The sequence below is a fragment of the Typha angustifolia genome, chromosome 5, assembly GCF_048772165.1.
Source record: "Typha angustifolia cultivar Huaian chromosome 5, ASM4877216v1, whole genome shotgun sequence".
NCBI classification, from domain to species: domain Eukaryota; kingdom Viridiplantae; phylum Streptophyta; class Magnoliopsida; order Poales; family Typhaceae; genus Typha; species Typha angustifolia.
The window spans coordinates 2037218-2109306 of NC_133243.1; the positions used below are offsets into that span (position 1 = coordinate 2037218).

The 72089-nt window shown below is 36.1% G+C and overlaps 1 protein-coding gene across 2 annotated transcripts; it reads right to left on the reverse strand.

Annotated features, from left to right (window-relative positions):
• Positions 1-6931: 6931 nt before the first annotated feature.
• Positions 6932-48804, reverse strand: LOC140760609 (probable lipid-A-disaccharide synthase, mitochondrial). Of its 2 annotated transcripts, none has more exons than XM_073097636.1 (8): positions 48398-48804; positions 43402-43501; positions 43186-43291; positions 42850-43070; positions 27274-27352; positions 18942-19180; positions 8930-9156; positions 6932-7385 (listed from the first exon to the last, which is right to left on the reverse strand). In XM_073097636.1, the coding sequence occupies exons 2-8, from the start codon at positions 43492-43494 to the stop codon at positions 7193-7195; spliced, it is 1158 nt and encodes a 385-aa protein (XP_072953737.1). In that variant the 5' UTR covers positions 43495-43501; positions 48398-48804; the 3' UTR covers positions 6932-7192. The 2 variants fall into 2 exon arrangements, with proteins under 2 accessions (XP_072953737.1, XP_072953736.1); XM_073097635.1 differs by having other exon boundaries at positions 48394-48804.
• Between the last annotated feature and the right edge of the window lie 23285 nt (positions 48805-72089).

Here is a 72089-nt window from a genome sequence, read left to right on the forward strand (position 1 = left end):
TGGATGTTCATGCTCTTTATCCTACCACTCTTGAGGAGGCCTTTAAGAAGGCCGTGAGGATGGAGCAAAAGCACAAGGCTCTTAAGATGACAGCAAAAACAAGTTAGGGCAACCAAGATGGGCGGTTTGCGCCTAGAACGTCGGTTAGAAATTCTACGAGTTCAAAGACAGCGGTTGTTAGTACTAGGCCACGACCACCTTTGAGACCTTCTTTCGATGTTAGAGGAGGCACAAGACCTCTCGTTCGAACTCTCACACCTGCCCAGGTGGAGGAGCAAAGAGCAAAGAGCCTTTGCTTTTGATGTGATGAACATTTTACCCTTGGTCATCGGAGTTCCAAACCAATCGGGAGTGTGATGCTCATCGACGGTCTTGAGGAGGACGATGAGGTCGTTGGTGATGGAGAGAGTTCAGAGGAGGTCTATGAGGAGGCCATTGAGGAGGGCGTGGAGGAAGATATCCAAGCTAAAATATCTATGCATGCATATTCGGATATTTCCGCGCCGAGGACGTTTGGATAGACGGACTCATTAGATAGCATTGTGTGCACATCCTTATCGATTTCGAGAGTACACACAACTTTTTAGATGAGAGGTTAGTGAGGAGATTGTGCTTGGATGCTGAATCGACCATGGGGTTTGACATTGCTATTGGAGACGGCACGAAGCTTAAGGCAGAGAGCTTGTGTCGCCGGGTCGATATATGGGTGCAAGGACTTGACATCATTATAGCCTTGTATCTATTAGCGCTGCGAGGAGTAGACATTGTCCTAGGAACACAATAGTTACAAAGCTTGGGACTCGTCACTTTTAATTTCCGGAGCATGTGGATAAAATTTAAGCAAGGAAACAAAGATGTGCGGCTTGATGGCGTTCGATCTCCGCCACTTCCTGCGATGTAGCCGATGATGGGCTGCCATGTGCGAGTGATTTGGTCTAACTTCTTCAATTAGGACCAGTAGGAGACGAGCCTCAAATGAGTCCAGATACTACTATCGAGTTGTCTAATTTATTAGACAAATTTGTTGGACTGTTTCAAGAACAGAAGGAGTTTCCACCAAGGAGAATGACGGACCTTCGATAGAGATTGTGCCCGGAGCTGCACTAGTGAATGTGAGGCCATATCGGTATCTGCATGTGTGAAAGGAAGTTATCTCTAAGATGGTAGCTGAGATATTGGAGCAAAGCCTCATTCAACCAAGTCATAGCTCTTACTCATCGCCCGTGCTATTGGTGCGAAAGAAGGATGAGACATGGCATTTTATGTCAATTATAGGGCACTAAACGCTATTACCGTCAAGGACTGGTATCCCATTCCAGTTATAGAGGAATTGCTGGACGAGCTTGCAGGGGCGACTATACAACAAGCTTGACTTGAGGGCTCGGTATCATCATATTAGAGTTCATCCGGCGGATGTGCATAAGACTGCATTTCAGACTTCGAACAGGCATTACGAGTTCCGAGTGATGCCTTTTGGTCTCACCAATACTCCAACTACTTTTCAAGGCCTCATGAATGATATATTTTGATGACATTTTGGTGTATAGTAGGACTAAATTAGAGCATTGGCGGCATTTGGAGGATGTTCTAAATTTATTGAAGCAAAACCAGCTGAAAATCAAGAGATCCAAGTGCCTATGGGGAGTACCACGAGTGGAGTATTTAGGCCATTATCTCAGCAGAAGGTGTAGCGATGAATCCTCAAAAGGTAGCATGCATGACCGCTTGGCTGATTCCTACTACCACCACAGGATTGCGAGGATTTTTGGGGCTGACCGGATATTATTGCTGCCTCATTGCCGAGTATGGCAAGATTGCTGCTCCTCTCACTTCTTTGTTGAAGGACTCTTTTAGATGAATGGATGAAGCTACTACAGCCTTTGAAAAATTAAAAACAACAATGATGACAGCTCCCGTTCTAGTGCTACCGGACTTCACCAAAGAGTTCATTTGTGGAATGTGATGCATTAGGAGTTCAGAGTTGCACATGGCCAGGATTGAGGTAGGATGTGAGGAGTTTTCTTTGTGCTTGTGAAGTCTGTCAAAGGGCTAAGACGACCATATTGAAACTGGCCGGATTACTATAGCCTTTATTTATATTAGATCGTGTTTGGGAAGACATATCTATAGATTTCATAGAGGGTCTTCCGCTAGTACGTGGTTATTCAGTTATTTTTATGGTTGTTGATAGGTTGAGCAAGTATGCGCACTTTTCGGTATTGTCACATCAATTTTTAGGCAAGTCAGTGGCTGAAATTTTTGTTAGGGATGTTGCTCGTGTATTTATGAGCAACTTTTGAATGGAGCTTTTCGGATTACAGGGGACTCGATTGAACTTTAGTTCGGCCTACTATCCACAGACGGACGACCAAAACCGAGGTGGTTAATCGAGGTATTGAGCAGTACTTAAGATGCTTTATTGGAGAGATGCCGAGACGATGGTTTGAGTTCTTACCGTGGACGGAGTGGTCTTACAACACCGCCTACCACAGTAGCATTGACATGATTCCATTTGAGGTGGTGTATGAGTGCACAACTCCAACATTACGCACTTATGACTCAGTGGCATCTACAGATCGGACGGAGGTGGACTTAGCTTTGATGGATAGAGCCGCCACATTGAGGAGGTTGCGTTTCCATCTTAAACTTGCTCAAAACTGTATGAAGCAAGTTTATGATCGCAGCCATAGGGAGCAGGAGTTCGACATCGATAGTTGGGTGTTTATGAGGGTGCAATCATCTCGACAGGTGACCTTGCGTCCGATGCGAAACGAGAAGTTAGCACATTGCTACTTCAATCCGTTTCGGGTGTTAGAGCGTATTGGTCCAGTTGCATATCGTTTGGAGCTGCCAGAGGGGTCGAGAGTGCATCTTGTCTTCCATGTTTCATTGTTGAGGGAGCGGATTGGAGATCATGAGATCGTTAGATCAGTTCTACTGGAGCTATTAGAGGAGATAGAGATCGTAGAGCCAATTTGTGTACTTGCTAGGCGTTGACAACGACATGGTACCAGATTAGAAATGGAGATTCTAGTCGAGTGGCTTGACAAGCCATCCGATGAGGCAACATGAGAGTTCGAGACTAATATTTTGAAGCGTTTCCTCGACTTTTCACTTTGAGGACAAGGTGGGGGAAGCATGGTGGGCCATTTAGTTAGGGTCTTTTCTTATTACATTAGTTATTTATTTTAATTAAAATAAATTTTCTATAGGTCGTGTTCGAACGTATTTGTGAACGCTTACATTAGGTTTACAAATATAGAGAACGCGAAATGCGCGTTCAAACGCCTACATCACGTTCGCATCGACAGGGAGCGCATTTTGTGCGTTCGAACGTGATCAGTTAGAATCTTCTAGAATTATGGTTAATAATTGTATTTTAGCTTGTTGGCTAGCCTCTATAAAGGTGTGGATGATAGCCAAAATTATTATGCTATTGGATTATTTGTTTCTTGCCTCATATCTTCTCTCTATTCTTTTTACCCAAATCTCTCTCCTCCCTCTTCACCAACCTACCATCTCTATCGTTGGCAAGGTCTTTCCTAACTTCTAATCTCCCTCGTCTACCGAGTCCTTCCTCTTCCTTAGGATCTCGACTACTTCTTCCCCTTCATTTTTATCCCTTAAACAACATCAATCCTCCACCCTCATTTCCATTATCATCCATAACCCTAACATCTACTCCACCCGTCACCACCACTATCACCCGCACTATATCATGTTTTTGTCCCAATTGTAGTTCAAATCTGTAAAGGGTGTAAATACAAAAATCATAGAATAGGGAGTTACGGATCAATTCCACTTGGTTTACTAATTTTTTGATTATGAGAAAATATTTGGTGAATATTTTCCATTGGTTGTATGGACTACTTCCTATAATAAATTCAGATCTTAAAGGAATCGTTCCATAGCCCGACCATGGTGATATTGCACAAGCCAAGCCATATCGGGGTGGCTTCTGCCAGCCTATCCACCACCACAGCTCCACTAAAATGGGACATGGCCACCAATTATAGCTGTCAGGGGTTAATGGAGTTGTTGACGACGTGCCATGGTCGCCACTATATTAATCTGTGCTTAAGCTTAATTTTTGGCTTCCATCGCTGCTTGCCATCAATCCATAGTCGCGAGGACATATTGGACGTGGACTACCACCACCAACATCCTTACCTAGCCACCATCGACGACCATGTAGCTTGTAGCAGTGCCCATAGGCCAAAAAATATTTTTAGCCCTATGGTTAGGGTTTGGGCTATTAGGTAGGAGAGATGAAGTGCACGTATCTCAAGGTGTGTTGAATTTTTGTGAATTGATTTGACCACCCAATATAAACTAGCTGGGAACCCATGAGTGTGACCTGGGACCCGAGTATGAGCTAGAAGACAACTAGTGGAACGACATGATAGGTTTGCCTTAGTTGACTAAGCTGGACCTGCATGAAGTCCGAGCACGACACGAGCTAGGCTAATGGGTGGATTGTTGCTAGTCACCTTGAGGACAAGGTGTCAAAAGAGTAGTGAATTGTAATGATCCAACCACGAGGGTCGAGTCAGTTAGGTCGTCGAGTCTAGTCAGTTACTTTGTTTGTTGCTTTAAATTTTGAGTTAAAGCGGATAATCCACTATGTAAACCCAATTTGGTGAATTAGATTTGATCCGCTATGACTCTCTTATAAGTAGGAGAGGTTGTGGGTTACTTTGAGTTGTGGAATGAGTATTGCTTTTAGCTATTTTTTATTTGCGCATTTACCGTTTCATCATAGCTGTTAGATCGACTTTATTTTCCTAGGAGTAGAATTTAACCAGAGAACATCAAAAGTCCAAACCCTAGTCACCACCTTCCTCCACGAGTCACCCTACCTTATGGCCGTCTCCCACCACTCTTGGTCGTCTGCCACCCTTTGACTACCATCGTAACGTCGAATATTTATAAATATGTCTGTTTTCAACCTTCTTTCATTGTTTTAACTTTAACTTTTCACCTGAACCTTGGAAACACATGAAACTAAAGCCAGAAAATCCATAACTTACGAGGCTACTACCAATAAAAATATCATAATTTTCTTAGGAAAAGATCGGACCAGATCCGGCTCATAACAAAAATATTAAGATAATCTTGGTTTTATATGCTCCATTTTTCTAGTGTAAGAAAATCTTTAAATAATCCCCTTTATGTAGGACTCGTGCTTTCACACCTTCTAGTCATTGAAAACACTCTGCATTCTGAAAACTAAAAGCTAAGTTTAAATGAGAAGAAGAAAAAACGAATGCATTTTTCCAGCTCAATATTGGAGATTAGTGTTTCTTATGGTTTTACAGTGAATTGCTATGGGCGACTCAAAAAGGTATTAAAACTTTTTCTATGTAACTTCTTTGTTTTCCTAATCATACAGGTAGAAACATTTCTTTAAAGACACCACCTGAATTCAAATTTGGAATAGCAAATGACCTAGTCTCCAACCAAGCTTGATATGAATAGCAATAACCTAGCAACTAAACAACTTACCTTATTCCAGTATATTAATTCAACATTCTCTGTCATCTTATTTCATACAACTTTTAAAAACTAATTTATTAATAACTTAATATTACCATTTTACCCTTTTTGAGATGACAACATGTTACCCTTTTTGGGTTGTACTTTCTTATATCTCTTTCCTCTCTCTCTTCTCTCCAAGGGCAGCCATGACTTCCTTTAACAAGCATAGCAAGGAAGCACTATAAGTACCCTTCGCATACACTCTCATTGCAAGAGTACACCTCTCCTATCTCTTCGATCAAGCAACATGAGACAACTAAAGTGATCCTTTTTTATCAACTCGCAATCAACGAGGAGAGAAGCACCAGAGATCGACAGCCCCGCACTTTGCACCATCCACCAATATCAGTCTATTCCAGTAGTACATCTGCTACCGCGATCTCCCACCATCATGCTACTTCCATTGTTTTCTGATATTTTTTTTTCCTTATGTTTTTCATGTATGAGAGCAACTTTTTTCTAATGTTCTGTAAACATGAATTTATACTATGTAATGCAAATTTATAACAATGCCCACATAAATTTTCGGATAGTTAGTGCAGGCTTACAGTACGCAGTGCAGACTTACTTTTATGTAGTGCATATTTATAACGATGCTCGCATGAATTTTTGGATAATTAGTGTGGGCTAATAGTATGCAACGCAGACTTATCTTCTGTAGTGCCGTAAATGCGCTCACATGAATTTTTTGATAGTTAATGCAAGCTTACGGTATAATGTACGAACTTATTTTATGTAGTCCAGATTTATAACTATGCTCACATAAATTTTTGAATAACTAGTTTGGGCATACAGTATGTTGTGCAAACTTATTCTATGTAGTGTAGATTTATACTATGCAATATGGATTTATAAGTATGCAAACATGAATTCAAACGGGTGTTATACAATGTAGGAAAATATACGTTAAATAAAGTATAATGCAGTTTATGAAAATTCATTAAGTCCGCAATAGAATAAAATAGTATTTAGTATTACTACTTTTAACATATATTCAAAGATATTTTTATCATTTGATTTACAACATAACCAATTCTCAAAACAATTTTATTATTCTTTAATATTTTAATATCAACTTTATATCATATTAAATATAATTATTACTTCTTATCGATTAATATCAACTTTAAAATATTCACTTACTTATGGAATCAACGACTGACTATAAGTCACAAAACACAGGAAACCAATTTCATCATAAAATGCTGAATGAAAATGCTAAGTCACTGATCTAATCAGTGATTTTGTTGAGGTGGGTGGGTCCTAACTAGAAAAATTCACCTAGTCTCATATTTAAGCTTGCAACTGATTTAGACGGGCAATAAATAAATAAACAAACTGGGAGACTTAATTCGATCAAAAACTTGCTAAAATAAGACTATACGACTGTAAACGACATATAAATGAACAGTGTAAGGATATAAAGGCCAGGAAAACTGCATCTCATTAATACTAATGCCATGGACTCATCTTGGCATCCACCTTGTGTTAATCATGGATAAGCTATGCCAACGTAACCATTGTCTTAATATGCCTTTGGTTCCAATGCTTCAAGTTTTCACATATTTACAGCTGAAGACAATATTACATGATTATATGAAGGTACAGCATATGATTCAACTGTTCTCTGACCAGCGAGAAGTCGAAATTAACTCTAATCTTTTCCTTTTCCTGCATAAAGCACTGTAGATGCAGCAACCATACTAGGGCAGCGTATATTTGGTGAAAATCCAAACTTCTCAAGATCTGAGTTTCTTTGTTTCTTGATGGGATGATAAAGTATTTGAAGGACTTTTTCTTTTGCTGAAGCCTGCAGTTGCCGAACCCCGTTGTTAAACAATACTTCTCTGCATGACAACAAATGAGTGGATTTTTAATAATCATTGAGAAACACTGATATGGAAGGGAAGATGGATAAATCTTTATATGACATACAAATAAAATTGAAGTGATCAAAATAAACCTATGAAGAAGAATTACTCATGTTAAATGCTCATTGCGTCTCTAACTATATGCCTTTATCTAAGCCCAGTGGTCAAGCCCAAGGATAGATTAGATGACATACAGTATGGTGTTTAAGGCATCCCCGACAGACATAAGTTGAAGATAGATAAGGAGATCAACACTTGGTAGAACTACAGATCTGATCATATTGATAAAACATTGACAAAAACGGGACAGTAGAATGAAGAAAACTGGGTTTATACAGACAAAATGGAATAAATTGGCATTTCCCAGACTCTTTAACAGGTCCCAAATTGTGACCTTGTTAAATAAATGAACAATCATTTAATTATACCTAAACAAAAAGAAAGGAAAATGATGATTCCTTTCTGATGACCAAGTGGACATCTTTACTCAATATGAAACCAAAAGTTTAGAAAGAGCTCCTACCTAGTATAATAGCAAAATTCCTAAAAACTCTGTAACTGCCATACTGCCAAAACTAAGTGCATTGCCAACAGTAGAAAACATATTACTGGATTCATATGCCAAAAAACAACTGGAACTGCTTGAACAAGATTAGTACCTTTGCAACTTCTATTGAAAAAAGAAATAACCAACTACAAGAAAATGTAAGTTTGTTCTAGTCCATCCATGTCACAACTGGTTGAAAATTCTTGAATTTAATCCCTGTATGCTCTATGCAGATAATACTGCGATCCTTTCGGGGTATACCTCCATAGTCGGGTTATTTGCAAACTACACGGGTCCTCTTTGAGGCTGTCTCATGCTTGAAGGGAATTATTGGGCCAACTAAGAGCTGAATACTGAATACAGAGAAGCAAGCAACAAATTTTGCTTTTATTTTGGGATGCAGGGCTTTCTCTTCCAACTTCTTACTTCATGTTGCATTGAGGATCATGGTACAAGGGAAGTGACTAATCAACTGAACCATCTGACCCGGATCCCATATGTTTTGCACAGCTATTGACAGTCATCATCAAGAATGCTCTTGCTTAATGACTCATCATCTGCTGCAGCAAGTCCACTTGCCCTATCCAAAAGCTTGCCTCTACATTTCCCTTGCCCTATCCGCTGCAACTTGATTGGATTAATTTTGGTTAATTTTGGCTTATTATTATGGATACAATGTGGAGATATTTGACCAACTTATCACGTAAGTACCACATGGGTTCTATCTGCGTGAGGAACATGTGTGTTCGGTGGTGGATATTTCAAGTAAGCTAGAGGGATAATATACCAATCAGTGAAGGGTTGATCTTTCAACATATTTAACAATAAAAACAAGTTGGTTCTTCATGTCATTCTGTTAGTTACTAAAGCTGCAATGCGGCAAACCAGACCTAACATCTATTCCTGAAAGACAGAAGAAAAATATTGCATCAAAGGACAAATTTCTGGATAATAATGTTAGAAAGAGGCTAACCTAAGCTCTCGGGCTAGATTGTCAGATGTGCAACTCTTAAAAAGGACTTCCGGTATAACAGCTGAATTCAGTAGTATGTTAGGAAGGGAAATATAATTTATCTTTCTCCTGATGTGGATTAGAAATTCTGTGAAGAAATGAGCACGATATGCAACCACACTGGGCAGCCCTGCTAGCATCAGTTCCATAACAGCAGAACCAGAAGTACATAATGCAGCTCTACTAGCCTGCAACCAAACAAGAAAACAAGCATCAACTTTCCCATGCAAATACAAGCCTAAATTAACATACAACCACCATATCTGCCGAATTCTGGATTAAGACAGTAATGAAAGTGATCTACTGAATCAGTTGCATTTCCTGGAAAATGGAAGGGAATTAATCATGTGAAATCTTTACTTTCCATAAAATAACTGATGGACGCATGAAGCTAACTATTAGAAGACGCAGGTGGACAAACTGAGCAACAGAGCTGTATTGAGTCCTAGTCAGCAAAATAGGAAAATTTTCAAAAAATGCCTAACATTATAGTTGTTTATAAAGTTCCAAATATCAAAATCGGGATTGGGATCAGCCGTCTGAAAAAACAATATATATCGACTGTATTGGAGGTATCGATTGTATCGACGGTATCAGCCTGTATTCTAAAATAATTTGTAAAATACAAAAAGATTATAAATTTTTTAGAAAAAATAATAATAAGATATAAATATAAATTATACATATATAAAGTCAAACTAAAAAATAAATACTATTTTTTCAATCTCTATCTCTCCCCCTTTCTAGCACTCACTCTCTCCCTCTCCCTCACAAATAAAAAAAAAATCTTACCCTCTCTCTCACTAACTCTCTATTATCAAACTCTCTTACTAACTCTAACTCTCTCTTATCAAACTCTTTCCCACTAACTCTCTCTCTTATCAAATTCTCTCCCCACTAACTCTCTCTCCCACTCACCTTCTCTCTTATTATTAAAACTCTCCCTTAAAAAAACTCTCCCTCACCCTCACCCTCACCCTCACCCTCACCCTCACCCTCACCGACTACCACCTCTCTCCCTCTCCAACATAGTTTTTAATTTTTTACTCATCATCTCTCTTTCTTTTCTTCCCTGTTCAACAATAAATTTGCTATCCAAAAAAATAGGATTCTAACAAATTTCATAGTGATCAAAATTAAAAATAAATAAAGGCACACACTCCTTAGTTCCCAATATCACTACAAGATAAATTGACGATGAGATTGGCAACTCATTATTACATCCAAATAGAAAATAAAAAACCCCTAATCAAGGATTCGAAACTTAACTTTTTACATCTTTGAAACAAAAAAAAATAAAGGAAATATGCGAAAAGGGTTTTGGGTTTCTAGGTAATAGAGGCAAGGTTCCCAGTTTCAATTGATCCTGGCCGAAACCAACGGGTTGGGGTATCGGCTAGACTATTTCAGTCGATCCTGACCGAAATGAGTGGGAACCAATCCTACCCCCCCCCCTTTCTTTCTTCGACTGAGGAGAAAGAGAGAGGGAATGAGAGGAATTAGAAACTGAAAAAAAAAAAACTCACCCGAGGTCGTCGGAGAACGTTGTCGGAGGTTGTGGTCGTCAGAGTTCTATTCGGTCGCTGGTTGAGAGAGAAAGAAAGAAAAGAGAGGAAAGGGAGAAAAAAAGGCAGGTGGGGGAGGGGCCATCAATCATTGATGTCCCCTGAGTCGGATCCAACCCGTTCCCACTCGTTTCAGTTTTCCTACTTATGTAATTAAACTGTTTGAGAAACATATTATGGCATTATGAGAATTGGTTTTCCTACCACAAAAGTAAAATATTTTGTGCTACAAAGTATACAATATGTGTGAGTAGAATTGAATTATTCCTTATGCAATGATTGATGAACATGATACTCTAGCTATAAGATGTGAACTTGTTATGATCATTTTGAACTTTTCACATATGTATTATTACTATGCATTCTTGTTCGTACAAAAGATTCTCAAATTAGTTTGTTGACTTGTTCTAAAGTTTAATTTGTGATAAAACAAGATTCTAAGTTATAAGTTATTTGTTTGGAGTTTGGATTTATAACCTATATGTGTTGATTTCATTAGTTTAACCGTTTGAAAGTTTATCTAAGAATTATATGTTGGATAGACTTCAACGTGATTATTTGAGGTTATTTAACAGGAATCGTGCGGGACATTGCTAGGATACGGGCGAGACATGGCTGTAGGAAAAATGGAAAATCCTACTCTTAATGGGTCGAGGTTGGGTTAATTTTTGTTAACACAAACTCAAAACTAACTCTCCAAGCCCTCCTACCCCACCCACCCCGAACGAAAACCCCTCAACCTTAAACCCCTAAATCTCTCTTAGCCCAAATCCGTCTCAGTCGAAGGCGACAGTGTGGCGACGATGAGCAACCGAGCATAGCGAACAACTAACGACTGCGACACTGGCTGTGCTTCTTTAAGACCGGGAAGCGAGGTTATCTCTCTCTCTTCTCTCACGTGTAGGTTTTGATATGGGAGGGGCATCAAGAAAAATAATAGCAACAGAAATGACATCTATTGAGAAGTCATTTATATTGCGATCCGACCACATGAGTTGAGTCAAATTGAGTCAAGTTAGTTAGTTTTATCTCATTGTTTTGAATTTCAAATAAATCGGATAATCCTCGTGTGGATCTGATTCGCTAGGAATTTTTATTCTTATAAATATAAGTGACATGTGCCGATAATTATCATCAAATAAATCTGAGTTTAGCCAAATTAATATTTTCATCCTTATCTTTTACTATAGCCGTTAGATTGCTTCTATCTTTCTAGGAGTAGATCATAGCTATAGAAGCATTACGATCTTCCAAACCCTTCCTCCAACAACAGCCACCCTACCTTACGGTTGTCCACCACCACCCTTGGCTGTTCTCCACCTTCCAACAACCGCCGCAACGTCGATTAATTACCGTTCTGCCATATTTGGCCTTGTTCTACTATTTTATTAATATCTTTTCATCCAAACATCAGATTCTCATGTAACTAGATCCACTAGAACCCGAATTTCCAAGGTTACCTCCATATAAATTTTCATAATTTTCTTACGTCCAGATCATTCCAGATCTAGTTTGTAACAATTTAATTCTAGCGCTCGCAATTAATAATATTACGAGATTGCAAAACTGTTTTATTCAACTGGGTTGCCTTTTCATCTGGCAAAGAACCCGAGCCTTTCAATTTATAGCAAATAATAATATTTCTGAATTTGTGCTCCCTGGCTATAATATGTTGAGAATTACACTACTTTAACAAGAGAAAGCAAATATTGAAATGTTGTTAAACCCTACTAGAAGCACATGAGGGGAGAAAGGGGTGAGTATTGTATGTAATGGTTGGACTGATGCACAGAAGAGATCGCTTATAAATTTTTTAGCAATAAATGAGAGTGGCTCTATATTTTTAAGGGCTGTAAATTATGGAGAATATAATGAAAAAAATTTTATCTCTAATTTGATGATTAAAATCATTGAAAAGGTTGGGACTCATAATGTAGTAAAGTGATTACGAATAATGCACCTATCTGTAAGGAAGTAAGGATGCTTCTTGAAGCAAGATTTTCTCGCATTTTTTGGACTCCATGTGTAGCTCATACTCTGAAACTAGCTTTGAAGGATATATGTGCAGCGAAAAACACTGAGACAAATGAGATTGTGTGTTTAATACGTAGTTGGATTTTAGTAATTGCAAGGAATGTAATTTGCATAAAAATTTTTATTATACAACATTCAATGAGGTTGGCTATCTTTAAAATTGCTTGCTATTGCGGAGACGAGCTTTGCTTCGATGATTATAATGTTGAAAAGATTCAGAAAAATCAAGAAGGGTCTTCAATAGGGGTAAAAATGGGTTGGATTAACTCCGACCCAACCCGCTATCCAACTCGACTCAGATCGGATTCAGATAAAAAATTTCTATTTGATTCAAATACGGATTCAGATACGGATAGAATCTTTGAAAAAAATTCGGATATGGATTCGGATACAGGTCGAATATATTTTTCGGATTCGGATACGGATATCGGATATCCGTTTACCTGCATATTTTTTTAAATGATTTACAGTTTTTAGTTTGCTTATTTAAATAGTAAATATTAATACTGTTACTAATAATATGTTATATATTATTTATAGAGATTAATTTCTATAATTTTATATATTTGACATACAAAAAAATTATTTGTTGTAAAACTCTTAATAATTTTGTATTAATTATATCTAAATAAAATATTATAATTATTTTAAATTCAATTAATATCCGTTTAAGATTCGATCCTTTATCCGAAAATTATCCGTATCCATTTAGTTAGGATATGGTTTTAAATTTTGCTATCCGTCTAATATCCGTATCCGAATCCGTATCCGAACTAAAAATACGGATCAGAATATGGGTTGACCACTATCCGATCCGTATCCGATCCGTTTTCACCCCTAGTCTTCAATCAATAGTAATTAATGATGAATAGAGTTCTTACAGGATAGATGATATTGGCAAAGCACAATTTGATGAAGATAAAGTCCTCGATGACCTTTGGTGTGATAAAAGTGAATATATACTTGCTTTCACAGAGCCTATATCTAGTATGTTACGGGTTGCAGACACAAATAAACCATACTTGCATTTGATATATGAAATGTGGGATATGTGATTAAAAAGATGAAGACAGTCATATTTATGCATGAAAACAAGAAAGAAGACAAGGAATCTATTTTTTATTCAGTGGTGCACAAGATCCTAGTGGATTGATAAAAGCAATATACCATTACATTGCTTAGCACATTCTTTGAATCCAACGTTAACTTAATTTCTATAATCCTCTTTCTTATGATTAAATATTTTATTGTTTCTTTCATTGCTATGTATTGTTTACTAATTAGATAATTATGCTAATAGGTATTACAGCTCATCATGGATTTAAGAGGATCCAAATCGTGATCCAACGTTAACTTAATTTCTATAATCCTCTTTCTTATGATTAAATGTTTTATTGTTTCTTTCATTGCTATGTATTGTTTACTAATTAGATAATTATGCTAATAGGTATTACAACTCATCATGGATTTAAGAGGATCCAAATCGTGTACCACCGTATAAGGATTTAGAAATTTCTAATATGAAAAAAATAAATCCTTAAAAAGGTTATTTTCCAATGCAGGAGAACGAGGAATGGTATACCAAGAGTATACTAGTTTCTCCACATCAACCAAGAGTTTTACTAATTATGATTCAGTGGCAGATAGAAATGATTTTGATCCAAACATATGGTGGATTGCACATGATGCTTCTACTCCTATTCTTCAAAATTTAGCACTTAGGTTACCTGGGCAACCTTGCTCTTCTTCAAGTTGCAAGAGAAATTTGAGCACCTATTTTTTCATCCATTCATTGAAAAGGAACAAGATAACTCCACAGAGAGCTGAAGATTTAGTATATGTGCATACTAATCTTTGCTTTCTATTAAGGAGATCTCTAAATTATTTGAGAGAGGAGACCAAGATGTGGGATATCGGAGGAGATTCTTATAATTCCTTTAATGGTGCAAGAATATTAGAGTTTGTTGATCTCTCAATTGATGAACCAGATTTGGAGACTATAATGTTTATTGATGAGGGCAATGAGAATCTACCACCAGCTGAAGATGAATGATCTACCTTATGTTGTCTTTTTATTTTGTAATAATTGTTAATTTTTAAACTTATGTGGAACTCAGTTACTTAGAGATGTTTTGCACTTTTGGGGCTTGTATTGATAAATTCATTCGATGTCTTTTTAGAATTTTGTATACTTTGATTGTCTTTCAATTTGTCCTTTATCTCTAAATTAGTTCTTATTGCTTGATGTATATTTATTAGTTCTTATAGCTTGATCTATACTTCTTAGTTCTTATAGCTTGATATATACTTCTAAATTCTTTGAATGATACTTTTTAGTTGTTATAGCTTGATATGTGTATTTAACACTATTAGATTGCAAACTTTTACTTTAGATGTATCAATAATATTTATTTATTTATTTATTTCACCGTATCCTGTGTTGTGTCCATGTCCTATATTTTCAAAATTTGCCATGTCATTGTATCCTTATGGTGTCGTGTTCGTGTCCGTGCTTCATTGGTTAACATTGATCATGGTTACCTAACTTAACATATCTTAACATTTAATTGTGTTCTAACTTCTAAGTTTATAATGATTTATCTTGTATGCTATAATGGATTTGATTCTACATTTATGCTTCAACGCTTCAAATTTGAATACTGGTCATTTGCTTACTCTAGTGTAGTTTCTATTATGTATTTAATTTTAAAAACAGTACTATTTACTAATTTGGGATGTGTTAACACACCAAAGAAAAAGAAGGGTGGAGGCCTATCAACTCTTGATATTATCACTTGATGTGATGTGTTATAATTTAATATAACCATCTATGACATGATAGTCTGTTTACTATAATGACACTAGTTTGTTTAACATACTGTCTGACACAACTGCTATAAGTTTGATTGTTGTGTATTCATCAGTATGCTTAGATATGATTGTCCCCCTACTATTCCATTTTGCTAGTCATGTTTTACCTTATTCTGCCACTAGCATATAAGCACAATCATAAATTGAATGACATCTACATCTCGATAACAACCGACACCTCCCTAGCCAAGGATAGAGGTAGGGGATATTTATATTATTATATAGTACGACCCACGCCTAAGGTCTTAGTCTACGGATTTAAGATAAACAGGTAGCCATTTTGCCGAACAATGGATAGTTTACTATCAATTGACAAGAGTCAATCCTTTAGAGTATTTAAGTTAGAGAGAGAATGATAGGATGATATAGACCTAGCAGTACCCAATGATATATAGTAAGAGTGTCCATGAGCAACGACTTATGAGTTTCTACATAGTGGTGCGATAATGTGAAGCCGAGGGCTCAGATGGTCGTATCAATATGCGATACTAACTTATGTGATGGGCTAATGACTAGGATCCCTAGTCTATGATGGCGAATAATCGGTCATGTTGTTCGCTAGATGACAAACAGGTCTACCGATTTACCCTCCCTTAGGGGCCTTTATGATTGATAGGCATGGCGTTGGTGGTCGAGGGCCCATCTAGAAGGCATGCCACACGTAAGTGGTGGATAGGGTTAGCGGGAGTCTAGTCAGATCATGATAACCAAATACATGATATGCATGTTTCATTTTACATCATGATGATCAGTTGCATAATTGTGAATGCATTTTCCATGCTAGATGTAATATTATCCATGATACTTGACTAGTGATAAGTGTCACTTGTGAAATGTTAGGCTCATTCCAAGTTAATGTATAATGTAGATTGATTGACACCCTAGCGAGATGCTTGACAACAGTTTACCATTTAGGGCGATAGGCCCTTTTCCTTTTATGCTCTTTTTATACTATTTGTATAAGGGGTTTATATTGTTCCCCTATTGTATCTTACTTTTAACATGTGCTCTAGTAAGAGCCTCTACCATTTCGGTTGTATTTGGATAGATTTGATGTGGCCTGTAAGCCCCTTTCTGTTTTTGTTTTATTTTTGGGTCTCTTCATTTTTAATGGTATGTTGTTGGGCACCTAATCACACGCGACTGTGACGCTCACGAACCCTAGTGGGAGGCACGTGGCGAGATCAGGTTATTACAATATGGGCTCGATATTTTGTTTCCCTCATTTTAGATGAATTTTATGAAGTGTGAGGACTAAGTGAGGCTTTCACAATATTATTTTGGTAGCATACTACTAGTTATCATATTTTATATCCTACCTTCTTTAGGGTAGCTATTAGACCCATGCGATAGATGTTGTGATACACCTAGTTAGAGCCTGTTCTTATTGCATTAGTTATTTATTTTTATTAAAATAAATTTTCTGTAGGTTATGTTTGAATGCGGAAAGGGGCATGTTCGAACTCCTGCATCAAGTTCGCAAAAACAGAGAATGCGAAATGCGCATTCGAACACCGTCGGGCGCGTTCGAACACCGCGTTCGAACGTCTACATCAGGTTCGCATCGACAGAGAACGCATTTTGTGCGTTTGAACGGGATCGACAGGAGTTCACTAGAATTAGGGTTAACAATTATTATTTTGGCTTGTTGGCTAACCTCTATAAAGGTGTGGATGGTAGCCAAAATCATTATGCTTAATGAATATTGGTTTCTTGCCTCCTCTATCCTCTCTCTAGCCTCTCTAGCCTAATCTCCCTCTTCCTTCTCACCAACCAGCCACCTCTACCGTTGGTAAGGTCTCTCCTAACTTCTAGTCTCCCTCTTCTGTCGAGTTCTCCCTCTTCCTTAGAATCTCGACCACTTTTTCCCCGTTGTCTTTATCCCTTAAATACATCAACCATCCACCCTCGTCTCCGTTATTATTCATAACCTTAGCATCCACTCCACTCGTCACCACCACCATCATCTGCACTATATCATGTTTTCGTCCCAGTTGCAGTTCAAATCTGCGAAGGGCATAAATACGAAAAACGTAGATTAGGAAGTTACGGATCGATTCCACTTGGTTTCGTAATTTTCTGACTACAAAATAATATTTGGTGAATATTTTATCTCGGTTGCGTGGACTGTTTTCTGTAATAAATTCAGATCTTGAAGAAATCATTCCGTAACCTATCATGTTGTATGTCAAAACTACTAGTTTAATATATATACCAATTTTGGTGTTATTGTAAATAATATTTCTGGATCATATTTTCTAATGAAGTGTTTACATAGATTGATGCATCTTCAGCAAAGTGCAACCATGGAATTTTATTCAGGGTGCACATCCTATGTGGTCAGGCGCCTGCCTGGTATGACCTTTCTTTTAACCAGCAAATTTTTGCCACCGGGGACTGACCTTTTGAGAGGCACAGACCCATGCCTTGTGATATCAATATGTGCCAAAACAAAACTTAATGTTTCAGTGGCACACAACAATAAAATAGGTTCTTGTACTAGAACCTATTTCTCATGAACTTTCCCACCCAATACTAAAATCCTTGCTGACAACAGCCCTTACGGATGAAAATGACAGTGAAAATTAGAGCTTCTCTTACTACCACCTCTGTTAGCAGAGGCAACAAATGACACTATTAAGGATGTTGAAAGATATTTTCATTATCTTAATATTTTATAGTATTTCTCTCATTTTTTCCATTTTATTGTTATTTTCAATGTTTATTCTGAATATCCTGTAATCAGACTCTAAACCACCAAATCACTTAAACTATCGAAATCTTTTGTTTTTGGGTGAAAGAAAGCAAGTTTGTAAGTATTCACCACCACATTTAAGTGGTTATCATGTAAGTAAGAATCTACATAGGGCGTTCTGATGTCACCTGGTAGCAGAATGCCCTAAAAATGGTAGGACAGCACAACATGAAGTGACTTTTATATGCAAGGAAATCAGGAACCTCAAAAGAACTGATAATATCAAGCTTTATTATAATTATTTGTACACATTAGCATTTCTTAATTTACTATCAAGCAAGCTTGACAATGACAAAGAAATAAAGAAGTTATAGGGACTACAAATTAAGGAAAAAAAAATGGCAATCAAATCATTATGTTGCATACTTATCTAAATTCATAAACATAAGAATTTAAATTCAAAGTATAGATATGCTGATGCGTAAGATGTCTTATTTAACTTATGGTGTATTCTTGCATAACCCAGTTCCTATTAAACAAAATTTGACATAATAGGTGGAATTAAAGCTTCTAATTAGTATGGGAATTTGTATTGGACTAATATTCTTTTATGTAATGCAGGTAGACAATAGGAGATGATTTCTGAGTATTCATCTTTTAAGTTGAGAGAAGCAAGATAAAAGACAAACCATAAAAACTAAAGTGTCTGCAGAAATTCTAGAAATCTAATAATCTGAAACGTGATCTTAGTGAAAATATAACAATAGCTCAATAACTAGCACAAATTGAAGAAGAATAGGGAGTATACACTGAATGCAGCATATTTTTTATCCAGCGATTCCCCAGGTATTATGACGGCAGAACGTGGCCATGATTGAATTGCTTTGCCAATAAAAGATTCCACATGGTGATTAGGTGCAACAGGAATAACAACTGACAATTCCACAAATAAATCTTCTAGTTGTTCCACTGTGCGCAAGAAGATTGGAAGCATACGAGTGACCTCTTGTAACCTGCTTCCAGGTAGTAGGGTAACAATCGTAGCTCCTGTCAGAAATAAATGAGCATTACTGCATTAGTTAACTGCAAAGATCTCTTGATAAAATTATTTCTACAGAATTGAGCTACTAAGTTATAAAGATTCACCAAAGAAACAGAAATGATGAATCATAATTGTATCCAGAGTCCAGACATCACAAGGAAGTCATTTTGTCTTCACTTTGGGTTACTTGTTTCCTGTATATCTTCCTAGTTGAATCACCTATTTATCTCTTCATAAAATTATTTCTACAGAATTGAGCTATTAAGTTATAAAGATTCACCAAAGAAACAGAAATGATGAATCATATGATTTGACAAATAGGTGACTCAACTAGGAAAATATACAGGAAACAAGTAACCCAAAGTGAAGACAAAATGACTTCCTTGTGATGTCTGGATACAATTATGATACATCATTTTTTGATCTCCTCATGTGATGAGGAATATCACTCATTTAGGGTTCAGACCTCTCCTTCAATACCGAAGCTAACAAGGATCGTTTCTTGAAATATTCATCTATTATAATTCCCAAATCTAGATTTCAGGACAAGAAATGGTTTTCTATCTATTAAACTTGGCATCTAAATCTTCTCCTTGTTTTTGAGAATATGTTACACATCACATGGTTTGCTTTCCCACCTTTTGCCTAACTAAGTCTGAGAAATTATTCCATTTGTTAAAACTCTAAGTTTGCTTAGTGAATTTTAAACCTAGCAGAGGCCGGAATAACATCAAGAATGATAAAATCTAGCCATAATTAGGTGAACCATGCCTCTTGTTCATAAGTATACTCCTTGCATAAGGCTTTTATTTGGTACTTCAGAATCACTTTGCTCAATCATCTATAGCAAGATTTATTACTCATTTCTTTTTGTGAGCCCAACAAGTGTTTGATCTTTATAGTGAACCAAAGAGTCAGTTTTGTGCAGTGAAGAAGATAAGAAGGCTATGTCTTTTAAAGATGGATAGAGGGGTATCCTGCCCAAACAAAACCCATCGGTCAGTTTGATTCACTACACACCGTCTTGCTTTCCCTCGAAAATTGAAGAGAAAAATAATTAGATGTGTGCCCCTGTTTATCTTTAGGAGAAGTCTATTCTGACCAAGACAAGCCAAGAGAAGTAATAAGAAAGAAAAGGAGAGAGTGCTGTTTGCATTAGAGAAGCCAGATTACCGACTTGATTGACCACTGAAGAAGAAAAGAGAATGGAAGAAAACGAAAAGGAAAAAAAAGCTGTTGTGCAGTCAAGAAGAAGAAGAAGAAGAGAGAGTGTGTGTGTGTGGAAGAAAAACAAAATGAAAAAAAAAAAAACTGTTGTGCAATAAAGAAGAAAAAGTGAGAGAGATAGGAAGAAAAAAAAAAGAAAAAAAAGTTATTATGCAGTGAAGAAGAGAGAGGAAGAAAACCAAAGAAGAAAAAACCTAAACAAGCTGCTGCAGTGAAGAAGAAAAAAAAAGAGTGGAAGATACGAAAAAACTGCTGGATCTGAGAGAGAACGAAAAACAAAATAAAAAAATCACATATCCGAAATTGCCAGAGTTCACCTGAGTTGGATTTGCAATGTCGGGGTTCGTTGTAGCTAGATTACTGCATCAGAGAAATAATGACTATGGTGGTAGAGAAAGAGAGAATAAAAGAGGAAGAAGACTATGGTGGACTAGAGACATCAATTATTTATATCCCCAAATTGGATTTGGGTTAAATCTATTATGGATCTGACCCGGTCGATCCGAACCGATCAATCCAGCCCAATCGGTTTTGATCGAGATTGGCCCATCCTTCTATCCATGGTTAAAGGGATCTAGCCCCTCCCTTACCTATAAATAGAGAGCCCATATCCTATCAATGGCATCATCTAATAAGGTAAGTGAGAAAAAGGAAGCTCAATAATTCCTAATGCGTAAAGATCCAAGACATGGAGATGACCACTTCTATCTAAAGAGTAAGCATTGATCAACATCCTACCATGTCGATATAAGTCCCCAATCCTAATAAAGTATTTTATCTAATGTGAGTTCCTTGTTCCCCTATCAAAAGTAAATGACTCCTCTCAAAAATCTTAGTTGCTGGATTCTTATAACTTCTTTGATGAACAAAGACTAAAGTAAAAAAGAAATCCAGATGCTTATATTAGTTGGTTAGAGTTGCAATAAAAGCCTCAACTGTGAGAACCGGAAAAAAAAGAATTTGAGAGAAGAGGGTACACGTGCGTTGTGCATGCAACCCCCTCCCCTCTCCCTCTCCGACACGCGACGAGGAGCAGCGGAGATCTCGCAGAATCCAAATCAAATTAGATTTGAATTTTTAATCTATAAATTAAACCCTAATTCTCTCTCTCTCTCCTTAAACCACCCCCAGCCTCCTTTTCCCTTTTCTTCTTCTTCTCCTTTGTTTTCTTCTTTCTCATCATCGAAGTCACGCCGTGGAATCAGCCTTTTGGAGCCATTGGAGACCACCACGTGACTCCTTGGTAAGCTCTCTCCCACCCCTTAATTTTAATTTCAGTTTAATTAGCTAAAATAGAAATACCTAATTCGTGAGATTTTGGCTTCGTGGCGAGTCATGCGTCAAAGTCGCTACCGCTCCATCATTGGAAGCCTCTTGCCGTTGGCCTCATGCCATGGGCGTTCACCTTTGGAGCCCTCGTGGCTCCGGTCACCGTCAGCCATGGAGTCAATTACTGTATGTGGCTTCTCCACCTCGTGAGACCGGCGGCATCATGAGAACGTCGAGAAGCTTGAGGTGGATGATGGACCATCGTCGACGGTGACCGCCAATCTCTCTCTCTCTCTCTCTCTCTCTCTCTCTCTCTCTCTCCCTTCGATTCCCCTTTGAATTGGAGAAGGCAGACTCAAGCAACCCAAGTCTAACCTTCTCCCTTTAAGTTTTGGATTCGGGTCGGGTTGGATCCGAATCCAAGGGACCCGAACTGGATCCATTAACTTAATTGGATTGGGCCTTTCCATTTAAGTATTTGGTTGGGTGAGCTTCGAGCCAACTACAGCCCCGCCGAACCGATTGGGCTTGTTTTGGCCCGAATTATTAATTTTTGAGTTAAATTGTAGAATTTTTTCAAAAATTATTTATTTTAAATATTTTCTTATTATTTATTATTAAAGGTGGTGATCTTTAGCATGTGAGCTAGAGATTTAAGATTCAATTATTTTGACTAGACTTAGGTGAGTGGGTTCACTCACATATTTATTTTTATTATACTTCATACCTTTGTCAGACCATATAATTTACTGTGTATAAAATTTATTTATTTCATTCTTACGTGCAAATTTAATTATTACATTTTCTGTGTGTGTTTAATCATTACACTCAGTGCATCGCCATACCTTGTGCAAATATTAAATTTTGGTGAAAAGCAAAATGAAACTAGTATTGGTACGATTTAGAGAACAGTTTCAGTATAAATCGTTTGCAGTTTTTCATGATAACTCAAGTCTATCTGAAAATCTAGGGGAAAGTCATATATCAGATTACTGCGGTAACTTTCTTAGGTGACTCTAACGGGGTTAGAGAATAATCTCAGAATGAATGAGAAATTTTTTAGGTAACTCTAACCTCTATCAACAGTTATTAGAAAAGACAAGGTATGTTGATCACATAGTGACACTATCAGATGACCCTAACCGAATAAGCTATGAGGAAAAGTCTCGAGCATCATCTCGAGGTGACTTCTAGTGTCAGAACTAGGAAAAAAAAATTATTTGGGGGTTGAGAGAAGAGGGTGCACGTGCTCTGCAGGTGCAGCCCCTCCCCTCTCCCTCTCCGGCACGCAACGAAGCGCGGAAAAAAGGGGATTTTGTCAGATTCAAAATAATAATAAAAATAAAAATAAAAATAAAAAATAATAGGGGTTGAGAGAGAAGGGTGCACGTGCTCTGCACGTGCAGCCCCTCCCCTCTCCCTCTCCAGCACGCATCGAGGCGCAGAGAGAAATCACGCCTAATCCGGATCGGATTAGGTCTAGATTTCTCTTCTAATCTATAAATTAAACTCTAATCTCTTCTCTCTCTCTGCTTAATTATCTAAGCCCTCTCCTCTCTCTTTTCTTCCTCCTTCACCGACGGAGTCACGCCGTGGAATCTACCTGCCGGAGCGTCGTCGGAGCCAGCGGAGACCACCATGTGACTCCCCCGTGGTGATTTTAGTACGTGAGCTAGAGATTTGAGATTTCGGTTGTCTTACTTAGACTTAGGTGAGTGGGATCACTCACATGTTTATTTTATTGTATTTCGTATCTCTGTCGGACCATGTCAATTTTCTGTGTGTAGTTTACTTATTTCACCCTTACGTGTAAAAATTAAATTGTTGCAATTTCTGTGTGCAAATCTATTTATTTTATTTTATCCGTACGTGTAAAAATTTAATTGTTATATTTTCTATGTGCATTCAATTATTATATTCAGTGCATCACCATACTTCGTGCAAATATTAAAATTTGTGAAAAGAGAAAAATAAGACTAGTATTGGTACGACTTAGAGAACAGTCCCGGTATAAATCGTTTGCGATTTTCCGTGGTGACTCAAGTCTATCTAGAAGTCCAGGGGAAAGTCCTAAATTAGATCACTGCGGTGACTTTCTTAGGTGACTCTGGCGGGATTAGAAAACAGTCCTAGGAAGAATGAGAAAACTTCCTAGGTGACTCTAACTTCTCTCAACGGTTAGAGGAAAAGACAGAATGTGTTGATCACAGGGTGATACCCTCTGATGACCCTAACCGGATCAGCTATGAAAAAAAGTCCCGAGCGTCATCTCGAGGTGACTTCTAGTTGATGTGGATCCACAGGGTTTAAACCTATTGAGACATATGACAGTATAAATATCAAAAGATGTTAATATGTTGAAAACGTGCAAGGTTACAAGTTGTGACATCTCTCTATTGTTATCATTGTTACTATTTAGAGAGCATGCCTATTGCATATTGTTATGGATATTGTTACTTTTAGTTTAATTTATTCAGCATTAATATGATTTAAAATTTATTTGGTTTTCGAGTGGATTCCACTCACTGAGCTATAGTTGTTGGCTCACGGGTTCTATTGTTTTTGTATTTGTTTATCTATTTCAGGTAATAATCAGCGGGGCGACTGAGCAAGATGTACCCGAACTCCACCTCCACTTAGGATTCACCTATTTACCTTTCCGCTCTTTTAGATTTTATGTTTTAGATTAGAAGTTTTATTCATTTAGTTTAGAGACTCAAAAACATTAACATTATTTTATCTTTATTATAATTAGTTTTAAAATTTAATAAAGCACATTCTCATTTTATTTATTTATTTTACCATCGTACACGTAGAGAGTATTAATAAGGCTTCGTGCATTTCAAGCATATTGAGATGCATGGCCGGTCATGATTCCTATTATGGGTCATGACATCTAGTCTAAGTTATCCATTAAAGGTTGTGATTTTTAGCACGTGAGCTAAAAATTTAAGATTTCAGTTGTCTTGCTTAAACTCAAGTGAGTGGGTTCACTCAAATATTTATTTTTATTATACTTCGTATCTTTGTCAGATCATGTAATTTGCTATGTGCAAACTATTTATTTCATTGTTACGTGCAAATTTAATTATTATATTTTCTGTGTGCATTTAATCTTAGACTCAGTGCATCGCCATACCTTGTGCAAATTATAAATTTTGGTAAAAAAAAAAAAAAAAACTAGTATTGGTATGACTTAATGAATAGTTTCGATATAGATCGCTTGTGGCTTTTCGTGATGACTAAGTCTATCTGGAAGTCCAAAGAAAAGTCATATATCAGATCACTGTGGTGACTTTCTTAAGTGACTCTAGCAAGGTTAGAGAATTGTGTTGATCACATAGTGACACCATCAGATGACCCTAATCGGATCAGCTATGAGGAAAAGTCCCGAGCATCATCTCGATGTGACTTCTAGTTGATGTGGATCCACAGGTTATAGACCCATTGAGACAAATGACATTATAAACATTAAAAAAGTATTAATATGTTGAAACTAAGCAAGGCTACAAGTTATGACTCTCTATTGTTATCATTGTCATTATTTACGAGCATGCTTGTTGGAATTTGTCATTTATATTATTGAGTTTGGGTTCTATCAACACTATAAAATGTTTAGAATTTATTTGGTTTTCGAGTGAATTTCACTCACAGAGCTATAGTTGTTGGCTCATGAATTTTTTTTTATAATTTATCTTAGGTAATAGCCAGCGTGGCAACTGAGCGAGATGCACCGAGACCTTACCTCCACTTAGGACTTACCTATTTACATTTTCGCTCTTTTAGATTTTATGTTTTAGATTAATTGTTAATTTTTTTTATTTAGAGACTCAAATAATAATATTATTTTATGTTCATTGCAATTAGTTTAAATTTAATAAAATAGATATTCTTCGTTTATTTATTCTTGCAATTATACACTTAGGAAGTATTAGTAAAGCTTTGTGTATCTCAAGTGAGGTGCATGGCCGGTCATGATTCCGATTTCGGATCGTGACAGAGACCATGAAAAGAACGCCTAATAACTTATGAGAAAGAACACTGGGTAATGTTTTCAAAGGAGCTGCAAATGGATTCGCCAGTTCGGCAATCATTGATGGTTCTAGAATACTAAACCTACGGTACATGCAATAGTACCTATTACTACTAGAAAAATATACAAAGATCATTATGCCACATAAGTTATCCATAATAATTATGTCCCATCCCTTTAGTCAATTTTGCTCTTAATACAAAATCATTCCAGTCAGGTTTTTTAGCTATTAGGATAGGTGAGTTCTTTTGGAGGTCCATCCCTTGAAGGAACCGAATGACAAACTTTTATCATTCGACTCGAGCAAGAATCAGAGAAATTAACAGAAATAAGCCTATTTCATACAATAACCATATCATATAACAACTCAGTATAAGAAAGATTTCCGGAGTTGCAATTACAACTATTCATTGCAAAGAATAAATGCTCAATATCCAAGAAGACTTACAAATTTGATCATGATCAAAAGCTTATTAGATTGTCTCATGATTTTTTGTTGGTGTTTATCTCCTCAATGTCCCAATTTTCTTACATACAAAAAATACTTGTTAGTTGTCATTAATATAGTCTAGCCACTTTTCTTCCTTAGATCCCTTCTTTCACTCCAATAGTACAATAGATCAAAAGATGCAAAGGAAATGAATCCATTTCCACACTATAATAAATAAATAAATGGAATAGATAGAAATTATATCATGACACATCACTTATTCAATTCTACAGATCTTACGGAGCCTGTTCATGGGTCACATGATTCAGGTATGATCATAGAAAATGTTCTCAACCGAACTGGCTACGTAGGGGATTTATGTATTGGTTGGATATAAAGACATTTGTTTGTGAATTCCAATCTAGCAGATAAAATCATATATCTGCATGGCCAAATAAATAGTTCAAGTTACATACTCTCATAATCCATCCTCTCTTCAGAAAATCCACTTCAACTTTCATACCAAACAAGAGATAGAATACTTCCAAAGTTATTCATAAAATATATGGACAGTATAATATAATTGAATACAGATTTTCCTTAAACCAAGATCAAAAAGAAGTATAGAACCTCGATACAAGCATATTAGCAATAGTTAGCACTTACAAGTGAATTCACTCTCAGTTTCACATGAAAATTACAGTGGGTCCAAAATGGAACTGCTGTTTATAACAATGATAGATACCATCCCTTGTATAGCTGTGTTATTTTTAATCTTTACAGATCTATTTAGTATTTTCTCAAGTTTTTGTTTTTACCCTCTATAAGAAAGGTGAGCTGAATTGCTGTATGTCTAAAACCAAAGACAGAACTACTAAAGCAACAAAATGCTTTTCTTTTCAGTTGGATTAAATTTAAACAGAAACTCACTTTTTGGATCTTTCATGGGAGGTATCAAGTTCTGATATTATCCAACATGTCAGCTTTCTCTCAGTTCACAAGGAAAATTAAGCATCCAAAATCTTGAGATAACTAGCCAATTATGAATATCAGTAGATTGAAAATTAAACAGCCACTAAAATGTCATTTGATTATTTGATTATTAAGATTTTAAATATGAAATGTCAGAAGACACTGACCAGGGGATAGTCCATGTGTGCGTCGAAAAGCTTCACCATTCCTCTGAAAGTTGTGTTTATCAGATGATGCTTGCAGCTCCTACAGAACGTATATTTAGGAAGAAGCCAAAATGTACTAATGCAGAAGATTGTAATAGAAGTTGAATCAGATAGAATAACAAATTTGTAAATGACAGAGTCCATTTCAAATGAAAGCGTACTAAATTGTATGGGACCTTTCTATCTAGCATTAGTTCTCTAAAATCAAGGTTTTATCTTTCAAAAGATTGTAGCTAGTAGAAAAGCGGAGGAGGTGCCATCTAATGCCTAGGTGCTCGGGGGGGGGGCCTAGGAAGATGACGAGCAACCAGGGTGCTTCAAAACTCAAATAAAAAAATAGATAAACAAAAGTTAGAATACACATGAAATCAACAAAATAATTAATCCACCAAGAACCATACCGAGCCATTATAATCTAAAAATCTGGAAAGCCCTAGAAGGCTAGAACAAGTTTGATTTGAAGGTCCAATACTGAATCATGACAGAAAATATGTCAAAATCAAAAAAAAAAAAAAAAATATATATATATATATATATATATTGGGGTTGAGAGAGGAGGGTGCACGTGCTCTGTACGTGCAGCCCCTCCCCTCTCCCTCTCCGGCACGCAACGAGGCGCAGAGCAGAATCACGCCTAATCCGGATCGGAGTAGATTAGGATTTTTTTTTTTATCCCTAATCTATAAATTAAAAACTCTAATCCCCCACTCTCTCTGTTTTAACCATCTCAGCCCCCTCCCCTTCTCTCTCTTCTTCTTCTCCTCCTTCGTTTTCTTATCTTTTACTCACCGTCGGAGTCACATTGTGGGTTCGGACCGCCAGAGTATCGCCGGAGGAAATTGGGACCACCATACTCCTCCCCGGTGAGCCCTCTCTTATCCCTCTAGTTTAATTTAAATTCAAAGAGATAGATTAGAAATACCTAATTCGTGGATTTCGGCCTCGTCGGCAAATTAGGCCTGCCGACGGCTTCGGGTCGCAATCGAATCGTCACTGAAAGCTTCGTGCTCCAGGCCAGTGTCGGTGATGTCTTCCGAGGAGCCCTCGTGGCTCCAATCGACGCCGGCCTCGGCATCGGCCGTCGGCGGTGAGTCCTCCTCCACCTCATGAGGACGGAGAGAGAGAGAGAGAGAGAGAGGGAGCCGGTCGTGATCCGCCGCCGGCAAAGTCACCGGCGGCCACTCTCTCTCTCAATCCTTCCCTCCCTCGCGTCGGACGCGAGAAGGGAGAAAAGGAAAAATTTTAGGGATTGGTTGGCTCGGGTTTAACCCGAGCCACCCCCCCTCTCTCTTTTAAATGCGGGTTCGGGTTCGGGTTTGGATTTCGGATCCACAAACCCGACCCGAACCAATTAAATTGGATAGGCTGCGGGCTAAACCGCAGCCCAATCCATTTCCTATCTGGCTGGGCCTTGGCCCAGCCCGATTAGTTCCTTTTTTTTTTATTTGGGCCGGGCCAGCATTAGCCCAGCCCAATCCAATGGGTAAATTTAAACCAATTTTTAGTTCTTTTGGTTTTTAAATTTTAAAAATACTGTTATTATTCAAATTAAAAATTTGATTATTAATTATTATTTAAGATGGTGAATTATAGTACGTGAGCTAGAGATTTGAGGTTTCGGTTATCTTGCCTAGACTCAGGTGAGTGGGTTCACTCACATGTTTATTTTATTGTATTTCGTATTTTTGTCAGACCATGTAAATTTTCTGTATGCAAATTATTTATTTCACCCATATGTGTAAAAAATTAAATTATTGCAATTTCTGTGTGCAAATCTATTTATTTTATCCGTACGTGCGAAAATTTAATTGTTTTATTTTCTGTGTGCATTTAATTATTATATCCAGTGCATCACCATACTTCGTGCAAATATTGAAATTTGTGAAAAGAAAAATGAAACTAGTATTTATACGACTTAGAGAACAGTCCCGGTATAAATCGTTTACGATTTTCCATGGTGACTCAAGTCTATCTAGAAGTCTAGGGGAAAATCCTAAATTAGATCACTGCGGTGACTTTCTTAGGTGACTCTGGCAGGGTTAGAGAACAGTCTTAGGATGAATGAGAAAATTTCCTAGGTGACTCTAACTTCTCTCAACGGTTAGACGAAAAGACAGAATGATACCCTCTGATGACCCTAACCAGATCAGCTATGAAGAAAAGTCCCGAACGTCATCTCGAGGTGACTTCTAGTTGATGTGAATCCATAGGGTTTAGACCTATTGAGACATATGACAGTATAAATATCAAAAGATGTTAATATGTTGAAAACGTGTAAGGTTACAAGTTGTGACATCTCTCTATTGTTATCATCGCTATTATTTAGAGAGCATGCCTATTGTATATTGTGATGGATATTATTGCTTTTAGTTTAATTTATTCAGCATTAATATGAATTAAAACTTATTTGGTTTTTGAGTGGATTCCACTCACTAAGCTATAATTGTTGGCTCACGAGTTCTATTGTTTTTGTATTGTTATTTATTTTAAGTAATAGTCAGCGGGGCGACTGAGCGAGATGTACCCAGACTCCACCTCTACTTAGGATTCACCTATTTACCTTTCCGCTCTTTTAGATTTTGTGCTTTAGATTAGAAGTTTTTATTTATTTAGTTTAGAGACTCAAAAACATTAACATTGCTTTTATTTTTATTGCAATTAGTTATAAAATTTAATAAAGCACATTCTCATTTTATTTATTTATTTTGTCATTGTACACGTAGAGAGTATTAATAAGACTTTGTACATCTCAAGCATATTGAGATGCATGGTCGGTCATGATTCCTATTTTGGGTCGTGACAAAATAGACATATTCCATCTAAGACAGGTGACTTATGTAGTTAAATCATTGTTCTATAAGTAATCAAGTATCATATAATCTGGGAACCCCTAGAAGGCTAGAACAAATTTGATTTAAAGGTCCAATATTGAAACATGACAGAAAATAGACATATTCCATCTAAGACAGGTGCCTAGGTAGTAAAATCATTGTTTTATAAATAAACAAGTAATAAACAATATATCAAGTGATAATGTGAGGACCATTAGCATACCCTCTAACCAAGACCTGTTAATAAGGGGAAAACAGCAAGCACTTTTTGGGCAGAGATTGGGTATTTTTTTAAAAGTATCTACTTTGACCTTTTTCTTAACACAAAAGAACATTTATATAAGTCGGTGTTTTGAAAAACAGCCAAGTCGTCTGTTAAACCTTGGTAGGGGGAGCATTAACCGCCCCACAAAAGGAGTAGGCAGCAGTGTTTGGCAATTGGGCTAACAATGCAGCCCATGGATGGTCATGCCGATCAGTACATCCCATGCCGACCAGCACTTGTCGTATCAGTAATAGCACGGCACTTGGCACAACATGTGTCAGTGGCACACCCCCATGCCAAGCCGTGCTAGTCCAGCATGGATGTGTGTCGTCCAACATGACCACATGCCTGTCATTGTGCCATATAGTCTTTTAAAAAATACATATATTTTTATCAATCATTATCAAATCAATTGATAAATTGATCATTTAGAAGGTTTAGATAAAATTGATGATAATGAGATTAGAGATGATGATGATGATGGTGATGATGATAATGATGAGACTCAGTCTGGTAATGGTGAAGATGGAGATGACACCTGCACCCTTATTACATAACTTTCTCATAAAGGTATTGCTTTTATAAATGACTTGAGTTTATAGGTAGCTAAACATTAGGAGAGGCTCACCCGCAGGATGATATCAGTTCATTATAATTACCATCATATCAATCACACCCACCAAAGCCACAACACATTCATTATACTCTATATCCACAACCTATATATGCTTATAGTGTGCATGTGTCTATGTTGGTGCTAGTAGTTTCCGTGCATGTTTAATATTCATATCATTTCATGAGAAAATTACAAAATTTCTATTTATATGAAGACTAGTGAGACGTTATAATTAGCAATACTATCAATGAATGAGTTCTGAAGAATATCGATAGTATTTAATGCAATATTCTTGTGTTATCCTTGTACCGACAAATAAAATATTTGATCCTCATCATTGTTAACAAACAAGACCGGAGCACCCCAAGGAGATACACTAGGACGAATGAATCCCTTGTGAAGAAGATCGTCAATCTGTATTCGAAGTTCCGCCACCTCTAAAGGTGCTATTCGATAGGGCGCCTTTGTCACGGGCCCCACGCCGGGAACTAAAGTAATGGAGAATTCGACTTCGCAATTAGAGGGCAGCCCTTCAATATCTGCAGGGAAGATGTCTGAGAACTCACGAACCACAGCCACATCCATAAGAGAGAAGGACCCACCAGATGGAGCTAGGTCCAAGGAGAAAGGGCCGGAGCAATAGCCCGGCACCAACTGTCGAGTTTGGAGTGCAGAAGAGATGCGAGCATAGAGACCTAGGCGCGACTTGAGAATCTGACAAACCGCTCCCCCGCTCAACTGTAGTACCACTTCCTTTCGGAAGTGGTCAATGCTAGCATGGTAGGACGCTAGCTAATCCATCCCTAGAATAATGTCAAAATCTTGTGTTTCCAAAAGCAGCAGATCCACCAAGAAGTCCCACTCACCAAAGCTAATGATGCAAGCACGGAGGACATGGTTAATCTCAGATGCATCTCCTAAGGGAGTGGATATCAAGAGAGGCTCATCGAGAAACTCAGTAGAATGGTTAGCATGAGGTAGAAAAGTGTAAGAAATGAACAAATGCATGGCCCCTAGGTCAAACAAGACTTTAGCAGGACGAGAAAATAAGGTCATAGTACCTGTAACCACCTCATTAGAAGCCAAAGCATCCATCTCTATCATAGCAAATACCCGACCGGTGTGTGGGCCTTTACCTCAGTGTGATAAGCCAGCTCTAGCAAATCCACGACCCCGACCACCAAGGGAAGAGGCTTAAAAGGCTTCGAGCACCAAAACAGCAGCAGGCAAGGAAGAGGGGGCAAATCACGTCGGGCAATGATCATGAAGATGGCTCTGCTGGCCACACAGGAAGCACTGGGTAGGATGACGAGGATAAGGACAATCTCTAGACATGTGACCCTTCTAGCCACAATTGTAACCCCCGCACATCCCCGAAGGTCTGGGTGCAAGCTCAGTCCCAGTGGCGATCGAGAAGCCCCGCACGAGACCACCAATGCTAGCTTGGGAGAGAGCCCGACTGATGCGCCCCCCCCCCCCCCCCCCCCCCAACCGAACTATGGGAGCTGACCTAAAGGTAGAACTGCCTGACTGGTAAGGATGGTAAGCAGGTCTTGACTGGGAGGAGCCAACCAACCCCGAGCTCAAACTAGGGCGGCGGCCATCCCGTCCTCGGCCCTAACGATGACCCAATCGCTCCCGATCCTAGTTCAAGGCCTTCAACTCCAAAATATTAGCTTCAGCAACCAAGGCTCGCTCAAAAGTCATGGTGTAGGAAAGAGGCCCCAGAACAAATAATCGCTCCCAAATGCCAAGACCCAAGCCCTTGCAGAAGCGCTTAGCCCTAACCCTATCATCAGGTACCAGGTAACTGGCAAAATGAGATAGGGCATCGAAGGTCACCTCATACTGAGCCACCACCATAGTTCCTTACTTCAAGTCATTCAAATCCCTCTGCAACTTGTTCTTCACTGCCATGGGAAAATATTTTTAGTTGAATGCCTCAGAAAACATGGTACAAGTGATAACCTCCAACCCGAGTGTCAACCAGATTAGCCTCTCTATCGCCTGCCACCACCGCTCAACATCACTGCGAAGGAAGCTAGCGAAAAAGACACACTATCGATGGGGGCACTCTAAGGTATCCAGAATCTTCTTAAGATCCATTAACCATATGTTAGCCTCCAATGGCTCAGTGGCGCCACTGAAAATCGAGGGGTTCAACAACATAAAGTGGTTCAGGGATGTCCCTCCGCTACTCTCGGGGTGGCTGGGAGCCTCATCAATTCGTGAGGAGGCTGCGTGGACGTGTAGAACCTCCTCGATCAATCTCTCCTGTAGTTGGACCAGGCGTGCAAATGTCTCTATGCCGACCACTATCGCCTCTGCATGTGGGTTCCTAACTAGGGCTGACAAGCCCTCAGAGACGGCGGTACGACGACGGTAGGGTGGCATCCTAGATTCGCGAATTGACAACTCATATTAAGACCTAGAAGGTAAACATATATTGACAACTCTACTTTATTATCATTCTTATTTATCATTCTATATATATATATATATTCATATATCTTTCCAAAGGTACTGTATGTCAGATGGATTTGCCGGAAAAAATTTTGTAAATCTAGCTCTGATACCATGTTGTAACACCCCAATACTGCCACGTGGCTCTCACGAGGCTTACCCCTCACGTGATATAATAGAAAGGGGTAAACATCCCCAACAAAGGGTACACGATCAAAGTAGCTACAAAACGAGGACATAGATCCCTGAATATAAATTCAAAATAAAGTACGAAATTAAAAGGTCTATTGCCATACCAGCTAGCTGCTGCCAGGGTGTAAGTCAATCTGCATCTAATGTCAACACGAAATGAGCCTATCGCTCAACAAGTGGTATTATTCATAATTATTCATCAGCAACAGTATCACACCCGACTCAAAACAAGATATAGGAAAATGCACTATATAAGGCAATATGCATCGTAACATGGAGTATACATGTCAATAACCGACAAGCATGGTCCAACAGGACTACAGCCAATTATCCATTCTTTACGCATGGTGCACCTCCTAACACAGGCCCTCAAGGAAGGGTAGACTCTAGCGGTAAAAATCATCTGCCCATAATCCGATGAACAGCATGATCGATCGTCCGCCCTTGCAGACTAAGAACCCCAATCGTAAGCCCACACCAAAGTCAGTACAGCACATCGATACAACCCTCTGAGCCCTCAGCTCCACATCATCGCACCATAATGCAGAAATTTCGTGAGCCATCACTCATGTACGCCTTACTTTCCAATTTAAACACCCTTAAGAGGTTGATTCCCATTGATCAATAGTAAATTGTCAATCACCCGGCAAAACAACTGCTTGATTGTCTGGAATCCATAGACTGAGACCTTAGATATAGATCCTACTATATATACTATAAAATACTCCCGCCCCTAACCCTGGCTTAGGAGAGGTCGGGGACTGCCGAGACGTAGAATCATCCCTTTTTGAGTCGTGCATGTTTGCAGGTGTCATGACAAAGTAATTAAGTTAAGCATAATAGGATAGTAAACAAGGTTACCTAAACATGCAGCACATCACATTAAATTAATAACAAATCATGTCAAGCAACATACTAACTAAACAGGTTTTGCTAAAATACAAAGATTAGCAGGTCATGCTCATACTATTATTCATTACATCAAATAATAAATCAAGAGTAGATAAACCACTTTCCTAGATTCGCTAAAAAAGTCCCTAGACCCGGGATGAGCGCTGGTCACAGGGTGCTATGCAACAGGATCACTAAGTCAATACCAAAATCTTAAAAAGATTTACTAGGGATAAAAAATGGGGACAAATAGTATTAAATATTGTTGATTAAGATAAAAGAGAAAGAAAACCTGGTTCAATCCCTACCCTACCCCAAAATGTGAGGCGAAGCCCAAGAAAGAAAAGGGCTCAAGACAGTATGTCGGGCTAGGCCAAGCCCAGCCTAACGTTCGGGCTCGGGCTAGCCAGGCCTAGCCCAGCGCTTGAAGGCTAGTCAGAGCAAAGCAGGCGCGACGCGCTCAAGCTGGCCGAGGCGAGAGCCCAGGCTGGTTGAGCCCCTTCCGAGGCAGGCACACTCAACCGCCCCTGGGACGCTCGGGCTAGACCTAACCTAACCCGAGACTGGCATGCTCGAGCTGGTGGGAGCCAACCCGAGGCAGGCACACCTTGGGCGTGCCTGCAACATTATACCCAGCCCGAGCTGAGAGAGGAGGTACCACCTCCCCTTCTCCCTCCATGCCACCACCCTTACTAGGGGGGAAAAAGAAAGGGAGAGGACCCGAGCCAGCGACCAACTGTCGCCGCCTCGCTAGAGGAGGGGGGTGGCAACGATGCACGGCCCGAAGCGCCGCGCCGTCACCACATTGAACAGGAAATGACGAGGAGGGAGAGGACTTATCGACGAGAACGAGGACTACGCCAGCTCGGCCACATCAGCAACGATCACGGCGACAGTCGGAGTGAGAGGGAGAAAGGTGGAATGGAAGTAAAGGACGCCCAAGCTCTCCTCGAAGGGAAAATAAATAGGGAGGAAGAGAGAAAGAGAAAGGGGAGAGGAGCGGCGTCCCTCTACCCAAGGCCGCCCCCCCTCCGCGCACGGTAATAGTGGTGAGTGCGGGGGGAAGGGCTAGCCTACCCTCCCCTCAGCTTGGCCTGACAAAGCATCCCTTTGTTAGGCCAAGGCCTGTTAAGGTGAGGAGGATGAAGAGGCACATGCGAGGCACATGCCTCACCCCTTTTTCTTTTTGCCGGTGTTACACTAGTTATCTTATCTACTTATTTGATTTAGTTAGAGTCCTAATAGTTAGGATTTTATTTAATTAGCTAACTCTAGCTCTGCGCAGCTTCAGAAAAATATTTGTAGGATATTCCATAGACATTCGAATAATATTAAACCAATTGGATCAGAGCAACAACCTCTAAATCTACAACCTTGGTATTCACGACTTCTAATTCGAAATATATCTATGGCAAAACGAAAGACAAATCCAAGATAGATTAAGGAAGATTAGTTTACTTAAGTCTATAAATAAGGTTTTATGGCTTGTATCTGAGATATTTATGAATGAAAGATTAATTGGCTTTTGTCTTGCATCTTAATATCTCCTCTCTCAACTTGGCCGCCAGCCTCAATCTCCCTCCTCCCTCTTTACTAACCGACACCGCCTCTCCTGTCGAAAAGGTATCATCTAGCCCCTAATCTCCCTCATCAGCTGCACCAACTTTATCCCTAAGGGCTAGCATCTTCTTCCTCATCTTCTATTCCTCTCAGCAGCTAGAATTCATCCTGACCTACGGCTACTAATTGGCCGATATCTCCAAATTTAGCCATCTAAAACCTAAGATCTTCGATCCATTGAAAAGCTTTCTTCAAGAGCAAAAACATACCCAAATTTTAGTAGGATCCAACGGTTAGATCGACTACAATAACCTTTGAAAGTTTCGTGCAAACTCTATTTAAAACCCGTTACAAATAGAATCAAGCCAGTTTGTATCATATTTGGTGATAGCTTATATGATACGAATAGAGTCAAATCAAATCACATCAAGGGGACATTGGGCTCAATGGATTGAGTATAGTTATCTTATCTGCTTATTTGGTTTAGTCAAAATCTTAGTAGGTTAGAATTTTATTTAATTAGCTAAATCTAACTCTGCGCAGCTTCAGAAAAATTTTTGTAGGATATTTCACAGATGTCCGAATAATATCAAACCAGATGGATAAGATCATCAACATCTAGATCTACAACTTTGGTATTCACGACTTCTCTAGATTCGGAATCTATCTACGGTAAAATGAAGGACTAATCTGAAATAGACAAGGAAGGCTGATTTACTTAAATTATTTAAGACTGTTTAGATTTAATCTCTATAAATAATTCCTTATGGCTTGTATCTTAGATATGTATGAATAAAAGATTAATTGGCTTTAGTCTTGCATCCTAGTATCTCCCCTCTCAACTTGGCCACCGACCTCAATCTCCCTCCCTCTTTACTAACCAACACCGTCTCTCCTATCGGAATGATATCGTCTAGCTTCCAATCTCTCTCGTTAGCCGATCCTCTAGTCCCGTAAGATAGGCCTACATCTCCCTGTTCTTCTCCTTTAAACAATCAATCTACCTAATCGCCATCATCATCATTCACCATTGATGCCATCTCCATTACCATCTACAAGCTAATCCACACTCGCCACCAACACCACTATAGGTTTGTCATCCAGATTAGACCTCAATATCATCCAAATCTGAAAGGGGTCTTAATATCAAAAACCTCGATCTGGAAGTTACAAAGCTGTTTCAACCAGTTTCATAATTTTCAAATATCAAAAGAATAGTTGGCAAATATTCTCCCTCGACTGTGCAGAACTGTCCGTGATTCGAATCGACCCCAAGTTAGTTCGTATCACTACAGGAAGGTCAAAGTTGGTAAAGACAGTGGCACAGGTAAGCTTGTTCAAAAGCTCCTCGGTGAAGGAAATCGTACACTGATCCTTGACTATAATTACGCTCAAGGCTCGGTAATCTAGGCAGAACCTCCAGGACCCATCTTTCTTTCTCGTGAGTAGTATCACCAATGAATATGCACTGTGGCTAGGATGAATAATCCCCTACTCCATCATCTCCAGCACCAATCGTGTGATAGCCTCTTGTGTGCAGGGATAGCGATAAGGCCGGACATTGGCTAGTCTGACCCCGGGCAGGATTTGGATCCCGTGATCATGAGGTCAGCTTGGTGGCAGCCCTTGTGGCTTCATAAAGACCTATGTTATGCCTACAAAAGATGGTCCAGGTCAGAATGTCTGGTCACCTGTTGGCAATCCATCAGCGACCACAAGTGTGGTTGCAACTCCCCTATGGCGCTGTGACGGGTAGCACAGGGGCTACCTGCAGTCGTCTCATACTTCCTACAACCATGGCCATCATCTAATCCATAGTTTTCTCCAAGATTTCTCTTGTTCTCATGGCAGAAGTTGGTGTGCTTCCGACGTCGAGGTGGCCTCCTCTACAGTGGTGCGGGAGGGCTCCCTTACTGACGAAGGCTCTCCTGATGCTCGCGTTGACATGCTTCATGTGTAGGCCATCTCGTTGAGAATGTCGCCTCTGATACTAGTTTGTAACAATCCTCTTAATTGAGACCCATCACAAGATAGGATAAGCGTGGGTATGGCTCTCAGCAAAGCTGAGAGGGGTGGACAACACGAAGAGGTGGCGTCAATGAAGGAGCAAGGATGGCAATGTGGGATTGTAAGGCAAGATAGGAATTAAATTAGACTACTCCCATTGTAGAAAAAAGAATGCCCTTGATAACCAATAAAGGATGCGCACCAAAACCTTTTATAAGCGACTATCCTAAGCAGATCGGCTAACTCAAACCAACCGACTCCAATAGGCCTAATCAATAAGCTAAAGATCCTAATACAGAAATAACATGCAAGCTCTGTTCTGGTACGTACGGCTAGGTCGATTACTGACTTGAGCTCGGGCCGTTACAATATACTCCACATGCCACTACGTACAAAGATTAATTAAATAAAAAAAAGTAAGAAAAAAAAGGAAAAATCATAAAATTGGAGTTTAATACTTCAATTGTAATATTAAGCATGGCTTGAAGTACCGACTGATCCCGATGCACATCACCGAAGCAAACCAGTTGATTCAACCGATCCCCGATTTGAATCGCCTAAAATAGACGGTCATTACAGTCAATATGTATTGTTTTCTCAAGCAGCTAATACTAATCCCAGAACCATTACTTAGGACCTTAATATTAAATAGATCTACTACATCAAGGTTGATCTTAATCAATTGTAATTGTACATTAAAATTGCAACAATAAATACAAAATTAGAGTTTTCCCTAAATTTTCTATCCGAATTGGTTTAAATCCAAGTATCCAATTGATATAACTAGACTTTTGCCCCTATTTAAAATATATATATGTACAAATGAATTGTATTTCAAGTGCTATATGTCACGCCCCGATCCGGAAACATGATGCCCGTGAATCTCTAGGATAAAACCCGGAGAAAACACGAAAGCCCAAATAATAATCAAATCCTAAAATAGATTGACACAGCGAAAACGGTACTCAGTCTTTAGAGTCCTCACTAAACGGCTTCTTAAATTCCTGCAAAATAATAAGTCCTCATGAGCTAGACGCCCAGCAAGTAACCTACTCTACTAAAAATATGTCTAATAACAAAATCAACATGTGATACATATAGTAGCAGAAAAAGAATCATAATAATAATATATAAGCCATCTTGAAAAATAAATAATTTTCTTGTCTCTTGAATTTCAAAATCCATATATACTAAATTGGAATCATAAATTATTCATATTAACTCATTTTGAATAAATCAATATAAAACGAATCAATATCCGCTAAAAGTGTATTTTCATGGAAATCAAATCATAAATCATTCCTATTAACACAATCCGAATAAATCAGCATAAAACGAATCTCCACAAAAGTATATTATCATGGAAATCAAATCATAAATCACTTATAATATCTCAATTTAAATAAATTAATATAAAACAAATTAATCTCTACTGAAATGTACTATCATGGGAATCGAATCATAAATCATTCATAATATCTTAATTTTAATAAATTAATATAAAAGCAGTCGATCTCTGCCAAAAGTGTACTATCATGGAAACCCGCCAAAACTGATAAAATGTCATATTATCTCATTAATGGGTACTCTGACCCGTGGCCACATCACACTACCTAGTCACCATCGGGATGGCGCCCGGGACTTTTCTAGATAGTCGATCCGTCTAGGGTCACAGTAGGTACTCTGCAGTGCCCTACTGACTTTTCCACTAGCCGTTGAGAAATATTAGAGTCACCAGGACAAAAATCCAGGAATCTTTTTCCTAATCCCACCAGAGTCACTTGGTAGCACGTCGCAACGTTACATTCCAAGAATCTTTTCCCTGGACTTATCTTCTTGAAAACAAATTGGGTTCCAGATCTCACGTTTATCAGTATTCAACTATACTGATTTATTCTGAATCTCAAGTATCAATTTTCTCAATCACCAAAATTCTCAATTCTTCGAATACAATATAAACATAAATAATCCATAAATTCAAATACTACTATTTCCTCTAATATATATATAAAATAAATCATTCTTAATAAGTCAAAAAAAACACAAATAAATAATAATCTTGCAAAATTTCAAGTCTCAAAAATAATATTTCATTTTTGATCATATTCTAAAAGTAAAGATCTCTTATATTTTATTTATAGAAAATAAAATATATTAACATAAAGATCTCCTCTATTATTTTCTGAAAATAAAATATAATAATAAAATTTTTTTTTCAAATCCGAAATTCCTTTAAATTGAAGTAATTCTAATTTATATCTTATTTTCTAGAAATAAAATAATATTATTTATTTCAGAAATTCGAAATCCATATAAATTGAAATATTACTACTTTATATGTTATCTTCTACAGTAGAAATAGATATTAATTATTTTCAGAAATCTAAAAATTCATTTAAATTGAAATATTCCTAATTTATTTCTTATTTTCTGCAATAAAAATAAATACTTTGATATCTGAAAAATAAATACTTTGATATCTGAAAAATAATAAACAATAAAATCCTTTTTTTTTCAAGAATGATAAATATGAATTTTCTATAAAATACAAAATCTTAATATTTTTAATTCTTTATTGAAAATCCTTAAAATAACGAACTTCTTAACTTCCGTATAATTGACATCATCATATTACAAAGTTTTTATCTTATAAAATTAAATACGATCAGAATAACATAAAGAGATATTTACAATTTATCAATTCTAATTTTATATAATAAAAATTTAAGAAAATATGAGTGGGAACTTGCCTTGATCGCTCGATCCAAAATAATTTAATTTTCGCATCCTAATCGTAATTTGCACAAATTCCAAAACGCTTCAAGATTGCCTTCTCTTTCCTTTTCTTCTCTTTGGTATGATAAAATCTTGTTCCCTCTATTTTCTATTCTTCTTTTTTTCTCTCTAATCTCCCCCAAGAATAATCTCTTCTCTCTTTTTTTCCTTTTGTACTGTAGCAATACCTTTAACTTCTATCTAAAAAAATCCCTCTATGGTTTTCTTCTAGGCCCCCCTTTGATAGTTGAAAAATATAATAAGAGTCCTATTAGAATAAGGATTCCAATATCTTAAAGATATATCTAAAAATTTAATTTAATTTAATAAAAATCCTAAAATATAAAAGATAAAGTAAATTCCTCATTATCTAAATTATATATATTTCTATTTATTTTATTTATTTATGTTTTAAAATTCTGGGTTATTACACTATATGATGACATCTACATATTAGGTACTGATTTGCTTCAAACTCAAGAATTTTGTCATCTAATTTGATCTAAACATGTATTTAATTTTTTTCATCATGACATATTTCTTTTGCATTGACAATGACTTAATCATATTTCTATACATGGATGTACACCAATATCTAAGTCTAGAAGACTTTCATTTAACTATTAAAACATATTTTAAGCTCTAAACAGTCCTAAATTTATAAATATCTAATTAAAGGGTGTGCACAAGGTTATACTTGTGTGCTAGCAGGCATGCTAGGACATGTTGTGCCGACATTTGAATAACACGCCCCATGCCGTTAGCATGACGATCTTACAATAAAGTGGTAAAATCAATGTATTGAAAGGCAACCACGGAGAGGATCAAAAATATCATTTGCTGATACGAGAATGTTAAATCAGATAATATCGATTATTTTCAATCATATTAATGATGATGATTTCATGTGCCATCACAAGAATTGCATGAAAGTTTATTGATCATGATTGATAAAAATAGAAAAAAGTTTTAAAAAGTGGGCTTCACATCGACACGGGTCAACACGCACCCATGGTAGGCTCGGTACTTTGCCACTGACACACCCCGTGCTAGGTGTCATGTCACCACCTACAGAGGGCATGCCGACCGGCATAGCTTATATTGTGATACATGTACTAAACTAGTATATATAATTTTTTTGATAGTTGAGGTGGGCCCATTCAATATAAGTAGCTCTCTTTCTACCATCTAACACCATCTAGCCCACTTTCCAACCAAACTGCTCTACACAACTAGGCAACAAACCCCCAACAGAGCAAAAGACAAGTTTTTTAAAGAGTTTGTTGCTAACGTATCGCAGGTTGGTCAACTAACAACTAATCAACTTAAAACAAAAGAAAATCCAATCTTGCCTTGTCCCTCACTCTCTCTTAAATCTAAGCCCTAAATCTCCCCTCTCCCCCTCACTTTCTCTCTCAATCACTCCTTTCTCGAAAAGCATTAAGCAATGATGACAAGCGGATGAAGGTGATAAGCGAATGACAGCGGGTAACTCTCAAACCCATTGTTTCTTCTTTTTCATCCCTTTCATTCTTCTCTTCTATTTCTTCCCTTTTTTCCAAGATGGTGGAGATTCTTGCCATAGATCCGATTCAATGCCTCATCGAGCAGCAAGCATGCCAGGCGACATTGCAACTCGTCAAAAGAGCCATGGCAGCCCTCCCGCCTTGTGTCAACCGCATTGCCAGATGGCGGAGCAATTGGTGTGCCACCTTGAGCCAAATTTGCCTTTCATAACACTAGGTAAAATCTCTTCAATACATTTAATAAATATGATATGGTATTAGAGCCTATCATTGGTTTGGTATCAGAGCCTATCAATTTGGTACCGTAGAACCTATCAAAATGTAACAAAGTATAGTATTGCAAAACAAAGGGAAAGCAAAAGATTGATCTATTAAAGCCATAGAAGAAAGGTCAAGTGGAAAGTTTCCTACCAGATTTAGGAAAATCGCATCTTCCAACAAGGGATGACCCACATAAGTAGCACATAATCCGTTTTGTCGACAAATTTCTTCTTCAAATGGAAGTACACACAAGATATGATCCACAAATTGACGCAGCTGCTTAAGCCTACTTTCACCTCCTTTCCATGCCCAAAATGAGGGTGCAACGTAATGAAAATGCATAGGACTTATCTCTAACTCTATGTATCTACCTACACAACAAGAAATATTAACATCTTACTACATATATGGAAGAATTGATAATAACACCTCCTTGATGAAAGAAAAATATTCACTTATCTAGGTGTCCAACTAGCAGTAACTTACGCTTTAGCTGTTTCAAAAGGCGGAAGGAGAATCCTTTTGAGTCAACTGTTACTACAGCATGAGGTCGAAACAATAGAGTAGCTTCTATAGCTTCCTTTAGCTTAATCTGTGACATTTAAATTTATCAATCCAATATATAGGAAGTATCCATCATGAGGTAAAGTAAGAGTACTGGACATAGTAAAAAGGAGAAGATGAGATTCCGCACAACTTCACCCTAATGTTATTCAGATGTGGCAACAGTTCCCATAAGCCCATTACTGCAATATCTTCCATTGGAAAGAGGGGTTGCAAGCCTTCCTTGTACATCAATTTCCTAAACAACAGAAGATACTGTAATCAAAAGGCCTAGAATAAAGAATATACCCTAGAAAGATCAATATGTTAGTACTTGGTAAAGTATGCACAAATGCAAAAAAGAAAGTATCGCACTTTATTATATTGGTCAAGAGCAGTAAATGATGGCCCACTTTTGGAAAAGATGTTCATATTGGGACAAAATAGTAAAAGACTTGGTAAATTTTTCAATGATAAATAACTAGATAACCGTATGATGATATTGCATAATTACGCAGATGACTATTATGCAGTGGAAATAGCATCTTTTGTGTCCTAAATTGAAGAATAAGACAAGGATTTCAAGGACCTTGCACTGGATTAGCCTAAAGTTCATTTGAATATCATTTTTAAAAAGACCTTTGCTTATCAATATTAATCCTGCAGAAATCTGTCTCTGAAACTCGCAAATCATCTACTGGTCCTTTTTAAAGTTATTCATCAGCCTAGTGGCATGATCAATAAATTAATCATGAACTACTATTCTTTTCAATGATATTTTGTGTATCTGGATTGGAATAATGTTTAACAAGATATACATGCTTTCTTTGGATCATTGTGATCCAAAAGCATTGATTACTTTGGCAAACATTTTTCTTCACATCAAGGCAGTGGGCTTCGTTGGGACTTTAGTTATTGTTAACTCAACAATTGCTCTAAAAGGTTAAGCTATTAGAAAACGATGGTTTTTATATTTTGTATTATAATATTCCTCATTTCTGGGCTGAGACATTTTCATGAACCTAAGAAGATTTAATTTAGAACTTTAGATGAATGGGGTTTTATATTTTCTGTCAAAGATGAATATGATAGTATTTGAACCAAATGACCTATGGCTTTAATACCATATTAACTTACCAACTGCTCTAAAATCTTAAATTGTTAGAGAAATATGGTTTTTATATTTTATATTCTAATAGTTATGATTTGGTGAGGTCAAGAATATTGAACGGGTACAATTGGGAATAAATTTAGTAGCGATGGGAAAAGGAAAAAGTAATGTGCTAGAGTGTGTTAACCAAATAGAACTAGGGCTTTCTTTGGGTATTAGCTCATTTTAGCCCTTGACTAAATTGATTCTAAAACAACCCTCGTTTTATCATTTAAGACAGACGTCCTTATATACAGAAGAATTCCATAAAATGATATGGAAAAAGAAAAACTCAATATTTGCTTTAACCAATTCCATTACATAATGTTCCACAAACATTATAGCTTTCCATGATATGGCATATCAAGCTGTCATGATGATGCTACAATGTCACACAAATTCTAGACATATCTAAGCATGGCAATGATGATCTACACCAGTGATGGCCGTGCCAGTGGCACGTGCCGTGCCGTGCCACCATCGGTAGGAGGCGTGCCGTGTTTTTAATAATTTTTTTAGGATATTTAGAAATATTTTTAGATCTTTGGTATGTCAATCTTTGATTTTTTCCGTCTAAATATATGTATTAAAATTTAAAATCTACATTACAATGTTTTATCTTTAGATTATTTTTGTAAATAACATATTTTATTAAAGATAAAACAACAGTTGAATATAAATATTATTCAACACATAATATGATTGAATACATTCATTAAAATTAATATTAATGATTAAACACTCCATAATATTATTGAATACTCTATAATATAATTGAACACATAATAACATTCAATACATAATTAATAATAGTTCAATAATTAAAACTAATATCTAGTTGAACATAAAATGATGAGGAGAATCAAAGACTTCATTTGCTTGCACAAGAATAACACGAGAATGTTGTGTTAAATATTGTCAATATTCTTCAAAACTTATCCACTGATAATATTGCTCGTTATAACGTCTCACATAGTCTTTATAGAAATAAGAATTTTGTAATTTTTTGATGATATAATATGGATATTGAATATATACAGGAACGACCGGCACAGGCACAGGCACACCATAAGCATATATAGATTGTGGATATGGAGTATAATAAAAGTGTTGTAGCTCTGGTGGGTGTGATTGATATGATGGTAATGATGATGAACTCATATCATCCTGTAAGCGCACCTCTCCTGATGTCCTGCTACCTATAGACTCAAGTCCTTCCCTCATCTGACTATAATTATATTGAGCTTGAGATGGTCCCTTTCCTTTCTTTTGTCTCTGATAAATTCGACTTTGTGGTTGTCTAGATCTAGCAAATGAATTGTCATTCCAATTTTCAAAAAATTGACAAATAAATTGTCATTCCACACATAAGCTCAATTACAATTTTACACTTAATTGATTAAAGTAATTTTAAAAATCAATTTCTCCTCTCTTACCTCTCATCTATCTCATTTCCACAAACTTAAAAGTTCTTGTTCAATTTTTTCGCCAAATTTTTCACCTACCTCCTCTCTTCTTCCACCCACATATCTCATTGCATACTTATAAATATGCACTACACACCTACAATAAAGCAATGCATATCTACAATCAATGAGAATACCTTAATTTAAATGTACATGTCAAATCAAGGGCATAGTCAATTTTCACATTTTATTTGTAGATTACCTCAACTTTATGTTACATAAAAAATAATTGTTACACCACTATCTAGATTACATGTAAACATTAGAATATCCTACTCTAGATTAGAGGTATAATTTTAGGAATAAAAGTCTAGAATAGCTATTCTAGAATTTTTTTTCTTAATCTCAAATTGAGGGAGACCTTGAGGTACACAACTTTCTACCTAATCCACCAAAATTCCATGTGGTTTATAATACTACTATCATGACTAGAGGCAACATCATAATTTTATCTTTTTTCCACATTTTCTACTATCTAGTTTAATTTAATATTCCCATTTTTAGTACATTGTTCTATATTGAAAAGTAGAAACCATTAAATTGAAATCAGAAATTCCCAAAATTATCAAACCAAACTTTTTCCTGTGAACCAAAACTGCAATTAAGACTCTGAACCACAGTTAGATAAAGGTTTAATTCTAAATCTCCTTGGTCATATGACTCCTACTCAAAATACAATACAAGTTGAAAAATGAATGTGGTGCCTTCGAAGTAAATTTAAGGCCGTTTTTTCTCCTTATATTACTTCCCTTTGATTTCCTGAAGATCTAAAACAGTTGTAGAATTAGCCACCAAATTTATAATGTTGCACTTTCCTAGTAAATAAAGTCAAAAGGAAACAAAGGATGAATCATGCTAACCATGCTAATCCATTCAAGCTACAAACCAACATGGTAGGGTACACAGCATGTCATCTTGTGCCACTGTTGTGATATTGAGGCAGTTCATGTCATGTTGTCCAATAGCAAACATGAACAATCATAAGGGATTGGCAACTGGTGAGGCAAACTAAGTATAAATAAAAGTTGGGAAACTTAAAGACCAAGCAGGGCTAGTTAAAGGATACTACTATTGGCAGTCTGACATAGCTATAATTTAAGGACCAATTCTTTATCATTAAATAGTAAATACAACACATATAATAACAAAGGGTAAGCAGACATCTATATTGAACTGCCTCTTTCCTCATCTATATCAACAATTTGGATGGAGAGAATAGGAGATAAGAGAAGAGTAAGTCAAGATAATAGCCTCTAACAACCACTTTTTTCCTCTCCAAAAAGTGAAGAGAAAGGGAGAGAAAGGAAGAAAACAAAAACAAGAAAACATGCTATTCTTATATTTTAACATTCCAGATATGCCCTTATTCTATTATAATATTTATTTGTTCTTTTTCAGGATTATATTAACAAATTTTAAAGAGAATCAAACACATGTCATGATGTATCTATTAGATTGCATTAGTGATCCAGTAAATTAATCTTGATACCAAATTCCAACATCACGTTGAGCACTAAGATATCAAAATCCCATAAAATCTCAAAAATTCAATCAAAATTTAAGTTTCTAACCTTCCCCCTGCAATAAACAGAGATAATATGTGTAAGTTATTACGGTTATAATCCAATCAAAATTTAATCTGTCCAACTAAGGAACAAAAGGAATTCTTACAGCAGATGATGAATAATGTTTAAATTATTAAACAACAGTCATTTATATTACATTTTATTTATTTTATGGATACTATAGCTTGTGCTAGATTAATTTTAATGATTAAAATATTAGATAAATGGTATAATAGTAAACATGTTATGTTCTCTTTTTTTCTCTCCTTAAATTGAATATTATTTTTTCTCTTCTCTTCTTCTATTGATTACATCCAAACAAGATAAGTCGAAGTTATTTTTCTCTTCTTTTTTATTTCCTTCTTTTCTCTTCTTTTTTATTTCCTTCTTTTCTCTTCTCTCTTATACTCTCCAGCCAAACAGAGTGTTAACGAAAGCCCCAAATATTTTTGTATTACCTCTTCATCTCTTCCAAGTATTTATTATCTATTACCAACAAGATAAAACAGAAAAGGAAACATATACAGCACAATTTCAAACCCATTTTCTCCCTTCTCTGCTTGATCATCCATTTATTAACTGCATATTTCGTTAGACGAATCCTCTCAGCGGCATGAGCTCTAATGTAGGCAAATCAAAACATTCACATAGTTAGCGAAAAATCAAAATATGTAGACTTTTTTCTTGTCAGTAATGGGTAGTGCTAACATAGAATGCCAAATGAGTAATTATTGCTCTTGGCTAGTCTCGCATAGTTTTGGGAGTCTGTTAGATACCAACCTTATCAAATTCTAGATATTATACATGGAAAAAGACCACATTTACACTACGCAAAGCACAAAGCACGGTAACCATGAACGGTACTAATTCACAACAACCAGAAAGATCCGAAAACTTTTACCAGAAAGTAAACCCAAATAACATCAGTAACCAAATAGGAAAAGAGGTCGAATGGGTTATATAGACTAACCCACCAACTCCAGCGAAGCGAACAGGGAAAGGGGAGAGATTCTTGAGGGAGGCCATGAGGCGAGCGGCAATGGAGTCCCCAGAGACCTCCCCGGCGACAAGGAAGACCCTGAGCTCGCCGTCACGAGCAGCCATGTCGATGACTCTTTTGCTGCGCGATGAGAAGTGTGACCGCGGCTGCGTCGCAACAGGCCAGGAGAGGGTTCTCCAGAGCTGATGGCGATTGCTTATAATTGATCTCAACCCCATTCTTCTTCTGAAATGCCGAAAGAATTGCATGTGGCGGCACTCCAGGAAGAAAAATTTCTGCTCGCCCTTCCGCTGTTGTACTACTAGTTGATGTTTTGCAGTGGTGGTACTCCGTAGCACCGAAGTCCGAAGCACGAAGAGGAGTTTTTGACCAAACTAGCTCTATTGTAGCTATAAGCATTTTAGTTAAGTATTTTTCTAAGAGTCTATGAGGTAAAAGGAATATGAAGCATCTAAAGTGTTTCAATACAACGCCCATAAAATTAGCGTTTTATTTAGAAAAATATTGATCGTATTAGCATTTTAAGTAAAATGCTCAACATTTAAGCGTTTTAGGTAGAGCTACAATAAAATATACTCATTTTGGTATTTAAATTTTGGGTGTTATCTATTTTGATAAATAAATTAAAAATAAATAAATCTATTTCTATCAACAACCTTGTATTTAGACCAAACTAGCCTTATCTCAAACTATTTTAAATGGACTACCGCTAAAACTTAATACCAAGAATATATATTTCATTATAGTCGTCTCTAGGATCCTAGACCCTAAAACACCGATTAAATTAGTATTTTACTTTGAGATAAAAATATCAATAAGTTTAATGTTTAAATCAGTAAGTTAATAAAATAAAATATTAATTTTATTAGTAGTTAATATGTAAATGTTGAACTTGTTACTAGTTTATTTGGAATTTTTCAGATGAAACACTAATAGATTCAGATAAAAGTCTACCTTAGATGTTTTTTGGTCGCATTTACAATGCTAATCAGATTAGCTCCTACATATAAAAAATAATAAACTTGCTACGGTTTCCACTTCTTAAAATAAAATACTGAGCATTTTATTAACGGCTATAAAATAGACCATTTTGATATTAAATTCAGATAGGTCATTTCATTTAAAAAAAAGTTTAGAAGAGGGCTAATTTTATTAAAAACTTTGAAGAGAAGTATTGGACGATCATCTATTTTGAACATAAATTTTATATACTTTAATATCATATATTTATTTATTTAAATTCATGAAAAAAAATTAGCTTTAAGATAAATCAATAAGAAATGTTCTTTCATATAAAAGGATGTCCATTCATGATCACATTCCTTCAGTCAAAAAGGTGTGTGGAAGGACGTGTCATTTTATGATTACACTCCCTTTGTTGAAAATGCGTCATTCTAAATGAAAGATGTATCATTTTGAAAAGGCACACCCCTTTATCGTGGCTATTTATTTATATAAGAAGTCTGTATTTAGATATACAAAAAATTCTTTTTTGAGTCTTCTATATTTAAAAAAGAATAAAGCTGAATTATAGCTTCCTTTTGTATGCGGACGTTGTATCCTAGGAGACTAATATTTATTATTTTAGAAGTAACTAGTTGTTGCGAATTAGATCTGGATTAATCTGGACGTAAGAAAATTATAAAAATTTAAGTGGAAAAAGTTTCGTGAGTTAGGGTTCTAATAGCTCTTATTTCACCTAAATAGGAGGTCAAGATGAAAAGTTAAAATTAAAATAGTGGAGATAAGTCATAGAGGGTAGAACGGTAATTATCCGACATTACGGCGGTCGTCAGAGGGTGGCGGTGATGGGTTCTTGTACCAAGGTCGGCTACGGAATAATTCCTTTAAGATCTGAATTTATTATAGAAAGCAGTCTGCATAATTATGGGAAAATATTCGTCAAATATTCTCCTGTAGTTAGAAAATTACAAAACTAAGTGGATTAGATTTGTAACTTCCTAATCTACAACTTTCGTATTTACATTCTTGGCATATTTGAACTATAATTGGAACGAAAACACAGAATAACGTGGGTGATGGTGGTGGTGACGAGTGGAGTAGATGTTAGGGTTATGGATGGGTATGGAGATGAAGGTGGATGGTGAATGTGACTAAGGGATATAGACGAAGAGAACGAAGTGGTCGAGATTCCAAAGAAGAGGGATGGCTCGACATTCGAGGGAGATAAGAAGTTAGAAGAAACCTTGCCAACGGTAGAGATGGAAAAATGGTGAAGAGAGAGGAGGGAGATTAGGGTAGATAGATGATAGAGAGGCAAGAAATCCATATTCCAATTGCATAATGAATTTAGCTACCATCCACATATTTATAGAGGCTAGCCAACAAGTCCTAAAACAATAAGTAACCATAATTCTAGAGGATTCCCACCGATCACATTCGAACGCTCCCGATCACGTTCAAATGCACAAAAGATGTTCTCTGTATGTGCGAACGCGATGCAGGCGTTCGAACATGACGTTCGAACTCGCCCGACCGTGTTCGAACGCACTTTTCGCGTTCTCTGTATTTGTGAACCTAATGCAAGCGTTCGCAAGGACGTTCGAACGCGACCCTTCCAATATTCGAATGCGACCCCTCCTGTATTCGAATGCGACCCCTCCTGTATTCGAATGCGACCTATAGGAATTTTATTTTAATGAAAATAAACAACTAATGCAATAAGAAAAGATCCTAACTAAGTGTATTAGGCAAACGGCCAAGGGCTGTGGTGGATGACCCGTATAATATGGTGGCTGCTGGAGATAGGAGGTGGTTAGGGTTTAGAAGCTTTGGAGGATCCACGGCTATGATCTACCCCTAGAAAGGTAAAAATGATCTAACAGCTACGATAAAATGGTAAATACGGTAATAAGAAAATAACTAAACTCAATTAATTCTTAATGCTTAGATACTTAGATTCTTGCATTCTTAGATGAATAACAAAGAAGCCCTGCCCCTCTATATATAGAGGTGGGGGTATAATGAGTCATACTCAGACTTAGCCCTAAAGGCTTACATGACTCGAATTAGGACTTGTCTTAAATGTTTACATGACTTAATTGAACCTGCCTTAAAAGCTTACTTGACTTAATTAGACTTGTTTTAATAGTTGTTATGACTTATTTGGACTTGCCTTAACTAGACTTGTCTTAAGAGCTATCATGACTTATTTCGACTTGCTTTAATGGCTCACATGACTAAATTAGACTTGCCTAAAAGGCTTACATCATGAAAAAATTAAAAAATAAATAGACTCTACTTGACTCGACTTAACCCACGTGGTCAAATCGTAACAATCCACTATGCTTCCGACCACCTTGTCCTTAAGGTGTCTATGATGGTTTCCAAACCTTCATTCGTTCTTGAACTTTATGTCATCGATCTTTGTATGAATCTCGTCTGCAACATAGAGGATGGGCCCATGATGGGTTCTGCTCTAGAGCCCACCATTTTTAGCCATAATCTATCTTAGTCGCGGTTGGCTTAGACCAAATTCTAACCATGGGTGGTTTGAGCCTGGGTCTTAGTGCATACAGTTTAGGCCATAACTTGGATGCAGATGATCTGAGAAAGGGAGTGGATGTGATGGCTTAGATCGAGAGCACCTAGATCGCGTTCGGTGGAAAGCAAGAGTTTTTGGCCTTAGCTTCCATCACAAGTGGGGAAGACGGCATCACAACCATTGCTAAGGGCTGCTCTGGTGTTGCTACGATGGAGGGCTCGATTTGCAAGGATAGAGGGTGCTCCACCGCAACCAAAGAATGGATGGTTGCCACAGTTTGGATGGTCTTCAAGGTTTTACCATTATTAATACTTGAAGGTGGAGGTGGTGCCTGTTCCACAATGGCCGGCAGTGCAGGTGGTGTAGGGAGGTGTAGGGCAACTTGTAGGATCTCTGTTAAGGCTTGAAATGAGTCCTTGAGGGCAATTTGGATCTCCTTCGAATTCTCTTTCAATTCGACCGCAAGTTCTTTGAATAATGCCTTCGCCCATGCTGGTGGCTCATCATCAGGGATGGAGATAATTTTTTGGTCCTCCATGGCCGTGATCTCCCCTGGGTTTGCTTTGGATCACATGTTCACCATCGTTCGAAGAACGTCGACTTTGATACCAATATTGTGGACCAGATCTAGACAAATCTGGACCGATCTGGACATAAAAAAATTTTGAAAATTTAGGTAGAATAGCCTCGTGAGTTAGGGTTCTAATGGCTCTAGTTTCACCTAAATCAAAGGTCGAAATTGAAAGTTAAAAATAAAATAGTGGAGATAAGTCAAAGAGGGCGAAATGGTAATTATTCGACGTTGCGGCGGTCGTTAGAGGGTGGCGGACGGCCAAGGGCGGTGGTGGATGGCCATATAGTAGGGTAGTTGCTAGAGGTAGGAGGTGGCTAGGGTTTGAAAGCTTTGGAGGATCTACGGCTATGATCTACCCCTAGAAAGGTAAAGACGATCTAACGGCCACAATAAAATGATAAATATGATAATAAGAAAATAACTAAACTCAATTAATTCTTAATGCTTGGATATTTGGATTCTTGCATTCTTAGATGAATAGCAAAGAAGCCCTGCCCCTCTATATATAGAGGTAGGGTACAATGAGTCATACTCAGACTTAGCCCTGAAGGCTAACACGACTCGAATTAGGATTTGCTTTAAAGACATATATGACTTAATTGGACTTGCCTTAAATACTTGCTTAACTTAATTAGACTTGCCTTAATGACTATTGTGACTTATTTGGACTTGCCTTAAAAGCTGTTATGACTTATTTCAACTTGCTTTAATGGCTCGCATGATTAAATTAGACTTGCTAAAAGGCTTACATCATAAAATAATTAAAAAATAAATAGACTCGACTCGAATCGACTTAACCCATGTGGTTGGATCGTAACATTAGTGAAGAATGAATTAGTATTAAGGAGATATTGTTCAACAATAGACTCAACTTATATAAAATTTTACATTCTATATTATATGAGTTTATTCAATTTCATTTCTTTTATTTGTCGAATTTTATTGTGACTATTTTGAATTAGATTATTATTGCTAACGATCTTAAGATCAATCTATTCTGACTTTTAATTTGATTTCTGTCACTGCTGTTTTTTTGTTATCAGATTTTATTTTTTTTCTTTCATTTTACAAATGGTTGAAATAGTAAAGAGTACTATTACTCCTATCTATGCTCCTCCAGTGTCTACAGTTCATAGAGAAAAACCTAAGAAGTTCAATAGAGCAGATTTCAAAAGATGGCAGTAGAAAATACTGTTTTGTCTAGTCACTTTGAACTTGGATAAATTTTTACATAAAGATATGTCTGAACTCCAAAATGAGGAAACAAATAAACAAGTAGTTGTTGTAGTGGATATGTGGAAGTATGCTGACTTTCTTTGCAAGAATTAAATCCTCAATAGACTAGATAACTCATTATACAAAGTGTATAGTTCAATGAAAACGTCTTATAAATTATGAGAATCCTTATACAAGAAGTATAAGACAGAAGATGCTGCAAATTTGTAGTTAATAAATTTCTTGAGTACAAGATGGTTGACACAAGCCAATGATAACTATGTGCAGGATCTTTAAGTGATAATTCATAAGATTCATGCAGAAGGAATGATGATAAATGAATGATTTCAAGTGGCAGATATTATTAAAAAATTACCACTATCTTGAAGGGACTTTAAAAATTACCTAAAATACAAACACAAGTAGATGACACTTGAAGAACTTATTACCATTACTAGGTTGAGGATAAAAGAAGATAATCGTATTGTTGAAAAGAAAAATAAAAGTTAGTACATATTTAAAGCAAATGTGGTAAAGTTTACAAAAGACAACAAAAAGAAGCACACTAGCAGAGGCTCTAAAAGTGACTAAGCAAAGAAGTTTAAGGCAAATATAGACAAATAAAAAAATTGTGCTCATGACTTCAGCTTGCTCAATAAGAATGAGAACTTTAACAAAGAGAACTCTTAGAAGAAGCTACAAACCAATGCAACCGAAGTGGAGAATCTTCTTGCTGATGTCAATGACATGCATCTTTCTACTATTGTCTCTAAAGTGAATCTAGTGGGAGGAAATCCTAAAGAGTTGTGGTAAATACTATGGCTACTCGACACATTTATTTTAGTAAATGGATGTTTTCATCCTATCAAACTATGACAGATAAAAAACTTTACATGGCAAATTCACTAACTTCTAATGTGAAAGGAATAGAGAAAGTTGTTTTGAAATTGAGTTAAAAAAAAGAGTTACTCTTAATGGTATTATGCATGTGCCCGACATTCGCAAGATTTTGGTTTCAGAATTATTGTTGAGTAAATAATGTAATAATCTAGTGTTTGAGTCTGATAAGTTTGTACTTATCAAAAATAGCATCTATGTAGGAAGAGACTACTTATCTAATGGTCTTTTTAAGATGAATATAATGACTGTGACTCCAAAGATATTAAGATGAATCTTTTCTACTTGCTTGAGTCTAGTGAAGTATAGTATGATAAATTGAGACATGTTAATTATAGTACATTGCATAAATTAATTAATCTTAACATGTTGCCTAGTTTTCATATTAATTAAATAATAAATGTGAAACATGTATAGAATTTAAATTGGTTATGGCTTCATTTCATTCCATTGAACGAAGTACAGATCCTCTAGATCATATACATACCGATGTATGTGATTTGAAATTTGTTCAAACTAAAGGTGGGGAAAAGGTATTTTATTACTTCAAATTTTTTAAACTAGAGGTGAGAAAATTATATTTATTACTTTTATTGACAATCGTACAAGATACTATTATATGTATTTGCTAAGAAGTAAAGATGAGGCATTAGAAATGTTTATACATTTTAAAACTGGGGTTGAAAACCAACTTAGCAGAAATATTAAAATGCTAAAAAGTGATAAAGGCGGTGAACGAGTCACCATTTGCGCAAATATGTGTAGAAAATGGAATTATTCATCAAACAATGACTCTTTACGCTCCATAGTAAAATGATATTGTTGAACATAAAAATAAAATTATGAAAAGGATAAAGAATGACATGTTAATGAGTTCTAGTTTACCCTTAAAAATTTATTGGGGGAGGGAGTTTTGGGTAGGGGGCTTTGCTTTCTACAAGTCATATTCTCAGCTAGTTACCGCATAAGAAATTGGATAACATACTTTGTAAATTATGGAAAAGTCGAGAACCTCACTATAATACTTAAGAGTGTAGGGGTGCCTAGCAAAGGTGTAACGCCCCCGCCCGACACGGCACGTGCACGCCCACGCGCCCACACAACACGCGCGGCGCACATGACAGGTCGGGCGGGGCCCGTCACGCACAGATACTCTCCTATGCACTTATAAACATGACATTATCAAATAACACCTACTAACATATCCATGATCACATAATCCATCGTCGAATAAATCGTACTATCAATCAAATAAATCTGTTAACATATGAATATCCAAGTCCACAATAATAAACACTAGACCGCTACATAATCTGGCAGGACCCATACAGGCCACAACAAACCATCAAGATACAACTAAACAGCTGATACACGAGTGCTATAAAAATCTGACATATACTATATAACTCATCATCTGATACAATAAGGTACAAATATAGCAAACAACGATACAACTCAATGTCTGGTTAAACTATCTTCCATACCGTCTCGCATCAATAGCTCACCTCATCATCACTCTAAAATATCTTCTCAAGATATCTCAGGTTGCTATCACGTACCACAAATCTGAGGGGTTAGAAAAGAAATAAAGAGAGTCATGAGCAAAAGGCTCAGTAAATAGACCTTACCCCAAATCAGTGATGCCAAACAAAGAGTAAATCATGTACTGGATAATATGAATTAGACAGAGCATCATGTCATGAATGAGTATATGAATGTATCCTCAATAATACATAAATGAAAAGTAGATAACATGTCATAACTGATAAGAATACATAATCCTCGACAATGAATAAATAGGTCACCACGTCATATAATCATCATAACTTTCTCTCTCAAATATGACACATGATGCATGCCGACCATGACAATACTATGAAATCAAATGCAATCATATATGATTAATACTGACTACTCGATAATCAGGTAACCGAATGATAATGAAATCATATGTATTTCTCAACATCATAATCATCACCGACATCTCGGTATAATATCATCATACTAGACCACTATGCACAGTCAACACCCGGTACCCGGTCTCAACATCATGCCCGAAGGCTCCGAGCATACTCTGCCATCCACAAGGAGTATCTCAAATATAACCATACCCTGCCATCCGCTAAGGGTATCAACATCCATCCAGACCGGGCACCCCACATAGTTGATAGAACCCTCGTGAGGATAACTCGCCACATATGTCCTAGCGAACGGCATGTGTCCGATTGTCTGTGCGCATAGACTCAACTGACCTCAGACATGGGCCACGAGATATCGCATATCAGCGACCATAATCATCAATCCAGGCACCCCTAACCCTGGCGCCTACTCGGGTATCCCCACGCTTTCTATCAACTATCCTATCAATCACATTTCATGCTTTCCTTTTAAATGACAGATCATATGCATATATCTAGTACGATAACGAGTCAATGCATAATAGGAATTTAGGTGGAACAGGAATCAAGAGAAAAATGATGCAATGTAGTCTCCAACCATATATCTAACACATGCATACTCCCGCTAGTCTATCACATGCACACTCATGCTAGAGATTATCTCGACATAAAACCATAACAGTATAATCATCTCCAACCATCCTTATTTATCATTATCATACTCATATCAAATATCAGCCTAATTACATGCATGATAAAAATATGCTCGACGGTAATCATCTCTAGATAAAGTCATATAATCATGCTGGAGGCCAAAACATGCATGTACATAATATATAATATAACCTAATTTGAGAAAGGGATCTAGGGGATAAGACTACTCATAGTCTGATCAGAAGATACAAACCACGCATCTCTCACGTCCGTCAGGTAACCGAGTGACACTCATCGCTAGCAAGGTCCACGGGGTCTCAAATAAGAGGGTTCGGAGTCTGAAAATATTTAAATAATATGATGTTAGCCGTTTATCCCATTTAGAATTCATTGGTGTAAAATATAATAAATTATTTGATTTTATTAAATAACTTGATATACCTTATATATATATAATTATGATAACCTTATTCAATTATATGGCAATTATTACTTTTACTTAACTAGTTACTAATCATACATATATTAATCATTATTCATAAATATAAAAATGATTATCTGAGCTCAGCATTTTATTGCATAGAAAATAATATATAATAATAATGATAAGTTGCTAGAAACACATTGTATACTCAAATGTATTAAATATATGCATGTATAAGCATACATAAACATTAATAGAAACTTATAAAATTTAATTATTTTTAATAAAACTAACTATATAAAATATAAGATTATTATCTATATGATTACATGTATTAATCTAATAAACAGTGGTTATACTATATATAATCATATGCAAGTACTTATAACTATAATTAATAAATTATTATACTAATAATACTTAACTAATACTTATGCTAGAGAGTATAAATTATTAAAATAATCTATCATCCAGATAACTGATTCACCTAAATTTTAAAAACTAAATCATATAATTAATATAAACAAATTAAAAAGGGAGCAATCCCTTGTCACAGTGCTGGGCTCGGCACTGTCTGCTACAGTGCTGGGCCGAGCCCAGCACTATTGCAGAAGGGAAATAGCTGAGGAAGATGAAGAAGAAGAAAGAAGAAGGAAGAAAGGAAGAAGATGAAGAAGAGAAGAAAAGAAAAGAGAAGAAGGGAAGAAGGAGGAGGGAGGTGCGGACCCGGGCCGGTGGGGAGGGCACCGGCAGCTGGTGGCTAGCCAGCTGCCGGCCTCTTGCCGACGGCTCGGCTCCGACGGGCCCGAGCCCAAGGTAAGAAAAAGAGAAAGAGGGAGAGAGAGAGAGAGAGAGAGAGAGAGAGAGAGAAGAGAGAAGAAGAGAGAGGAGGAGAAAGAGCTCACCGGCGCTCGTGGAGGTGGCGGCGGCGGCGATAGTCCGGCCTCGGCGAGAGAGAGAGAGAGAGAGGTTTAGAGAGAGACCAAACGGGAGAGAGAGAGAGATTTAAAGAGAGAGAGGGAAGGCGGTGAGGGGGGGGGGGGGGGGCGGTTTGCGGCGGCGCCCCGCCGCGGCCAGCTGGTTGCAGCCCATTGGCTGCGGCAGCGGCAGCAGGCGCGTGGCGCCCCCACCACGCAAGCTGCATGCGCAGCTTGCATGGGCACGAGGCCGGCCATAGTGTGGCCGGTCGCGTCGTGCCCAGAATTTATTTATTTATTTATTTATTTTTATTTTTTTATTTTTTTTAAGATTGGGTTGTTACAAAAGGTTGTAATTCATGTTCCTAAAAGGACAAAAATTGGATCAAAAACTATTGATTGTATATTTAGTAGTTATACTCATAACAGTAGTGAATATCGATTTTTGGTTCACAAATCAGATGATTTTGAAGTACTTGAGAATATGATTACTGAGTCTAGTAATGCATATTCTTTGATAATGAATTTCCATATAGATCTACATCAAAAGTAAGTTCCATCAAAAGAAATTATGAACAAGAATGTATTTCCAAAGTATATTTTATCATTCATTTAATTAGATTAATCTTAGATATGAATATGCAGATGATAAATAGAGATAATTAGATATGAATATAATATATATATATATATATACTTTATATCGAGTTGATCTATAACATGAGTATGCATATAATAGATATATGATTGGAGACTATACTGTATTATATTTCTTTTGACTTTCTTACCACCTAAATTTCTAAGTTACATGAATAAATATATATGATTTATCATTTAGAAGGAAAGCATAAAATATTATTAATAAAATAGTTGATAACGTGAGGATACTCGAGTAGGTGCTAGAGATTGGGGTGCCTTGGGATAGTTTGATCGCGAGAGGTGCAATGATGTGGCCTTATATCTGAGGTTAGTAGTTTATGTGCAATTAATATTCAGCCACATACCGTTCGCTAGGGTATATGTGGTGAGTTATTCTTATGCAAGTCTATTAGCTAGATTATAATTGAGATGACAGGTTATGATTATAATTGAGATACTTTTTGCGGATGATAGGGTATGATTATAATTAAGATACCCTTAGCGGATGGCAAGGTGTGCTTTGAGCCTTTTAGTATGATGATGAGACTGGATACTGGATGTTAATCATGCACGGTGGTCTAATACAACGATATTATTCAGAGTTGACAATGATGACTGGGATATTAAAAAAGAAATTAATTTGTCCATATGTTGATATACATGATTATCAAGTGGTCGTCATGCATTATATATGGCATTTGAAATTGTCATACCATGGTCATGGTCAGCATACATTACATTATGATGAGCCCAAATTACAACAGCTTCGGATGAAGGGAGAATAGGGGTATTAAGAAAAGGGATTTCTCAAGGAAGTTATAGTATGATTGTATTATCAGAGACATATATAAGTTATTTAGGGTATATGTACATGATCATTTATGACATAAAATATTAGATATTCATATATTATTAAGGATATATTTATATATTCATTCATGACATGATGCTCCTTTTTTATTCATATTATTCAATATATGATTCACTCCTTATTTGGCATCACTGATTTGGAATAAGCCTGAGCCTTTAGCTCATGACCTCTATGTTTTCTATTTACAAAAAGGATAGATGAACAGTTTGAGCAGGATACCATATTAGAGACCTTGCCAGCATTTGAAAAGTAGAATGTTGTTAGCGTTGTACGTTACATGAGTTTATGTTATATAATGTTTCATACTTTATAGAGTGATGTTTTTATCCTATCATTACTATAAATATGTGACTTTGTACTTGATGTATATATATATATATGATCTGTATATATAATAATGAGATGTTCTTGGTGTATGTTGTGGCTTATATGAGGCCCTTTTAGGGTGGCTAAGGACTAGGTGTTACACTTTATGTTGATGATATGATAATAATTAGTAATAATATTAATATCATTAAAGCTATCAAGAACATGTTGGCTAGCAAGTTGGATAGGAAAGATTCGGGAGTTGCACATGTGATTCTTGGTACAGAGATAACTAAGAAAATGAAAGGTTATGTAAGAACTCAATCAGAGAAAATGATCAATAAATTTGATAAAGATAATAATAATCTAGCCAGAACACTAATAGATGTGAATCTTCATCTCACAAAAAATATAAATGAATGTATTATCTCAGCTAGAATATTCTTGGATAATAAGCAATTTGATGTATCATGAATTGCACTCCTCCAAATATTATGAAAAAACCCCTAGACACACGTATGTATCTAACCTTTAGGCAATGATATCGTTCGTTCGCTTAAGTAAAAGTCGGAAGAAATATTAAAAATGAAAGTAGAGATGAACGCCAAGATTTTAACTTGGAAAAACCTAAACGGGAAAAAACCACGAATCCAAACTCGGATCAAAATCAATCACTAGAATATTAGCAGTTACAAGACTGACTCACAAAACAACCCGTCGATCCAAACGACTTTGTTCCTCTCAGTCTTGCTCACTAGAACCCACGATTCACCGCCTCTCGTGATTGAAGTCCAACCTCAGTAGCCCTCGAGATTGATCTTTCATCTAGATAGCACTTAAGACGAAAGATTAGATTCTTGTAGATGAGTAGAAAGATCAATCTCGAGGGGTATAGTGATACAAATTAGATTTTTAATATGAAAGACACCAAATCCACGAGTGGATATGTCTTTATACATGGGGGGGGGGGGGGTAGGGTGCATTTGTATCATGGAAATCTTCTAAATAAATATCTAAATAAATATGTATAACTAAATCTTCTATGGAATCTAAGTTTACCGAGTTACTTCAAAATTTCTTAGAAGATATGTTTATGTGGTCGAAATCTGCATTAGCAATTTGCATACATTGCAATAGTCAATTAGCTATAGAAAGACACAAAGTAAAATATCCAATGACAAGTCTCGACATATATATCATAGACATAATACTGTGCAACAATTGATCTCAAATTGTATAATATCCATTGGTTATAAGAAATCAAAGGATAATATCATGGATCCATTGACAAAGTGTTTAACAAGAGATCAAGTGTATTGTTCATCGAGGGGAATGGGTTTAAAGCCTACCACCTAGAGTAACTATAACACCCCTAACCGACATGGGCACGTGCATGCCCATGTGCCCACTTGGCATGCGTGATGCACGTAATAGGAAGGGCGGGACTCGTTACGCATAGATACACTTATACTCAACATAGCTCATCCTAGTGATAAATCATACTATTAACCAAACAAGTCTATTAACATATAAATATCCAAGTCTAATATAATATACACTAGACTACTATATAATCTAGCAGGATCCACACAGGTCACAACAAACCATCAAGATATAACTAAAACCACTAATATGCAAGTACACTTTAATCGAACATATATTATACAATTCAGTGTCTAATACAATGGAGTACAAATATCCAATAACAGTATAATTCAATATCTAGATAAACTATTTTTTATGCCATCTCATGACTATAACTCACCTTATTTTGCTCTAAAATATCTTCTCAGGATATCTTAAATCGCTATAACGTATCACATATCTTGAGGGGTTAAAAAGAAATAAAGAGAGTCATGAGCTAAAAACTCAATAAATAAACTTTACCTCGAATCATTGATGCCAAATTCAGAGTAAATCATGTATTAAATAATATAACCTAAAAAGAAGCATCACGTCATGAATGAGTAAATGAATATATCCTTAATAATATAAAAATATATGGTAGATATCATGTCATAACTAATAAAGTATATATAATTCTTGACAATATATAAATAAATCTCCATGTTATACCATTATCATAACTCTCTTAAATATGACACATATGATGTATGCTGACCATGACTATGCTATGATATCAAATGCAACCTTATATGATGCATATTAATCACTGAATAATTAGGTATATTAGATTACGATAAAGTCATATGCATTTCTCAACATCTCAATCATGAATATCGAATCTGAATAATATCATCTAACTAGGCACACCGTCAACACTTGAAATCCAGTCTCATCATTATGCCCAAAGGCTCAAAGCATACCCTATTATTCGCAAAGGGTATCTCAAACATAATCATACCCTACCATCCACCAAGGCTTTTAACATATATCTAGATCAGGCACCTTTTTATCTAATAGAAACCACGTGATGATAACTAGCCACATATGCCCTAGCGAACAGCATGTGTCTGAATGTATGTTGCGCACATAGATTAACGACCTCAAACATAAGGCCACAGGATCGTGACTATGTCGATCGATCAATCATCCACCAAGCGCATCTTAACCCTCATGCCCACTCGGTATCCTCATGCTTTTTATCAACTATTATATCAATTAAATTGCATACTTTCTTTCTAAATGATAGATCATAGTATTTTATCCAATACTATAATAAGTCAAGTATATCAAGAATTTAGGTGGATATAATGCGATGCAATCTTCAATTATATATCTATCACATGCATACTCATACTAGTCTATCACATGCATACTCATACTAGAGATTATCTCGGCATAAAGTCATAACAGTATAGTCATTTAAAATCATCTCTATCTATCACCAGCATACTCATATCCAAAATCAGTCTAATCGAATGAATGATAAAATATACTAGACTGAAATCATCTCTAAATAAGATCATATAAACATATTGGAGGTTAAAACCATACATATACATAATTATATAATATATAATAATTTGAGAAAGACATCTAGGGAATAAGACTGCTCACAATCTATTTAGAAGACATAAAACACGTATCCCTCACATCAGTTAACCGAGTGTCAAGTCGTCACTAGCAAGGTCAACAAGATCTTAAATAAAGGGGTTTAGAATTTGAAAAATATTTAAGTAGTATGACATTAGCTGTTTATTCAATTAGAATCCATTCATGTAATATATGATAATTCATTAGGTTTTATTAAATAACTAATTTATATTATATATATGATTATGATAGCACTAATATGTTATTACTATAATTTATATCTATTTATATGAATTAGTGCTATCATAACTAATATATATTATATATATGATTATGATAGCACTAATATGTTATTACTATATTATATATATGATTATGATAGCACTAATATGTTATTATTACTATAATAAGTTTTCTAACCATATATTACCCATATAATAATTAATCTCTTTGATATAAAACATAAAAGACCACATATATAATAATATATTAAAAATACAGTACATACAATATCTAATTCAATTATTTTGCACTTACTTGATAAATCACTAATTGTACGTAAATAATTATCCAACTATATAAAGATAATTATCATAGCTTAGTATGTCCATTTATACAAAAAAATAATAATAATAACATGCTAAAATATTTATATATAATATAAGCACGAATATAGGATTATTATCCATATAACTATAATATAAATCTTATAACTATGTATAAGCTATAGATATATTTATATACAAATATTTATAGCTATAACAATCAATATCCATTAATATAAAAATTATTGTCCAAGCTTAGCATTTATTTTATAGAAAATAATGTATAACAATAAGGTGCTAGAAATGCATTATATATACATACATACATACATACATGAACATTAATAGTAACTTATATAATTTAAATTTTTTTAATAAAACTAAATATATTAATCTAATAATGATAATTAAGCTAGACATACCAAAAAATTTATCATTACAATTAATTATATTTGCTCTACTTATGTTTAGCTAATATTTATATTAGTGAGTATACTTAGATTTAATATAAATAATTTAAAATAAAAAGGAAAGAGACTCTCTATTACAATGCTAGGCCGAGCCCAACACTGTAGATCGTAGCACAGAGAGAGAGAGAGAGAGAGGAGAAGGAAGGAAAGAAGAAGAGGAAGAAAAAAGAACAAGAGGAAAAGAAGAAGGAGAAGAAGAAGGAAGGGAGGAGGGTGCAAACTCGAGCCAACGAGGAGGGCACCGGTCATTATTGGCCAGCCAGCAGCTTGGCTCTTGCTAGCCCGAACCCAAGTGTGTGTGTGTGTGTGTGTGTGTGTGTGTGTGTGTGAGAGAGAGAGAGAGAGAGAGAGAGAGAGAGAGAGAGAGAGAGAGAGAGAGAGAGAGAGAGAGAGAGAGAGAGGGAGAGAGAGGAGCTCACCGTTGCTTAGTTGAGATGACGGTGGTGGGTTCCAAGGATGGTGGTGGCAAATCCATGAGAGAGAGAGATGGTGAAAGAGAGGGATTTAAAGAGAGAGAGAAGGTAGTGAGCAGCCGTGGCGGGGCTTGCCGTGGCCAGGGCCAATGGCACGTGGCGGCCCCATGATTTGCCATGACAAGTGAGAAAAGTTTCCCACCTGCTGGGCTCGACTTGGGCACAAGACCGGCCACAATGTGGTCGGTCGCGTCATGCCCAAATTCTTTAACATTTTTTAGGGCTTGGTTGTTACATTTTCCTTCCCCCTTTTATAAAAATCTTAACCTCAAAATTTATATCACACTAGTATTGACTTTTTCAACTTCATAATTATGACCTCACTTACTACTTTCACACCTTACTCCTAATATCACAGTGATACATAATCCAATATAAGAATTAAATACCCATATCTAGGTCCATCAAATAATCGTATTATCTTTCTACAAAAACCAATCATAGAAAATATATTTATATTACTGATCCACAAGAAAGATTATTGCTCAATAATCATGTACACTAATTCTATAATATCGCAAGTATGTCATCTGTTAATTGTATCATGTTCTATTCCAAAATACCTCAATTTGTGCAAAACTATCACTTCTCATGGCAACTACAACCATATAACAACGTAATGCCATAATCACCTATGACAATGCAATACTACCTATTTAAGTAAGTTATCTCTAATCCACGGAAGGTATACTTTAATACTCAAACAGGCTCAATGGGACATCCCTCAATACTAACACTAAATAGGGTAGAACGATAAATATAAATTATTTTAGAAACATTCAAAATACTCAACTCATGTTTCTCTTTGTAAACAAATCATGTCACTAACCTAACCATACTCATCCTCATCTGAGATCATCAAAGAATTTAGGCAACAGTACAAACTCTTTTATTTAAAAATGCACTGCTCATATCTTAAACCATTATATCATTTACAAAAAAGAAAATCAATTTAAGACTACTAAATCATCGTTTATTTTCACAATACATTTTTCAAAATAACATAAAGTTCATCAAATCCAAACTATGAATGTTAATCATATTGCAACATCAGATAAAATTTATATAGCCTTCTGATTCCCAACATTATATTCCATCTTAACCTGTAATATCTGAATTATTAAATTCAAACCGCCTCTAGAAAACATACATGATAAAAAAAATTGTAATGATCTTTTTATCAATTTGTTTTCTGCATCCAAACTATCTATTCATTAATTCATATAGTTACAATCCAATCACGATCAACTCAATCACTATTGCTACTAGAATATCTGCTAATATCTTCATTTATTAATGATATTCAAATGCAACGACTTTCTAGTAAATTCTGCCAAGTAATCCAACAATCTTTTTAATAACTCGACAATATAATACTCCATTCATAATACAAATCTATATCCAACAACTATTAACGTATACTTAATAACATCAACATAGCATTAGGTAATCTAATACAGTTCTAAATATTTATAAATTCATTATACTTGATCTTTAAGAATACATACACACAATTTGGATAAATCGACAAAAGTAATGTCCATGAACTATAAAACTATTAAAATCAATCTCCCAAATTATTCATGCTAATGTGATCTATTGATAAAGCAACTGAAACTAATTATTTATATAGATAGCAAAATACTCAACAATACCATTTATCCAACCTCATTAGTATATCTTACCTTTAACCTTATAGATCAATTTACATCCTCAACTTTTCGCTTTACTAGGAGATCCAATTTTCACAAACTATAATGAAATTATCAATCCTATAATCATTATCTCCCAGACATATTTACCTTAATAATAAAGGTCAAACATGTAGATTATTAAAATTATTAAGATCCATAACCTCATTTAAAAAGGGCACGCTCACTAACTTTCGATAATAATTTAATATATTATATAAATGCTAATATGATCAATTCCTATACATCATTATTTGTCTATCATCTAGTAAAATAATAAACATCTATCAGTATGCTTGCTATACATAATAACAATTCTTCGTATTCTTTTCACTATTGTCTTATGGAGCAATCAATCTAATTTTCAAACAATCCATGTGAAACACTCACCTCCAAAAATCATGTGTTCTTAACGTGGAAAAATTTATGACTCTCACATGATATGTCAGTGCAATATGCTCACAAAGTATCTAAGATGGGTCTAAAATACCATAACAATCCAAGCAAATAATTCAGAATTACAAGTATTACAAAGCCTCAACAAGTCTCTATGAATACATGTCCATATATAAACTTAAAACATAAAAATCCTCGCAGAGCCTATAGTCTAGCTAGGAAGAAAAGAACAAACAACACTAATAATTTATAATAAATTTTCATTAACTCATAACACATATAAGTGCATAGTATCATCATTACTCAATCTGTCATAATTCACATAGCAACCATGTCAATAATGTCATAATTCACATAGCAAACATAATAATAAGGAGGACTAGTCATCTAGCGATTATATCGCTTATATATGCCTAGTTTCATTGCATATAATTGACTATCTATGGCTATCAAATTAGGAACCCTAGTCGTAAGCCTATCATCATCAACATCATCACCACTCTAGTAAATTATCGCATATAACAAAATCACTACTTGTAATCGAATCATCGCATACAGCGAAAAATAGCTCACAGCTCAGTGGACATCCTGATCTTGCGTCATCAGGTACCGTTAGAGTTATATCCCTACCTCTCAAATATCTTTCTACTATCATCCTAGTTTAGTCTCCAAATAAGGTAATGTAATCACCTGAATGCTTCACCAGCTAACGACCTCAAGTATAGACCGTTAATATGATAATACTATATAATACACTCTACCCTTAACCCTGGGCTAAGTGGGTGAGAGGGGCACTACCTAGCTGGGACTAAACTAATAATGATACATGCATGTCGTGCCATGACTTTTATTACCTTATTACATTATGATTATCAAGATAACATATGTTATAACTAAGCATGGAGTCTATCATGAAATAAACAATAAATAATAAATAATACATGTTAAATTAGTTAATAATGACATAAGGAAATTATCATCACAATAATTATATTATTTGTACACTAATAATGGATCTAACTTGCCTAAAATATCTTTAGAATCTGACTAACTCTCCTCAACAATCGGGCTCCTTCTAAATCTTGAGATTCTCCTCGTACGAAATCAATTGGTGGATGAAATGATGTGCCCGTGAGATCTAGCGAAGCTCAAACCATTCACAATCTCCTTTGGACATTCACGAGTGAGAGAGAGTTGAGAGTGGAGAGGGAGAAGATGAATACGTAGGAGGTAATGAAAAGTGAGGGTCAGTTGTAAGATAATAAATTTTATATTTATAAGTGAGGGTGGAGGTTAGGTTTTATTTGGGTTAATATCACAGCATTAAGCACTCTTCGTTGTATGACTTTCCAGAAAATTAACATCAGAACTAGGAAAAATGAACTTTTTTTTTTGGATAACCTAATAGTTAGTATTTATTTGAGAAAGAAAATTCTCATGTTAGTATGGCATTATACTGGTTGGGCTTGATACTTTTTTTTTCATGTTGTGCTGGTAGTGAAGCTTCTTAAATATCTCCCATTTCTTTTCTGTCTATCAAGCTTCTTAAACTTGTTTGGAATTAGCAAAATTATCAACCTATGGGATTTCACCAAAAAAAAAAGATAAAAAGAATCTCATGCATTATCCAAATTATTAGTTATAATCCTCCATTACAACTCTATCTAATATTATATGAATCATATACAACACTTCATTACTTACGATCACCATAATGTGACTAATTTCATATGAACTCAATTACTAGACTCCTATAAAAAACAAATTGTCACAAAAGCACCCAAAAAAAAAAGAAAGAAAGAAAAAAGAATTGAAGCAAAGTTGTCAGAAGTGTGTTATCTCACCATGGCAGCATTTGAATTCTTCTTCAGTCTAAATAGGTCTTAATCGAATGGATACCGCAACATTCTCAAACATGATTCGATCCCAAGAGGATTGAAAAAGACGATTTTCTTCTTATAGGCGACGATCTCTCCTCCTACTTGGACTGGCGTTTCACAGTCTTCAGGCTCCCAGTAGCTAAATTTCTATACTTCTCATCGCAATCCTCTACAAAGAAATAACCCCAGCGTTCTAATCCCCTTGTCGTATCTAGATAACAGCAAATACTTTTTACACTCTCTAGCTCCTAAAGATCAAACGATACAAGCTAAAAAAGACCCAAAAAATACAAAGAAAAGATTGACATAAACGAAAGGTTTTCTGGGTCCAAGCGATAGACTTTCAAGATCTTGACGAGATTGGCTAGGAAGGAATGGCCGAAAGCTTGCTTGATCAGATAATGCTCGACTAGTTCTTAGTTGGTGGGCTAGAAGTGAAATCCTGGAGGAAGACGAATAGGCTTAATAGCATCTAGAGGAGGAGGAGGAGGAAGAGGAGGAGCCATTAATGATGACATAATGGATTTAGGTTTGTTTAGCGATGTTGATTAATTCGAAGCTCCGAGGAGGGGAGATATGTATGAATGCATATTATAAAGGCAATGGTTGGATGAGTAATCACTCCTATATTGTCTCCCACTAGGGCTATATTTGGAAACTGGCATACCTCATGTAAGGAGATATTCTAAGACCGAATCAAATTAATAATTTTCTACGCGAATAGTGCTTCTACTTTCGAGAGTGATTTTAATTTAAGAGACATTACAAATAATACTCTAAATGTTAAATATATTATAAAGATAATTCCACGTAAACTTTTGAACTATTAACATTGTCTAAGTACACTTTCTAAATTTTTAATTTACCATATACATGACTAATCCAAAATATTATCTAATTTAGAGGTTTATATTGTTATTTTTTTCTTTGTTTAAGGGGGATATATATAGATATTTTTCTTAATTTAGGGCAGATGTGAGTAATTAAAAAAGTTCAGTATGTAAAAAAGAATAATAGTTTAGATGGTTTAAGTAAAATTATTCTCATATTCTACTCTAAAGCCCTCTCACTTTGTTAAGAAATATCCAAGAAAAACTCTAAGTCAAATAAAAACTGTAATATTTTCTGAATTTACTGAAAGAAAATTTTAAAATTAAACTTAAGATTTAAGATCTTGCCGGATGCGGTTTGAATATGATTTTAGCTTAAAATTAAATTTAAGATTAAAGATCTTGCCAAATACAGTTTGAATGTGATTTTAGTTTCTAAAGAGTTGATTTAATATTCCATTCTATCGGAAATCGGTTATCCCATTTGTTTTGTTTTAGAAGCTTGATTTGGTCTATGATTAAGTAAGCATAGCCAAGTTAAAGGTCTATCAAACAGTAGGGTGTGAGTTAGTATTTTATAGCAAATGGGAGACTAAAGTTTCAGAATTTGTTCCGGTTTCATACGGGATTCAAAAGACTAAAGTTTACATGAGCCAGGCTGAACTTGGCGCAACTCCAGACTATTATCCAGCATGGGTTGGTTCATGTTTGGTTCATACTGATGAGGTTTTGATCAAAATACTGCTACAATAAAATATATTTCTCAAATTATAATATGATTTAAAGTATTTTAGAAAGTAGTACAATAAAAAAATTGCTCTCCCAGACAGCGACTCTCGTTCAATTACAAACCACACTACATTCTTTAGTAAGGAAAGCTGTTAATAAGTAGTTCTTCAGTGAAGCAATTATATATATGCATCATATGATTCATTAAATGCTCTCAGAAAAAGCAATTTGATATTGAATCATGCTTCCAAAAAACATTTTACCAGCATATGAAATTCGCCATAAAACCAAAATAATATTTAGCAAAAAATTTTAAAAAAACAATAATACATCATAATTCCCAAAATATCCATAAGAATAGTTCAAAATTAAAAATGACAATTAGAATCCTTGACTATCCTCTTAGTATATAAAAACGAATATGTAGTGGCTTCTTTCTCTTATAAACAATAATTTCTTGTGTAGATGGCTCTTGCATCAGTTGAGATGTGAGACCTCTATCTTAGAAGCCTCTATCTCTTGAGAGGGTTTCCACTGAGAGAGAGAGTGCACGAGAGCTTACACTAAGAGCGAGGGAAGGAAATATCATAGTGATCATCGTTAGAAAGGAATACCATAGTGATTGTAGGGAAAGCTGTGTAAATGTGCCAAAATCATGGTCATCGAGATAGCAGTGGAAATGCCAACTGGTTGTCAATAACTGGCCAGCAAACCATAGGAAATATGAGAAAGAGGGCATAATTCAATTTAACCGGTATGAGAGGAAGATGAGTTTTTTTTGTTAAAATGATCAAGTGTCGTGGGCTTAGCTCGACTGAGGGTTTATGTATAAGTGGAAACGCTCTACGGGAAAGCAATTATTAATTCCCTTTCTTGTTAAGTGATTCATTAATCGCTTTTTGGTAAAGTGATCCATAATCACTTTCCGATAGAGCTATTCATTAATTGCTTTTTGGTAGAGCAATGCATAATTTCTTTTTGGTAAAGCAATTCATGAATTGCTTTTTCCTACTATACTACTTTTAGAAATACTTTAAATAGTATTATAGTTAAGAAATATATTTTACTGTAGCAATACTTTGGTTAAAACCTATCCAATAGATAGATAGAGAAAGAGTATAGAGTGATTTTTCATAGTTGCTTGATAGCTAGTTTATGCAAAATGATATAAGACTCTATTTGACTAGGATATTTTTTATCCTAGACATCCACAAAATAGAGATGGATTTAAACTTTAGGAGATGTACTTATAAGAGATGACTTTTATGGGCTGTTTTACATGAACCAATTAGAGAGTATTCATGAGTTTTTGACCAAAATACACTATTTGAAATTTCTTTTACCAAAATGGACTACCGCAGAAAGGTGAGGGGTTACATTTTAATTTTTTGAGAAAAACGCTGATAAGGTAAGCGTTTTCTCTTAAAAGTGAAATGCTAATCAGTTTAACGTTTCTCTTTATGCACTTTAGTTAACGATTGTAGTTAAGCTTAAGTAAAATGTCGAAAGTAAAACGCTGAAATTAAGTTCAGCGTTTTACTTATCTATGTAAAATGCTGAAAAGTTCAGCATTTGAGTTTGTAAAAAGGTGAAGAGTTCAGCGTTTTGGCACATGGAGTGTTCCGGAAAACCTTCATATTACAAGCTTGTTCAATTGCCAACAATTCTTCAAGCTAACACCTGTCTCATTTGTTATTTCCATGTACAAACATATATAGCGGTAATGTACAATAATTTGGCACTCTTTAATTTTGA

Coding starts and splice junctions, on each gene's coding strand:
- LOC140760609 (XM_073097635.1), bottom strand. CDS start 48,671: ATGCAATTCTTTCGGCATTTCAGAAGAAGAATGGGGTTGAGATCAATT. Junction 43,502..48,393: donor CGCTTCGCTGGAGTTGGTGG/GTTAGTCTATAT, acceptor TCTGTTGTTTAG/GAAATTGATGTACAAGGAAG. Junction 9,157..18,941: donor AAAAATATGCTGCATTCAGT/GTATACTCCCTA, acceptor GTTTGGTTGCAG/GCTAGTAGAGCTGCATTATG.